A 53,668-nucleotide genomic window follows, 5' to 3' on the forward strand; every position below is an offset into this window, starting at 1 on the left:
TTTAGCCTTTTACATTTATTTCAATAAAATAATCAATCAATCAATCAATAAATCACTATACCAGCCTACATTTTGTCTTATTACTCTTCAATCGGTTGTATATTGCAACTCTTCTTAGTCCATTTCTACCTAACTGGACTTTCGGCCATTCTCTCTCTTCATCAATGCACACTTTTACTGTTACTCCAACAGACTGTGTGCATGTTTTAATATTACATTGTTGTGTGTGCCAGAGGGATTTTTGTTTTCACAGCCATAGAATTAGTAGAATACAGGTCAAGACATAGATAGCTTTTTAGCACACAACATGTCAGTGAGGCAGTTGCAATGGCTGTGTGGAAACAACTCCTATTAAAGTGAAGGGATAAACAATAAAGGATTGGAGTGTTTTAAGATTAGTCCTGTAATAATGTGCTGTGTCTGTATTTAAGTTTTGTTTGTATTGTTTGTATATGTTTGTATTTTATTTATTTTATTTGTTGCTTGCCACTATTATATACCTGGAGTTTATTATAATGATGGGCTACTTATGAAAATGCCATCATTTTTGTTTTTTAAAGTGTGGTCTCCAAACACAGGAGGGCAGCATTATGCCATTTGTTTTACAAGTATTACATTTCAATAAGGTTATTTTGTTTTGTTAGTTTTTGGATTGTTTTCAAGTCACACAGTTTATTTATTCTGCTGATGATGGTAATTAATGTCGGTTTCTTTTGTTCTCTCAGGAATGGAATAAACATAGGCAACATGAAGAGGACATGATGCAGGAAGTTATAATGTCACAATCTTGTAATAACATTGGAACACATGACTAATATAGCGAATATCACTTGGATGGAAGTGTTTCATCATAAAGTCGGGTGGTCTTAAATTGCTCCATATAGCTGAGGGTGTGTCTTCTTGTGCAGTACTACGGCATGCGCAATGGGACAGACGTCGTCAACGTCACACACCACTACTCCAGGCAAAACCAAATGGAAACCAGGCGCGACAGCCAAACGGCTTCGTATCCGAGGATTTAAGAACAAACAACGGGATGACCGGTTAAACAGGAATTCGATCAAATGTAAATTACCGCAGGTAGGAGTGCAACCTCAAGACAGCAGTCTGGCTGAAGTAGCTTCTGTATCTGCCGATTCGGAAACACGCCAAGATCACGGGCAGGGAACGTCGCCGGGCGATCGGGGGGGTTTGGAAGTCGAAGGGGACCGATTAACGTGTGCGGTTTTGGGAGACCCGAATGGTCTTAATTATGGGAACGTAGACGGCCACGCTGCGAAACTGTCCGATGCGTCGTGTTTGGATACACGGCCCTTTGAAGTCAGCAGGACGGGCTGCGTGGATCAGCTGTGTGTGGAGCCCAAATCTGCCGGAGAAGACCATGCCTCGGATCCCTCAGCGACGGCCATGGAAGAGCAGCCATTGGAAGCAAACATCCAGGGCAGTGTTGTCGCTGAAGTCAGCGCGTTACCTGAGATTTCTCTAGTTCCAGTCCGACGGAGCACTTCTGGCGAAGAGGTATCACTCAGATTTTGTGCGGGTGAACCGTTTTCCATGCAGACAAAGAACGATCATACGGAGGCAGACATGACTAAATCGGACTGTAATGCTCTTCCATGTGAACCCCAAACGGTCACTGACCAAAGCTGTGAAGGTTTTCCCGTGGCGTCTGTAAAGAGAAAGGACTCAGGTCAGACTCAGGTAACCAAGAGAGGCCATCGTTTCCCTGGCACTATCCCTAAGCTTATCATAACTAGAGACACTAGCCCCAGTAGATCACAGGGGACACCGGACCCCCAGACTACTGGATTGTGTATCGGCGGACCGTGCTTGGAACCCCACCTCGATGACGAGTCGCCCTGCTCGGACAGTGGTTGTGGAGGCTCCCCTGCGCTGATGCGTTCTCCCCGAAAACTCTCAAACTCTTCCTCTGTGGGCCTGTCCTCTCATTCATCGTTTGAGGAATCCGAGGATGACTTAACTTCTGTGAGTGACATCGAGTCCAGTATCTCCCCGGCCAGTTGCCAGGCCCTGGGCAGCCCGGACGATGTGACTGGGGTGAGTGTGTGTGTTTTTTTTAATCCAGACTTTTATTCTTTTCACAACTGTAACATTTTGCATTTTGCTGTGCAATTTAATTGATGTTAGACACTCAGTGTGATTTTTGATTACAACAAATTAAGAATCATAAGGCCCGAGTGTAAATATATAAGCCTACACACCCTAGAAAGCTTGTCTCCACATAAATAATTCGCATTCAAAGCCAGGGCCAAAGTGCATAGTCTAGATCTCTCTGATAATCTTTTGGGTCATTGTCGTTTTTCAAGGAGTGGTTCCATCAAGTAGCCTACTATCGTGTTTGTTGAAATGAAGCACGTGTATATATACTCCTTTATACGTGCTGTTCTTTTGTTGTACAACTTTTCTTCTTAATCTTTTAATAGCTATTTAAAAAACTACAGAGAAATGTCCATCCTACTACAACACAGCATTCATGATTTGGAATCAAACCAGGCTGCTGCAGTACTGTGTCTACTGTCTACTATGGGAGCAATGTTGTAACCTGATTCTAATTAAAACATCATCTATCATGAGGGCAATTTAGGGCCTATAATATAGGGCCCAGATTTCCCTTGTGAAAGAAAAGTTAAAGGATAATATAGAGGCCCTATATTATCCTTTAACTTTTCTTGACAGCTTTCTGGTCCTGAAACAAAATGTTAAGTTTCCAAGTGGAAGTTGTAAATGTCAGAGGCCTTTGATCTGCTCTAACTAACAGCTTTTAAAAACAGGATGTCCCCTGGAAATGGACTCAGGGCATCACAAGTTATTTTCCTGGGGAAATTGTGAATCCTAAAGTGCACAATGGAGAAACTGGAATGAAACATAAGCTACATTCTCACATTCTTCGCTACTTATAGGCCCCAAAATAACTTGATGACTATGACCCGACTGTAAATTTTATTGTCTTTATCTCTGCCGTGAGCTTTGGGAGTGCACTTCTTGGCCAGGCAGAATGTTGGTGATGTACTGTAGATTACTGTATGTTTTAAACCCTGTTTGTGTGTGTGCAGTGCAGACTAGAGCTGATCTCGCAAACTACTGATCAGTGCAAAATGTGTCATGCATGCTGCCAGTAAGCCAAGGTAGTCACTCCATCCCAAATGTTGCAATTCAACCTATACCAGGCCAACCCCCTATACATTACAACTCTTTGAACCCTAGGTTGTACAATCCAAATTCCCTTTTCCCTGCATTCCTTGGATCATGAAGCAACTCCCCATATACAGTAGGCCAGCCACTGCCACACACAGGCCACACATATCTCCACTTAACAAGGTTTTCCTCCATTCTTTATTTTCTTCAAAAGACACTTTATACCAAAACTCACACAAATTGCTACATATTATCTCTGGAGTCATACACTAAACATATATCTTACAGATTTTTAATATTCCATACTGTTTGGCTATAACTATAATATCACTTATGAGCATTGAATGTTTCTTGGTCACTTTATGTATATATTCTTCTTTTTATTGTGCCTTGCTTTTTAGACTGTACACAACAGTAGTCTTTTTTTTTTCTTCTTACTTTGTAACATGTAACCTATAACTGCTGATCTGCCTCTGGGCAACTGAATTTCCCCTGTGGGATAATAAAGGTATCTATCTATCTATAATTGGCTTGGGGCGGGCATTGATTGAAATAACCTTTTAAATATAGGCTTATTTATTTTAAATATGTATGCTTATTAATTAGATGAGACAAGACATACATTTTCTGTTCAACTAGACAAATACATAATTATCTTCCCATTTGGTAAGGAAACCGTATATCTTTTGTCTCTTGCTGTCACTTGGACAACAAACCCCATTCTCAAAACCTGCGTTGTCTCGTTATTAGCAGTGGTTAAAAAGTAACCCAGTACAGTGCGTAACGGGTACTGGTCACACACAGGACCATTGATATGCAGATATGCAGCCACAGCCATTCTTCTATTAATTTGCGCCTTTACACTCTGCATCTTTGTCAGACGGTCTGAATGGTTTTTGATCAACTCTCTGACTGAGGGATCTGTTCTAGATTTCCATCTTGAACATTATCAGGCTGCTCTCATACGGTAGCCAATCCGTTCGCCCTATTTTTTTCCTGCCGACCTCACACTCACCACGCTGACCGCTCGGTGGGGCGGTTTTTGTATACTTGCATTTGATTTACTGAGGACAAGATGAGAAATAAGTTGAGGGTTAGACACTTTAGAGTTGTCAGCCATGCGAGCCAGCCACTGCAGATTAGGACCTAAACTCTGTATAAAATAGCTAATATGACATGAAGAGTGGTGTAAAGTACAATTTTTATTTTTTTTATTTTTTACTTGAGTATTTCCAATACTTCTACTTCTACTCCACTAAATCTCAGATCCAAATATTGTACTTTTACAATTATTCGAAAACGTAGGTTTTAACCGTTTTACCTAGGTTACGTTTAGGAATACCAGGCAGTTCTACCAAATAGACGCCCGAGGCGAACAGCTGGGAGGGCTTACAGAATGGTATCCTTTCATACTACAGATTCTGCTTACAGTAGAATCTGTAGTATATGACATGGCCCACATTCAGCACAACTGACTTTTTACAGAAAATAAACTTGTGAAAATAGATGGTTATGGCTATGGAAAATAAAACATCTTCTTAAATCTACTTAAAATAGATTACTCAGACAGTTTAGCTACCAAATGGCTAATGATGCAGTTGTTAAGTAGAGCATTAGGCCTACAATTAAGTTTTGGTTATGCTAATTAGTTGGGCAGAGCCACTGGTTAAAAAAAAGAAAAGAGAGAGACAAAAAAAAAACTGCAAAAATCGGCGATTTCAATGGCCGCTTTCAAGATGTTTTGGCCATTATGATTGATGAATTATTATGATTATGATTTCTATGAATATCACATCATTTGAAAGCTTACATTCTGTACTTTCATAATCTGCAAAAAGCAGAAAAAAGACCAACGCCCCCTTGTGCCCTAAAGCACTGTACTTGGTCACAAATGTAAAATGGAAGAAGCTGTTTTGGGGTGGAATGTCTTCCTTCTTAGCCTACTGGCAGTATGCATGCCCCACATAGGCACAGACAGGGGCAAAAATATAGTCTTTGCCTTCTGTGAGTCCTGTCAGGCTGCTGAAGACAACTATCAAAGTAAACACACACAGATCATTTTATAACTTATGATGATGTAACTTTCATCAGCAGAAGTGGAAAGCCAAAGTGAAAAATGTAAATGCTCTAGTCAGGAAATGCAACGACTCTTAACTCATGGTAATGATAGTGAGATTAGTTATCCTATTATGCTTAAGTTTTTCCATCCATGGTTGGGAGAAGTGTGTAGCCATTCCGGGTCTACAGCAAAGGGGGTGTGTTAAATGGCTAATGATGCAGTTGTTAAGTAGAGCATTAGGCCTACAATTAAGTTTTGGTTATGCTAATTAGTTGGGCAGAGCCACTGGTTAAAAAAAAGAAAAGAGAGAGACAAAAAAAAAAACTGCAAAAATCGGCGATTTCAATGGCCGCTTTCAAGATGTTTTGGCCATTATGATTGATGAATTATTATGATTATGATTTCTATGAATATCACATCATTTGAAAGCTTACATTCTGTACTTTCATAATCTGCAAAAAGCAGAAAAAAGACCAACGCCCCCTTGTGCCCTAAAGCACTGTACTTGGTCACAAATGTAAAATGGAAGAAGCTGTTTTGGGGTGGAATGTCTTCCTTCTTAGCCTACTGGCAGTATGCATGCCCCACATAGACACAGACAGGGGCAAAAATATAGTCTTTGCCTTCTGTGAGTCCTGTCAGGCTGCTGAAGACAACTATCAAAGTAAACACACACAGATCATTTTATAACTTATGATGATGTAACTTTCATCAGCAGAAGTGGAAAGCCAAAGTGAAAAATGTAAATGCTCTAGTCAGGAAATGCAACGACTCTTAACTCATGGTAATGATAGTGAGATTAGTTATCCTATTATGCTTAAGTTTTTCCATCCATGGTTGGGAGAAGTGTGTAGCCATTCCGGGTCTACAGCAAAGGGGGTGTGTTGTTATTGAATTTGTGTAAGCTGTGTGAGCACATGTTTACATCACAGCCAAAACCAGTTACGCACAAGTATGCTCACTGACGTGAAGAGATACTTGCTCACACAATGCATATTCAGATACACATTACATACATGTGCACTCTGATGTCATCTCGTACTCAGAATTAGTTCAGCGTGCATGCGTGTGTGTGTATGTCATGGAAACATTAGATGAAAGTCAGAAACTGTTGCTAGGCAACATCTTTGCCATATATGGTGTTATTTTTTCTCTCTTACACATTCACCCGCTCTCTGACAATATCAGCTCTGTCTGTCCCTGACATTTGAATGTTATTAGATGTAAATGCCTGCAAATAACTGCTCGACCTTCATTAACACACATTTTATAAATAACCCCCCCCCCCCACACACACGCACACACACACACACACAGTCGAAAATGTATGAGAAAAAAGAAAATGTACGTGAAAAAGAAAATGTTATGTAATTGTGTCTGAATAATCCCGTAAGGGATGGGCTGCGAAAGGCAGCCAGACACGAAAATAAATCATTCATTCATTCATTCATTCATTCACAGTCTAGTGAAAACTTCGTATTTTCCCCTGAAATACCTTGAGACATAGACAGTGGAACAAAAAACAAAGGAAAATGTTGATAAGAAGAGAAAATATGAAGAACAAAAAGTGCCTTTTACAGAGGAACGTTTGATTTATGCTTGATCACTCACATGATCCACAATGCTAAATTGTTTCCCCCAACATTCATTATACGAATTCCCACACATTGATCCCACTCCCTGACATGGTGCGCACAAACAGAACTTCTTACAAGTAGTCACAGTATAGGCGGATACAACTTACAATTTAGGCATTTAGCAGACGCTCTTAATCCAGAGTGATTTACAATAGCAAGGTAATACATCAATATACATCAACATCAATATATCAAATGCATAGAAATAGTAATCTAAGAAAAACATAGGTAGACCACCTATTCAGTAAAAACTTTATAAATAACCCAAAAATGCTATCTATGCTATAAATTACACAATGGTCATTGGTCATTGAGGGTAGGCAAGTGCTACGATAAGTGCTATGGGCTACGGTGGAGTCTGAAGAGGTGAGTCTTCAGATGACGGCGGAAGCTAGGGAGTGAGTCTGCCGTTCTAAAGTGCAACAGGGAGTTGATTCCACAGTTTGGGGGCCAGGAGGGCAAAGAGTCTAGTAGGACGAGTGGATCGTTGTCCGGGGTTTTTAAGCGAGGGTTCTGTCAGCATCCCTGTGTTAGCTGATCTGAGTCAACGGGTTGGGGGTAGGGTTAGGGAGACATGTGAGAATTGAGTCTGGTTGAAGACCAATCGTGCCGCAGCATTTTGGATCAGTTGGAGAGGCTTAAGGGCACATAGCGGGGGGGACCAGTGAGGAGAGAGTTACAGTAGTTGAGTTTTGATATGACTGATGTTTGCATGAGGAGCTGGGCTGACTCCTGGGTGAAGAAGGGTCTGATCCTACGGATGTTAGAGTGTGAACCTACAGTCTACTCTAGGCCCTAGGCTACTGTAACAGTTAAGGCCGAGGCTATTTGCTTTGCTTGAGCATTGAAGAGCCAAGCCAATGCAAAGGGATGTGGTTTCATAAAAGCAAGATTTGAGAAACATCTCTACTGTGTGTAGATCTTAAAACACCTGAACAAATACAGCTTGTATTCATATTGTTTCCTCCTGTAAGTCATAATAGTTGCCTGACAGGTTTTCCTTACACACACATGCCCGAATACACACGCACACGTCACTCTCACACACACACACACACACACACACACACACACACACACACACACACACACACACACACACATACCTGCAGCCAGGTTGCATAATAATCAAGAGGAATTTGTCAAGTACACAAAAGAAAGAACATTGGGAGGGTAGAGGACGAGCAGGGGCGGATCTAGGTCTCTACTAGATTGGGGGCTTAGCCCATCCCCATGCCTCTTAGCTCGGCCAGCCGGAGCCCCTGAACTTTGACTTTGCAATTATTGCACATACTAGGTATAGCCTTAATGCAATAATATCATTTCAGAATTGAAATAAAATTGTCCCTTTGATTTTGGGGAGTAGTTCCATGAGGGACTATTGGGAAGTACTTTCAACAGAAAACAGACAGACACACACACAGACACACACACGCACGCACGCACGCACGCATGCACGCACGCATGCACGCACGCACACACACACACTGACTTAATTTACCTACTATTTGGGTGACATCGCTACATCGCGAATCTATTGGAATTTACATGGATTTTAGTTTGGTCAATTGAAGATGACAGGTACATACAAGGTTAGTAGGCTATACTGTAACTGTATATTTTAAATGATGTAGGTAGCCTATTGATGAACAGTCTGTCCAAGGCGAGAGACGCACACTTCCACAAACACGCATCAGGCACGCTCTCTTTCTCTTTGTGAGAGGGGTGGGGCCGAGCAGCTGTGCTCAGAAGTTCTGTCTGACTCGGTGCGCGTGTGTGTGTGTGTGTGTGTGTGTGTGTGTGTGTGTGTGTGTGTGTGTGTGTGTGTGTGTGTGTGTGTGTGTGTGTGTGTGTGTGTGTGTGTGTGTGTGTGTGTGTGTGTGTGTGTGTGTGTGTGTGTGTGTGTGTGTGTGTGTGTGTGTGTGTGTGTGTGTGTGTGTGTGTGTGACAGGCTGGCCCATGCTGTGCATGTTGCGTTGTTACATTATTATATAGGCTGCATTTATTTTTTTTGATTGGTGGCTTTGGATAAAACCAGAGCCCCTGGTTGTCCCAGGTTCGATCCCAGGTCAGGGTAGCAATATTGATCAGTGTCCCTGAGCAGGGGTGCTTTGGGATTTTCTTTTCAGGGCGGACGGTCATTTATTGACGCCACGTGCACCGTACACACGCGCACGCGCCTAGAGGCTATTTAGAAAGAACGGATCTCAGCACATCTAATGGTGGGAAAACTATGTTTTCTAGTCTTAATTACATGTGCATTGTTACTTAATATTTTATCTTCTAGTTTCATTTAATTCAATTAGAAAATACAGGCTACAGCGCTGTAGCTTTGAACGAATCTCAAACCGTAGCCTACATACCACATAATGGAGCCATGTACGTATGTATGAGGACACACACACATGCATGCAATCACCGCTGGATGGGTGTTAAAGTATCCATATGAATAGGGTACTTGGGCTTGGGAATCTATAGGGGGATGCGCTGCAGACCATGCACTGGTAAACCTGGTAAACTTGTTACGCAAATATAGCCATTTCATTAGATAGGCTATATGGCGCGTCGTCACTCGAATCTATGGGGACGCATTCTAGCATGCACAGCACTGTTCCGTGCCGTCCGTGTGCGTGCGTGCATGTGGGAAATATATTGGCCACACGGCGTCCGGTCACGTCCGACCTCGAAAGCACTACTGTCCCTGAGCAAGAATCTTAACATCTAATTGCTCGCGCGCTCCTTGTGGGCAGCGAATCAGCTGGGTTGGGCTGAAAAGACTGAACTTCCCTCATGGGAGTAAATAGGTATCTATTATTATTATTATTATTATTATTATTATTATTATTATTACCCCTATCGTTAAATCGGTCCACGAAGCCGAGGTCCTAGGGCTGGTGTACACGACAAATTTCCAAACCCCGCTGTGTGTTCCCTGGGGGCGTGAAAAATAAGGGGGTGGGCTCTACATGTCCTCTGGGACCCCATCTACGTATGGACACCACTTGTTCGCCCATCCGTCTTACGGATGCTTTTTTATTCCATTTTATTTGTTTTAGGGTCCTATCTTGCAGTTCAAGCCTATTTCCACAGGGTGGCAGGCTACTTTCCCAACCTACTGGAGGTGAACATGCAGGGGCGTCAATTGGGTATGGCAAGCTATGGCAGCTGCCATACCTTGGCTACAGGGGGGAAATAATTAAATGTACTTTTCATCGTGCCTGTTGCTAATTTCATTTATTTATTTCATAAATATTTTTCATCACAATTGGGTTTGTGGGGAGCCATCCCTGCTTCAAGCTGTCACAGCATGGCACCAACACTTCAAACTAGTTAAAAAACCCAATACAGCAGATCTACAAGCACCTCACAGATCTACAAGCACCTCGCACATGCCAGGGACAGAGTAGGTTGGCCTGCATAAGCCTTGCTGTCAACACACCAAGCCAGGTGTGGTCAATTAGTGCCTTCTTTTGATCAGTGGCTTCTGCTTGATGAGTGGCACCAGTCTGTCTTTGTTCCCTGGTCAGTCAAGTTCACTGGGAGAGAATGTTTCAGATCAGTGCAAGTGTATTTGTTTTCCATTTGGACTTACTGTGTTTTGTTGGTACAGTATGCGTGCGACTAACTAATATTTCTGATAATTCCAATTTGTTTGTTGTTTAATTAGCCGGATTGTGAATGCCCTGCATTTTTCTTTCATCTTTAGAACCACACGTGTGTAACAAAACAGAGTGGTGATCATTTGGTGTGGGTGAAGAGAAGAAAAACATTTCATTAAAGGAGTAGTTCACCCCCAAAGTGACTTTTTTTCTATTGAACTCAAGTCTCCATGGCGTGAGTAATACATTGAAAAAATAAGTCATTTTGGGGGTGAACTACTCCTTGAATGTCAGTTTTGTGGTGTTTTGACTGGACACCCTGAGGATATTGCCAGATAGATAGACAGACAGACAGACAGACAGACAGACAGACAGACAGACAGACAGACAGACAGACAGAGAATTGTAGGCCTTGCATTTATTTGACTTGGTTCCAACAGATGGCGAAAATAGCTAATCTTCAAGCTCACAATGCCTCACTGTTTGGACAAAGAGTTGAGGCGTTACATTTTGTAAAACACGGCCTTGTGAAAATAGCAGATCTACATGCTCACAACACCTCACAGCGCAGGGCGGCGTGAGCATGTAGATCTGATATTTTCACAATTTCTGCCCCTAATATTTAATTTATAATTTTAAAAGTATTAAAAAGTCCTTAAATTGTCTCTTTAGAAATGTGCAGATAGCCTCTGTATACTGTTGAGTGGAAAAACAATGTTTCACATTAAGCTAAACATTTGGGACCACCCAAGATCATTTGGAGACCCCTCTAGGGGTCCCATAGTTGAACCACTGACTTATAAGGGGAGTATGGAGACCCCTCTAGGGGTCCCATAGTTGAACCACTGACTTATAAGGGGAGTATATGAGGCTGGATCCGTCTGGAACACTGCACTAGGCTCTCGCCAGCTCTGTAGCTCTCCACACTTGAACAGTTGTGTCCTTAAATTCAATTATAATAATTAACCCCTGTATATACGGGCAATAGTTTTACATGACTTTGTGTACACAGCCAATAGTTTTACATGAACATGTCTAGGCTTTAGTACTGTACTGCCTCGTATAGCCCAACAGAGCCCAGCACAGAACAGCACAGCCCACCAGAGCCCAATAGAGCCCCCCAGAGCCCAACAGAGTCCAGCAAACCTAAGTCCAGCCCAGTCCTGCCGAGTAGGAGTATAGACCGGGGAAAGGGGGTAGTTAGATGACTCCACCAGGCCATTACTGTCCAGATCTGGCTTGAATAGGCCAGACCAGGGTAGACAGGACTGCACCAGACTCCACCAGGCTGCTCCAGCCAGCTCTGTAGATCCTTGCACATGCGATTAACCACTGTGTACACGGGCAATAGTTTTAAGTTTTACATGAACCCTCAGAGGGACACTGTGGGCTTATCAAGTGGTCCATGGCCGGTTCTCAAAGTGAGGTCGGGGGGCCCACAGTGTCCCTCTGAGGGGACACGGCACAGACCGTGTACACGAAGGGCAGGAGCAAGTGTTCAAGTCCCATAGAATCTATGGGAAATGTACACAGGCGTGTACAAAGTCACCAGTAGTTTTACATGAACCCTCAGAGGGACACTGTGGGCTTATCAAGTGGTCCATGGTCGGTTCTCAAAGTGAGGTCGGGGACCCTCAGAGGGACACTGTGGGCTTATCAAGTGGTCCATGGTCGGTCCTCAAAGTGAGGTCGGGGGACCCTCAGAGGGACACTGTGGGCTTAGCAAGTGGTCCATGGTCGGTTCTCAAAGTGAGGTCGGGGGCCCACAGTGTCCCTCTGAGGGGACACGGCACAGACCGTGTACACGAAGGGCAGGAGCAAGTGTTCAAGTCCCATAGAATCTATGGGAAATGTACACAGGCGTGTACAAAGTCACCAGTAGTTTTACATGAACCCTCAGAGGGACACTGTGGGCTTATCAAGTGGTCCATGGTCGGTTCTCAAAGTGAGGTCGGGGACCCTCAGAGGGACACTGTGGGCTTATCAAGTGGTCCATGGTCGGTCCTCAAAGTGAGGTCGGGGGACCCTCAGAGGGACACTGTGGGCTTAGCAAGTGGTCCATGGTCGGTTCTCAAAGTGAGGTCGGGGGCCCACAGTGTCCCTCTGAGGGGACACGGCACAGACCGTGTACACGAAGGGCAGGAGCAAGTGTTCAAGTCCCATAGAATCTATGGGAAATGTACACAGGCGTGTACAAAGTCACCAGTAGTTTTACATGAACCCTCAGAGGGACACTGTGGGCTTATCAAGTGGTCCATGGTCGGTTCTCAAAGTGAGGTCGGGGGACCCTCAGAGGGACACTGTGGGCTTATCAAGTGGTCCATGGCCGGTTCTCAAAGTGAGGTCGGGGGGCCCACAATGTCCCTCTGAGGGGACACGGCACAGATTGTGTACACGAAGGGCAGGAGCAAGTGTTCAAGTCCCATAGAATCTATGGGAAATGTACACAGGCGTGTACAAAGTCACCAGTAGTTTTACATGTCCCTCCTTCCCAAACAAAGACGAACCAACCAAGGGTGCACAAGGCAGCGGTGTGCGATGGACTAGAAATATCCATTTAAAACTATTGGTCATGTACACACAAACTAAGGCTCCTCCTGTACACAGTGTTTGGTCTCAATTGTGTGAGCAGCTAAAGGGCAGACAACGGCCTAGAACAACCTAATGGTGCCTATTAAGACTCTAGTACACCCTTTGGCCTCGACAAGCCTGATCATCCTACTATAGCTAGTACCCCCCTCACCAACTTTGTGCTCCCACTTGATAAGCCCAGTGTCCCTCTGAGGGTCCCTCGACCTCACTTTGAGAACCGACCATGGACCACTTGATAAGCCCACCACCCGCTTCGACTGGTATCTTCGCATTCAACCGGACTTTATCATCCTTTTTCAGACGTTTGAACGCAGATAGTATCCACAGTGTATCCACGGAGGAGTATCTACTTTGAAGTACGCATGCGCCGATATCTCTCGCCTTGAATATTAGTCCCCTCAGGGGAATCGAACCCAAACCGTGGGTTTGTTGCATCCGTGCTCTACTGACTGAGCTAATGAACGGATGAAGTGACTCCTTTTTTGTGCATTTATCTATGACGTGGATAGTGGGGTAGATGTTGATAGTGAGGGACTGAATATTTACTATTCTGTCCATAACGGCACATAACTCGGTAACGCGGCTGAGTGGGATTGGGCGCCGTTCGCACCGCTCGTCGCGGCAACTCGGCTCGCTAGCGCTCGCCTCGGTGGCGACTCACGGGGCTCATCGGCGCCCAATACCGCGCCGCTCCGTCAGGGTCAGTGGCGTGGAGCATTACACTGGGGAACAGAGCACACTTGGCATCTGGTTCGAGGCTGGGAGTCACCTCAGGTTTTATTTTTGCGCTCCTCTGAGGTTGACCACTAGATGTCGTCATTTTACTACTAATATCTCTGCCTTGGTGAGATACTTCTCTGCATTGGTGAGATACTAGTATGCTGTATCTATGGATACCTCTGCATTGAAGAGTCTGAAAGCACGTGAATATTTCGCATTAAGTGCGTTGATATCATTAGAAGCAGGTGAGCCCACAGTGTCCCTCTGAGGGTTCATGTAAAACTACTGGTGACTTTGTACACGCCTGTGTACATTTCCCATAGATTCTATGGGACTTGAACACTTGCTCCTGCCCTTCGTGTACACGGTCTGTGCCGTGTCCCCTCAGAGGGACACTGTGGGCCCCCCGACCTCACTTTGAGAACCGGCCATGGACCACTTGATAAGCCCACAGTGTCCCTCTGAGGGTTCATGTAAAACTTAAAACTATTGCCCGTGTACACAGTGGTTAATCGCATGTGCAAGGATCTACAGAGCTGGCTGGAGCAGCCTGGTGGAGTCTGGTGCAGTCCTGTCTACCCTGGTCTGGCCTATTCAAGCCAGATCTGGACAGTAATGGCCTGGTGGAGTCATCTAACTACCCCCTTTCCCCGGTCTATACTCCTACTCGGCAGGACTGGGCTGGACTTAGGTTTGCTGGACTCTGTTGGGCTCTGGGGGGCTGTATTGGGCTCTGGTGGGCTGTGCTGTTCTGTGCTGGGCTCTGTTGGGCTATACGAGGCAGTACAGTACTAAAGCCTAGACATGTTCATGTAAAACTATTGGCCGTGTACACAAAGTCATGTAAAACTATTGCCTGTGTACACAGTGGCTTTTTCCTTGACTTTTCGAGTTAGGAGTGTCGTAGAGACACGAGACCGGGTTTGTTGGATTCAGCGTCAAAAAGTAAGTCAGAATAAGTGTCTTTTATCCGAAAGAATGTGTAATCGTGTTGGTGGCGTGCAAATTTTGTGTCTTTTTCGCAATCATAAAGGGTTCAAAGTGTCGGAGAGACACGAAACCCATTCCATCGGATCAGGCATCCTTCAAATATGAAAAGTGTTTCCTGCGTAAAACAAACAGATTTTTTTAGATTTTTTTATTGATTTTAAGGACAAAAATCCGGGTTTCGGTGTCTTTTTCGCAATCGTAAAGGGTTCAAAGTGTCGGAGAGACACGAAACCCATTCCATCAGATCGGGCATGCTTCAAATATGAAACGTGTGTCCTGCCTGAAACAAAACATATTTTTTTGATTTTTTTATTCATTTTAAGGACAAAGGGCCTGTTTTGACGCCTAAAACTACCCTTTTCCTTGACCTTTCGAGTTAGGAGTGCCGTGTACACAGGATCTACAGAGCTGGCTGGAGCATGGAGCAGCCTGGTGGAGTCTGGTGCAGTCATCTAACTACCCCCCTTCCCTGGTCTATACTCCTATTGGGCAGGACTGGGCTGGACTTAGGTTTGCTGGAGTCTATTGGGCTCTGGTAGGCTGTATTGGGCTCTGGTGGGCCGTGTTGTGCTGTGATGGGCTCTGTTGGGCTACACGAGACAGTACAGTACTAAAGCCTGAACATGTTCATGTAAAACTATTGGCTGTGTACACAAAGTCATGTAAAACTATTGCCCGTATATACAGGGGTTAATTATTATAATTGAATTTAAGGACACAACTGTTCAAGTGTGGAGAGCTACAGAGCTGGCGAGAGCCTAGTGCAGTGTTCCAGACGGATCCAGCCTCATATACTCCCCTTATAAGTCAGTGGTTCAACTATGGGACCCCTAGAGGGGTCTCCATACTCCCCTTATAAGTCAGTGGTTCAACTATGGGACCCCTAGAGGGGTCTCCAAATGATCTTGGGTGGTCCCAAATGTTTAGCTTAATGTGAAACATTGTTTTTCCACTCAACAGTATACAGAGGCTATCTGCACATTTCTAAAGAGACAATTTAAGGACTTTTTAATACTTTTAAAATGATAAATTAAATATTAGGGGCAGAAATTGTGAAAATATCAGATCTACATGCTCACGCCGCCCTGCGTTGTGAGGTGTTGTGAGCATGTAGATCTGCTATTTTCACAAGGCCGTGTTTTACAAAATGTAACGCCTCAACTCTTTGTCCAAACAGTGAGGCATTGTGAGCTTGAAGATTAGCTATTTTCGCCATCTGTTGGAACCAAGTCAAATAAATGCAAGGCCTACAATTCTCTGTCTGTCTGTCTGTCTGTCTGTCTGTCTGTCTGTCTGTCTGTCTGTCTGTCTGTCTGTCTGTCTATCTATCTGGCAATATCCTCAGGGTGTCCAGTCAAAACACCACAAAACTGACATTCAAGGAGTAGTTCACCCCCAAAATGACTTATTTTTTCAATGTATTACTCACGCCATGGAGACTTGAGTTCAATAGAAAAAAAGTCACTTTGGGGGTGAACTACTCCTTTAATGAAATGTTTTTCTTCTCTTCACCCACACCAAATGATCACCACTCTGTTTTGTTACACACGTGTGGTTCTAAAGATGAAAGAAAAATGCAGGGCATTCACAATCCGGCTAATTAAACAACAAACAAATTGGAATTATCAGAAATATTAGTTAGTCGCACGCATACTGTACCAACAAAACACAGTAAGTCCAAATGGAAAACAAATACACTTGCACTGATCTGAAACATTCTCTCCCAGTGAACTTGACTGACCAGGGAACAAAGACAGACTGGTGCCACTCATCAAGCAGAAGCCACTGATCAAAAGAAGGCACTAATTGACCACACCTGGCTTGGTGTGTTGACAGCAAGGCTTATGCAGGCCAACCTACTCTGTCCCTGGCATGTGCGAGGTGCTTGTAGATCTGTGAGGTGCTTGTAGATCTGCTGTATTGGGTTTTTTAACTAGTTTGAAGTGTTGGTGCCGTGCTGTGACAGCTTGAAGCAGGGATGGCTCCCCACAAACCCAATTGTGATGAAAAATATTTATGAAATAAATAAATGAAATATATATATATATATATATATATATATATATATATATATATATATGTATATATATATGTGTGTGTGTGTGTGTGTGTGTGTGTGTGTGTGTGTGTGTGTGTGTGTGTGAAAGACAACTGACTTTTATGTAAACCATACTATATGGACAGTTTGTTCTGCATGTCACTATGCTGGAAAGTGTCCTAATCGGGAGATAAGCCCTGGGGGTCCCTGGAGGGGTGGAGGTTGTGGATTGGCAGGCAAGGAGTGTGTGTGCAAAGTTTGGCATTGAGTAATATGCTGGCTGTGTACACATGTTCACAGCGGCGTCAGTTCAGGAAAGGCTAAGGTATGGCAACATGACTGGTGTCTTGCAAGACACCAATCATGTTGCCATACCTTAGCAACAGGCACGATGAAAAGTACATTTAATTATTTCCCCCCTGTAGCCAAGGTATGGATAAGCCCACAGTGTCCCTCTGAGGGTCCCCCGACCTCACTTTGAGAACCACCACGGACCACTTGATAAGCCCACAGTGTCCCTCTGAGGGTTCATGTAAAACTACTGGTCGTGGACACCACCTAGGGCCTGTGTACATATGGCTCTCTGCTGCCCCCCATTAAGAAACTATAGACGGCACAGACCGTGTACACGAAGGGCAGGAGCAAGTGGTCAAGTCCCATAGAATCTATGGGAAATGTACGAAGTCGTGTACAAAGTCACCGGTTGGTCCACGAGCCATAGTTTTTTCCATTGTAGCTCCCTACAGTGTACACGACTATGATTATTACCCTTATAAAACATTGGTGGATATAGCCACCAGAGCCCCAGTGTAAAACTGCCCCTGAGGATGAGTCACGTCTAATTGGGATAGGTTAATAGCACAGTGTTTCTCCCCAACGTGTAATTTCTACTTTGTCCCTGTAAATAACAGTTTTTGAGTTATTTTTGGCAAGCAGTTGTATGGTAGTAGAATTAAGTCTTAGTTGTGGTTCATCGTACACAGAGCTGAGGCTAAAGATGGTTGTGTTGAGATTGCGTGTATCTAATACCCACCACAATACAGTTAAGATCCGCCCCGCAGAAGCTTCTGATAGGCTGAACCGGAGGTAGGGACTAGGGAGCGATCCGTTGTATCCACTTCACTTGGACCGCGCGGAGGTGCCGAAAGTCAGGGGGACAAAGATTTACTATTCTGTCCATATCGTGACATAACTCGGATGGCGCTGAGTCGGCTCATGTGACCTTCGCAATGCTCGACACGCACACTTTTTTATTACCAAATATACATGAACCACTTCAGTCCTATATACATTTTGGCCATTTGAAAATGGCCGATCAGGCTCACAATGCTTCACAATGCGATGCACTGTGATCTTGTAGATCTAGCAGAATTTGAGAACTCAATCACAGAGTAAAAGTGAAACACCAGTCAACGCCATCTTCATAATAGATACCGGTAAATACACAAACGGACAGAACAGAATTTGTATTATTATTATTACATTTTGATTTTATTTTAAAAAAGAAGGCCCGGCCTGAAAACGTCAGGTAGAGTTCAGGCAAAATGTGAGAACTCTAATTTATGGTCAAGCAAAAATAAAGCTAAATAACAATCATAATGTGAACAAGTAAAAAGACTGTACATGTAGCATAATTAGCATCTGTCAAAAAGGTGACACGTAATTCACCAGTGACACAAAGTATAAATTGGGTTCAAGTAGCAACGGAGCAGGGAGGTGAGGAGGATATTTGAGAATGGAAAACGCAACTTGTTCAGGCAAGCAGCCACAACATATTCTGAGAGGGAAAACACCTTGAGCTAGATGAATACCATGAACACCAAACACCATGAAGGTATCAGATACTGAGAAAGTGATAGAGGCAGAGGAAGAGGGGAGTGACAGGATGTCGAAACCGGAGAAATGGTGAATGCACGGCACAGCAAAATGGGTCACTTTTTACGCGAGTGAAATTCACACTCAGGATTTTTCTGTGGGAATGGGGAGGTCTGTCACTGTGAAAATGAGAGATTAGTGTTACCTCATAGTAGGAGAAGGATTATTTACAAGGCACTGTAAGCTGTGGACAGAATGACTGGAGCAAAGCTAAAGGAACCGAAATGAGAGGGAAGAATTACCCCAGAAATAATGCTAAGCTAAAGAAGAGAATGGAAGGGATAAATGTTGACATTTAGGCTGGTGGGAAGGCAAGGCATCAGTGGCTGCAGCTGGTGGGACTTGCCTGGGGGGACACTATGCTAAAGGTGCAGAGTATGTTTTGCTGGCTGCATTCTCACTTTGGTTCCGTTGCTGTGCCTGCCTTTGTCAGCGCCTGTCTCTTCCTCCACTACTGTTCTGTTTGCCAGGTAAGGTTTATTAGAATATGAGCGTTGTCTCATACTGTAGAAGAGAAATAAATAGACATAAAATGATAAATTAAACAATATGGGACTTCCATGTGTTCACTGTAATTTGACATGCTTGCCTTGCATAGTTTCAGAAAGAGAAGTCTAGATTGTCTCAAGTTCAAGCCAAGTTTGTTTATTCAAATATAATTAAATGTTCAATTAAATAGATGGCCTATGCTTGATTTTATTAGCTATGGTATTTGCATAGCCATCTGTTGCTATATGTAGTCAGACAGTCTATCTAGATTAAGAATAAGAAGCCAGTAAGCCTGCCACTAGGACTTATGACGTTGGCTTACTGTCCACTGTATTGACTAAAAGGCTATGACTTACGATTGTAGTCAAGCTTGTTGTGCTTCACTGCATGTGTGGATCCTGGTGATTGTATTCTGGCTTAAATTACCTAAATAATATTTCATAGTTTTGAATTGCAGAGTGGTTGGTTCCTTACAGTCTGTAATCCTGTTTGAACCTGCATCTTTGGCTTTGTCCATTACGTGGTGTGTGTGTGTGTCAATAACATGTACCAGCCACATTCCCAACATTCCAAGCCTAAGCTCTTCTAGAGAAGAGCACAGCTCTAAAGTAATTAGGGAAGATGAGAAGAGTGGCAGTGAAAATGATAGGATGAGGCGGCTACTGGTTTGACATTGCAGATTTACGCCACACAGAGCAGTGTCCATCTCACACACAAGCCATTTTAGATCATCCTGATGCATTGTCAGGGATCAGTATGACCAAAATAATGAGTAGAGAGAGGATGGAAGGCTTGGGGCATTTACTGGAAGGAAGAAAATGGTAAAATGGCAGGGAAGTATTTCTGGAATTAGGAGAATGAGGAGAGCCTAGCCAAAACTGAATATAAGAATCGGGGTCATGTCAGGGGCTATTGTTTGATAAACTCTCCAGTAAAAGTGGAGAGGAGGCAGAGAAATGGGAGATGGGTTAGGTTTGCCTGGACGGGAACAGAAGTCTAATATGTCTGAGTGGAGAGGTAATATGCAGCCACATCCGACCCCACAGAGAAACCCATTAAACTGTCAGCTCAAAGCAATTAGTGAGAAAACATGAAGGCATCTGGATAAGAGCTAACCTAGAAGAGGCAGGATAGGAGCATGTTTTCCATCTTGTCTTTCTCCTCTTTGAACCCACTAAACATCTGTCACTAAGGGCTTCTCTGAAATAAGGAAAGAAAAGAAACATAGTAACTGGCATTGAATGGAAAGAGGCAGGGGCCGGGGGTATTATCCTAAGTATCACTCTTCTAAGACCTTTTCTTTTGACATAAGACAAATTCATGCTTCTGCGAAAAAGGCGTCATTTGACATTTTGCTGGGCAAGAAAAGAGTAGATTTTTATTGAGTGACGTAAAATGTTCAGCAAAGCATGATCTTGGCATTACAGCTTCATAATAATGGACTACATTACCTACTTCAGACTGAGGCAACTCATATTACAGACAAAACCTGTGCATCTCCCTTGCCCTATGGGAAATGAAACATTCCCAAAGTCTTGGATGTCGTGTTTTTTGTTTGATTGTTTTTTTTTGTTTTTTTTGTTTTTTTTTTCAGGATATTGATGTTAACCAGTCAAAGAAATATTCATAGCCATAGTAGCCAATCGACATAAGATCCTGGGCCTTTCAAGTGACTTTAGAATTATTGCACTTGTCAAGTATTGGTCATAAAACATTGTGCTGTACGTTATCGCCATAAGCATGGGGAATGTAGTGGGCAAAAAAGGTGTACAAAGTTTAAACGATTGACATGATATACTTGTGTACATAATACTTGTGTACATACTACAGGCATGGGCATGTGTTTTTCTGATTGTGTTGGTCTGATGTGGTCTTGTGCCCTGAAGTGGTTCTAGAGGTTATGTTTGTGTTAATCTGATAAAGAGATTCAAGTCTTTTGTGACTAGTGTTCAGTCTTGCCCTCTTTCTCTGCTGTCTGTGTTTCTATTATACACAAACATTGTCTTCTAGGCTACTGCTGTATTTGCCTTATAGCCTACTTTGTCACTTGACACTTGACAGAAATGCTATATTTGTAACAAAGACGTATGCATAATTCAACTCTTGCAGTGAAGTATAAATTAGCTTCAACTCCACCCATCGCAGGTTGTTGGGAGCCTTTCTAATCACAGCTTTATTATGTGTAAAAGTTTGTCTGTCAATCAAATTCACTGCCCATTGTGCCCAATGACTAAAAATGGATAGAAATCAAATAACTCTATAAATTAAACACGCTTAATGTTATTGTTGATTCACTGACATCTTTTGAAAAAAATGCCTGCCTTCATAGTTGGCAAACTCACAATTACCACTTCCTTTGTGTATACATTCCAATGTGTAATGTTTTTTATTGTGACAGAATTTCAGTGTTGCAGCTGTGGAAAGAATGTACAGCATTTGTAGAGAAGGATTGCAGAAATGTAAACATGATTAAGACAGGCACTGGACAGGGAGAGCAAGGTAGCTCACAGGTCCCACCGTTTAGTGTTACATTTGATTACATTATGATACCATTAACATATAGTGCAAGATTATAAACCGAATTGATCTCTCTTCTTCCTTTTCTTTGCTCTCTTTGTTGTCTACTGAAGTCTTTGATGGCATTTGTACATTGTACCCACATACAGTATCTTCCTACTTATCTGATTTAACACTGACAACCCTTGCCCTGGACTCACTATCTCCTTGTTTTAATTTCCCAAAGACAGACAGTGACAGACAGACACACACACTCACTCACTCACTCACTCACTCACTCGCTCGCTCACTCACTCACTCACTCACTCACTCACTCACTCACTCACTCACTCACTCACTCACTCACTCACTCACTCCCTCACTCCCTCACTCCCTCTAATCAATGTCATGTGTTCTCTTTCATTGCTTGCGTCAAAGCCCCTGTTGCATGCTGACCTTGCCCTGGTGTTTCCCAACAGAGATAGCTGTGATGCTTGTACACACATACAGACAGTGGGGATTCTGTATTATGACGCCCACAGTGGCAGCTTTGGTAAATGTTTCATGAATGAGCCACTGGTCATGTACGCTGTGTACCTGGCCTTGGTGGCAGCGGTTGGATGGTTTGTCCAGTGTGCGTGTGCATGTTACAAGTGAGGAAGAAATTATATGGCTGCTTATATCTATCTTTTGACAAATATTTTAAAATACTTCAAATATAATTCATTACTTCAAAATGGTAAAATAAAGGCAGTTTATGTATAAGGGGTAAGGTGAGGGCGAAATAGAGCCCTAAATGTCTCCACTATGTCTGATGGCTATTGTTTTTGTACAACCTATCTTGTTATGGTTCAGCTCATCCTTGAAGCAGCTACAGTATAAGTGATCTCTGCCTTGTGCCTCCTGGCAGAACTATTGTACCACTGACATAAGTGTTATTGTACTTCTCCTCATGATATCATGTACATAAAGCAAAAAGAAAACATCACCTAGTAGAATATTGTCTCGATTTTTTTATTATACTGTATGTACTTTTGATTGCGATAACTCACTACACTATATCAAATCACAAGCCATAAAACCTCATATTGTAGATATCTAACTCGGTGTCTGACGGTGCAATTCGGTGGTCAAAAGTCAAGGTCGGTGATGACGACGTGCCACATGGCTCAGCAATGCATACCACTAGGTAGCCCATTTTAGTGTTGCTATTTCCTACATGGTAACGTTTGTTTCATAATTTTTCATTTTGTTCTTTTACAGAACAAGTCGTGGCAGAGGCTGAAGAGCATGGTTCACTGGTCACCATTCATCGTCTTCTCCAAGAAGCAATATCCATGGGTGCAGCTAGCTGGCCATGCAGGTATAGACATGCACCTGTAGAGGAACACTTAATCTTGCTCTCCATTTAGTCCTCACTCATCGCTAAAAACCTCGGGACAAAAATCCACTTGTCCTAGACAATTTGCCCTCCTGGCCCCCAAACTGTGGAATAAACTCCCTGTCACACTTAGAACTACAGAATCACTCCCTATCTTCCGCCATGGACTGAAGACTCACCTCTTCAGACTCCATCTAAACCCATAGCACTACTCTAACACTCCCCCTCCCTCGATGACCACACATGAAGCAAGATAGCATTTTTTTAGGTTTTAGAAAAAGCTTTTTTTTACTGATTAGGTGCGTGGTCTACCTATGTTATTGTTTTTCTAGATTGATATTCCTATGCTTTTGTTGTATTGTTGTTGATGTACTGACATATTCTCTTGCTTATTATATTGATATTGAAGTCACTTTGGATTAAAAGCATCTGCTAAATGCCTAAATTGTAAATTGATGATTCCATTCGCCTCTCTTAGGTAACTTCCAGGCTGGGGAGGATGGTCGTTTGCTGAAGCGCTACTGTGAGTGTGAGCAGCAGTGTCTACAGAAGCTGATGGAAGACACGCTGCGTCCCTATGTGCCTGGGTATTATGGTGTAATACAAAGGGGACAGCAGGACTATAACCTGATGGATGACCTGCTGGCTGACTTTGAATCTCCTTCCATCATGGACTGTAAGATGGGCAGCAGGTGAGCCTTGGCCTCGGAAATCCAGATAGTACATTTAAGTTTGTAATAATCACAAGAGGGGGCGGCATAGCTCGAGGTTAGAGAAACTGTCATTAGAGCACGAAGGGTTCCCAGTTCGAATCCGGGTTCCCCCTGAGTTAATGTCAAAGAGTCCTTGAGCAAAAAAAAAAAGAAAGAAAAAAAAAAGAGTCCTTGAGCAAGACTCTGAACCCCTAATTGCTCTCGATGAGCAGGTTGGTGCCTTGCATGGTTTCCTCCGCCATCGGTGTATGAATGTGTGTGTGAATGGGTGAATGTAATGCACAATCTCTGTAAAGCGCCTTGGATAAAAGCACTATATAAATGCACCATTATTAAATGCACCATTACAAGAGAAGCCACAATCAGGCATTTGACTTACAAAATGCACACCCACAAACGCAAGCTTTCACCCGATTTAGCGTCTCGCCAGTGTTATTAAGCTCCTCCCTTCTGTCTCCTACCAGGACATACTTGGAGGAAGAGCTCAGCAAGGCCAGGGAGCGTCCACGCCTGCGGAAAGATATGTATGAGAAGATGGTAGCAGTGGACGCTGGGGCCCCCACAGAGGAGGAGAGGGCACAGCAGGGGGTCCTCAAACCCAGATACATGCAGTGGAGAGAGACACTCAGCTCCACAGCCACCTTTGGCTTCCGTATTGAAGGCATCAAGGTTAGAAATTAGAATCCACTCTTGGATCATCTAGCCTAGGGCTAGCACTCCGAACATTCCTGGCTGTAGTGTTGAATAAACAGCAGTATTGGGTTGCCACTAGAAGTAAACCAAATATGGGAAATAAATATTTATCAGATTTGTATGGTGGTGCTTCAGTCACTGGATTGGAATTGACAAACAACTGACCCTATTATAAACTTGTCTAAATCAGCTGTCAGGGATTATTTGTACTTTCAAAACATTTCCAGGCCTGGAAATGTTACGTATGCTGTGTTAGTTTAACTATAGATTTGCGTACCTTGGGTCAAATATCGGTGACCCATTTTCAGCATTTGAATAATTATTTTGTTTGGCATTTAGTTTTTCCAGACAGACACATTTCAGCTGGCATGCTTTTGTATCACATAACAGATACTGTAGATATTATGGAAATGATTGCTATGTTAATATTTGTCTGTCACAGTATCCTTCGATGTGTTGTTTATTTATTAGTATTGTTATGAATATGATGTTATGTAGTACTTTCACAGAGGAACATTATTGCACAATTTGGACACATACTGTATACTTAACTCTTTGAGTGCCACCCCGTTCACCACTAGAGGGCGCCCAGTGGCCATAGAAAATCCCATAGAGATATGCTGGTATATGCAGAAGCCCTGCAGCCATGACTTGCCTGAACACTTTCCTTTGTGCATGTACAGGAAGAGGATGAAGTTAGCTTGAAGTTAGCTATTGGTTACCAAGCATTTTAGAAGCCTTATTTTCGTCAACTTAGCCATGATTAAACCTTGCACACCTCATGCATGGGAAAAAAAACAGAGAAGAATGAGCTCTAAAAAATCCAATGCAATCCTGGATTGCATTGAAGTGGATTTGTGCAGTTTGTTCACAGCTTTCAAACAAAAAAATCCGATTGGAAATCCGTTCAGGCATTCTTGAGATAATCGCCATTATGTTTTACATGTTATGTAAACAAACATGGCTGCCCTGTATGTTAGATGGGGTTGTATGGGGGTGGAACATGCAAAATCGCGATTGAAATCATGTTCACTAGATTTGATGGGGTCCAAAAAAAAAAAAAAAAAAATTTTAATATCCCGAACATGTTCGGGATAGGCACTCTGGTATGCGATAATATATCCCGAACATATTCGGGATAGGCACTCAATGAGTTAAAGGATATTTCACTTAAAAAAAAAAACTTTGGTCATTTTATTGTCTAATCAGACTTTTTTGAACACCCTGAACAGATTTTAATTTGCTTGATTCAATATTTAGATATTTGATGTAAATGTTATCAGTCCCTCCTCCTACAGGGCCGCTCCCCATACACACCCATTGTGTGTGGTTTGATCAGTGGCTCCATGATAGATTCATTAAAAACACCCATTATTTTTTCTGGCGACTCATAATACTCTCCTGATACATGTTTTTTTGTATAACTTTTTTCATTTATTTTTAATAATTCCTTGGGAAAATGGAAAATATGAAATACAAAAAATAATTATTACAAATAAATGAAAAACATTATCGAAAAAAACATGGCCTGCTCACATATTATGATGATTATAAAAATAATGGGTGTTTTTAATGAATCTATCAAGGTTAAAATGGAGTTTACAATGGGTGTGTATGGGGAGTGGCCCTGGATGAGGAGGGCCTGATAACATTTATATCAAATATCTAAATATTTTAATGAAGTAACTTAAAAACTGTCCAGGGTGTTCATAAAAGCCTGATTAGATGATAAAATGACCATTAGATGATAAAATGACCAAAAGTTTTTTTGAAAGTGAAATATCCCTTTAATAATTCCAGTATATAAAGTATGGACAGAACTTTAAAGCTGTACTATGTAACTTATTGAAGTTATAAACATGTTATTTTGTCCAGTCTGTATTTGAGTAATGTTATAACTTACACAATTGGGGTGGTTGTGCTTGGTCTCCCTGCTCTTCTATTGGGACATTTGGGTCCTGTGTCTGGTTTAACACAACTGGTTAACAAGTGGTCCTGCCTGAAGGTGAAAATATAATGAGCAAGCTGGCAGCTCAGTGGAAAAAAAGTCAGCACTGATTATAGAACAGGAAAGTTACAAAGGGTAGATTAAAGGACCATTCACACTGAGCACTATACAATATTATAGAGTTATATTGCTCAGTGTGAATGGCCCTTTAAGCTGGAAGTGTGTACAACCTTAAGCGCATTTTCCACAGGCCCAACAACACACCACTCCACACCACACCGCCCACTTGTGTCAGGTTTTCCACTACAAGGAACTGGGTAGAGTGGTGTGAAAGTGGTACTAAACGGGGTACTATTTAGTATCCACTCAAGAGTGGGTCCGGGCTGGGCGAAGCGGTGCCTTAAAAGTGACATACGCGCTGCTGATACTGATTGGTCGGAGAATCTGGCTCACTGGCTGAGCTGTGTCTTCAAACAACTTGAGACAGATTTGAGTTTGAAGTCACGGCTGCAAATCAAATATAAAAGCAACGCCTGTTTGTTTTATAGGCTATATCTGTTTATAAAGAGGTCGATTATAGGCAGAATTGTGTTCCCCAGCCCTGCAGTTGAGATTCCACGAAGCACCAAGAACATAACCAACACAAACAGCGGACATACGTACATCTATCGTCGCTATCGCACTGTAGTGGAAAACCTACATATAAAAATGCGGTGCGGTGTTGTGTAGTGTCGGGCTGAAAACTGGCTTTAGTTAGATACCTGACTCGTGAGCTAATGCTTGTGTGATGGTTCTATTGATTTGCATAACAATTTACATTCTGATGGAAAAAGACACGAGAGCAGCAGGTTGCATCATGGTGTATGCATTTTACTATCAAAACAATTTGGAGCAGACGAGTGGTTTTCAATCTTTTGGGGCCCAAAGCACACCAATGGACAAGTAAAAATCGCAATGTTCTCCTGCACTTGTCTCACAACACACCGTTTGGGAACCTCTTTATAGTAGAAGAGAAATCTGAAATGTTTTCCTGTTTTGCAGAAAGCAGATGGAACTTGTAACACCAATTTCAAGAAGACGAAGCACAGAGAGCAGGTCATGCAGGCCTTCGAGGACTTCGTGGGTGGAAATGTTCAGATCCTGGTATGTGATCTCAGTTCAGTGGCTGATAATCGTCAATGTCAGGCAGAAACCTTATATCTCAACATTTTTTTTTCTCCCATAATGCGTTTTTTTATACATTTATACTTTGTCATATGAGAGTGTAGTGCAAAACAGAAAAAATAGCCAGTCTACAAACTCAAAGTGTTTCGATGTGACGCCTGTAGACCTTACCTTAACTTGGGGGAAACTATTTATTTATAATGACATGCCCAAAACAGGGATGCAAGGTTGAAAGTGGTTAAGCACCAACTATGGCTTGTGACTAAATCTACGTCCTCCCGGTGGGGACTCCTCACTGGTAGGTGAGTCGGTAGGATACATCAGTATACTTTATTTAAAGCACCCAATGACCACTATCACTATTATGCATTACAACTGTGATTATAGTCACTGTTGTATGAGTACTTATTATTGCTTATAACTGTAATTATACTGTGTTATAAGCCTATTACAATGCTTTTATATTTGACCTTATGTCATTATAAAATGCTTTATAATGTGTTATGATTATTGTTAAACGTTATATACATGTGATGCACAACCTTTTTGTTTAGTTTCCTGACTGTTCTGTTACTCTTCCAACAGTAACAAAGTAACAGTATCAAATTCGATACTAAGACATATTCACATAAATGTGAATTTGCTAATTTCATGTTTGGAAAAAAACAAAAAGAAGAATAATACTTCTGTTTTAACTTTTCAAATGAATTTGCAGTGATGAAGTCAATGAGATTACTTTCAAGAAAATGTTTGTTCAAGTCAGAGTTAACTCAAGCTACCTTAAAATAATATGTAAAACATATATGAAGGACAATATGAAACAAGCGTGTCCTTTTTCCAGCTATACAGTACGTCTATATTTCCTTTTGACCCAATTCTGTCATTCTCCTCTTTAACCCTTAGAAACTCTACCTGCAACGTTTGGAGAAACTTCGCTCTGTGCTGGAAACGTCACCCTTCTTCAGAACACACGAGGTGAAGCATAACACACACATACAGTACATAACTGTACAAGTGTACATGCATGCATACACACATGACTATGTTGCTGTCAATTCTTGGCCTTGACAAACCGGTTGGTCAAGTTGAAATTGTGTTACATAATTAAACAGTGAACACACCTAAACTCACTCATCTCAACCTGTTCTTGTCCTAGGTCGTGGGTAGCTCTCTGCTCTTTGTACATGACGCCTCTGGACAGGCCCGGGTGTGGATGATTGACTTTGGGAAGACGGTTCCCCTGCCTGCCCCTCTCACACTGAACCACAGAACTCCCTGGGTGGAGGGCAACAGGGAGGACGGCTACCTCTGGGGGCTGGACAACCTCATAGACATATTCAATAACATGCTGCCCCAGACGCCCTGACAGGGAGGATGAAAAGTCATGAACCTACTGTACAAGATGAATAATGGACACGGGCATAAGACATGGGAGGCCACAGATGAACCAATGTCCTGATGGTGGAAAGCATGAAGGATGGAGAGGAACCTCTCAGAATTCATGGGAACACACAGAGAGCAGAAGTTGAGAATGATGGATGGCATTAGCCAAAAGGGAGGGGTGGGAAAGCAGACCGAATACGGTAAACAGGACTTCCCAAAAAAAGAAAAAGACAAAAACCTAGAGAGTAAAAAGGATGTTGGCCTCCAGTTTCAACTTGAGGACCTCTGACTAAGATCCAGCCTTGTTTTGACAGACATGCACATGATCACGGCACCTCTGTCTCGTCGCCATCTCCCTCTGTTGGTCAGAGATGCACAGTGAACTTGATTCTTAAAGAGAAAAAACAATCACTTTTTTTAAGTGGCCTTTGCAGAATAATTCAGAATGGGAGTTTTTTGTTTTGTTTTGTTTTTGACCCATTGTGGGGTGTTTTCTATTTCATGTACAAATACACGGCAACACTAAACCACTGTTTAAGTGGTCTGTAAAACTAACCCAGTGTGTGTGGTCTCTGTAAATAGTTTTATTTAACATTTTGCCTTCTCGTCTTTGTACCTGTTTTCTGTAATGGGAGATTCTTTTGGGAAAGATTTATTATTTACCATTCCAATGCAGTGTACGCCCCCCCCCTCCCTCTACGAGTTCACTGCAAGAATGAATTGATCAATATTTAACAGTCTCCCCAAAGATGAATTCAAGTGGACTTGACTGGGTCAGGATCTCATTATGCAGAGAGAGTATTTGAAATACAAGAATAACCTTTCATGTTGTTGTGTACAGAATGCAGCTTGGGAGCCATGCCTAATGTATCTGGAATGTTTTGCACTAAGGAGCCTCTCTAAGCCACTGAACAAAACAAGCTCTGCCTGTATGTCTTAAAATGGGTTGCAGTATGATTAATCAATACTTTTATATTTTCTAATGCCTGATAAACATGACAGTAAATCAAACCACGTAAACCCTATACTTAGTTCACTGGATTCCCTAGGGGTTATACTTGGCCGCCTCCTGTTTTTGGTCTACACTAAATATATTTGTCTAAAATACAATCTACAAGCTCACAAATGTTGTTTACCCCCCAGAATGGGGATGCTAGAGGTTAAGGTGAAAGTTAAATTCAACTGGAACTACCAGATTAAATTGTTATCTGGCTGTTTAGCTTTTGGTCCATTGGCCATCCTAAACCACAAACTGGAAATGAGTTTCATATCCTAATACTGTTTCCTCATTTTAATAGTGTTTCCTTTCCTTAATAGTTGATGCACCCTTCCCTTGAAGGCAAACCTTTCTTTTTTTGTTGTTGTAAAAGGACATACTCGCATATAAATTGTATTTGGGCTCTTTTACTCTCATTTATAGAAAAGACTGGTTGTTTACAAATAACGAGAAATTGAGAATATGACCACAAACACTTGATCATTTCAGTATCAAATTAAATTCCATTCAAGTATGAAGTGAAAGCACATGACTGTCAGTCTATCCATGTCAGTGAACATTCCAGTTTCAATCTTCCAGAAAAACATGTCCTTTCAATCAAGAACTGTACTCTGTGTGCAAGTAGAAAAATCTGCAGAAAATATAAGGGCTCTAAAAGAATGGTGCAAATGTCACTGACACCATGCAATATGTATTATTTATCTGGAATTATTTGGTTTCCTGGGAATTCCACACATTCTGGAAGAAAAGAACAGTGTAGTGTTTACAAAGTATTATATTTCTTAGCCATGTATGCTTTTTGTTTTTAATATAACACACAAAATGCCAGTTTTCAAGCTGGTCTTTTTGGTTGGGAACTGGATTGTGGTAGGGGAAGGTAATTATATGTAACCACAATGTGCTCTGTTTTTAAAAAGCAGTGCATTTTAAAGTGACGAACTTGTGAAAACTGTGTCAGACATGCCTTTTCTAGAACCGATTGCAATAAACTGGAATTAGAAGCTTTTTGATGTTTACTATTCTGTTGTGCAATTTAATTTCTCACACAAAACACTATGCAGTATACACTTAGGGTAATCTTTAAGCGTGTTTTTGATGATTCCTGAAATATTTGGAATTTGATCAATCTACTTCAAAATGCTCTTGGTTTACATTTTATTTATTCAGAGCAAAGTGGCAGTGAAGGTGTCAATAAGTAAGCAATTTACCCCGAGTGAGAGGACATTATGCTCTGATAATGTCCTGTGTGAGGGGGTGATCGGACGAGGCGAAGCCGAGTCCGATAACACCCTCACACAGGACATTATCAGAGCATAATGTCCGACCCCGAGTGGTAAATAGCTTTTCTACCACTTTTTTCCGTATACATGAAAGAAAACACATAGTTGTAACTTGCAAGGATATTAAGTTACAATCATTATTGCCTATAAAACTTCCGCAACGACAGCAAATAGTTCCACAAACAACATCTTCTACTCACCACCAGATGACGCCAACTCCATGCAGAGAAAGATGTCTAGCATACAGCTAAGCTAACGTCAGTTAGAAGGACCGTTCTGGCCGTAAATAGAGGCTGTTCGCTTCCAGAAAGGCATAGGTTCAGAGAAAAGGGGCTTTAAAGTTGGCGGATTGCATTGGATCCAAATAAATCGGCGACGTCGTACGCACGTTAGTAAACATAGGACCGCTACGACCGTCATATGTTGGTTGGGGGAAAGGTGTTCCGACTACCTCCTGAAGTCCCCGGATGTACACTGAGGCGCATTGATCTCGTCCTCACACAACTGCGGCGGTTGTTCTGCCATAACCTCCGGAATTTAGCCAATCAGAATCCAGTATTTGAACATGTGACTAGAAAAAGTGGTAGAAGCACAATTTAGAGACACCATCAATTAAAACCAAATGTATAAAACCCCAAATATCCCTCTACTCAAGAGATTAAATACAGGAGGATTCACGTTAATTAAATGTATCACCTGAAGTAAAACACAATATTCAGGTCAGCAAGGTAAGCTGATCCTGTGTCCTGTAGTCCATAGTCTGCATTGCTTTCCAACTTCATCTGCCGCCGAGTCAGGCTGATATCGGTGCAGTGGAGAGGTGGCTTCACTGAACAGCTATCGTCGTCACTGTGTCTTGGTATGGAGTAGCACCACTTGGCCAGCTAATCCAGCTTCCAACCCTCCTTGAGGAACCACATACTGTGTGCCATCGCTAGCCCTTTGTGGGTCCATCCCTCTCAGCTGTTCATTGCTCTGAGCTACCCTGTCCAGATTCCATAGCTGGTAGCGCAGGCTCTTGCCCTGTTTAGCTAGGACAAAAGCTTCTCTGACCCCCGTGACTGGATACGAGCACGGAGAATTGGCATCCTTGGGCAGGCATAGCCAGGGCAGAGTAAGATTAGGCTGGGTGTGGTCTTTGCTCACACTCTCCTGATCAAGGCCTAAGAGAATACCTGGAGGGACAGAGATGGTACATGTACAGTATGCCTGATTGATTGTTTCATCCATTGACTCTTGGTAGTGTATGAATGTGTGTTTTACTCTGTCTTACCTGAAGCTACTGCCCAGTGTGCTCTGTGGCCCCCACGTTGGCATGGCTCATGGTTGAAGTCTTCATCATATCTTAATATTTATAGTCATGGAACTTTGCTTTCAGGTTGACTCCTGAGTTTCTTATAAAAGATCAAAATCAACTATCGGCTGCCTCAACTTTCAAGGTGTTTGTCACAATGTACAATACAGGTGGTAGCACCATAGTCATTGCAGTTTTTGTACCTGAAGCCTCCTCAACAGTGTGGATAATAGTAAAATAAGAATAAGATAGCATAGAAAGGTAAAATAGTAATAAAAAATGAATAACAAAAAATGACAACAGGCAAATAACAATCTTGTACAATATTGTATACAGTATGTCTATAATAGCGCTTTACCTCATAACTAAAAATAATTGTCACACATTGCATGTTTAAGTGTAAAGGATACGGAATAAGAATGGGTTTTCCATCACACATATGTGCAACAATGGTTGAAACATTACCACTCATACCCCCAACCAGGAGTTCTGCCTTGCAGGCACACACTTCCTCTGCCAGCAGAGCCATGTTGTGGGCTGAAATATATAATATATTTGTTTTCATAAATACATTCACCAAGTCTTTCACCAATTTAATTACAACTTTAAAGATGTAAATCATAGCAGCCTGACAACTTTAATGATGTAAATCATAGCAGCCTGTGAAGTTAAAAAATCTTAACTGATCTTTTTTTATTATTATTAAATTTAAGTAGGCTACATAATTAATTTAAGACCATAGAATAATGGTAAAACAAGATACATTATGTACTGTAGCATCTCACTTCAACACCTTACCCAGCAGTTAAAATGTAAATGTTTATGCAATATGCAATGAAAACATTAAAACATTTCACATTTTGGGAGAAGATGCAATTTAAACTCTAAATTTGCAACATCACTATTATTAGACTACTAAAATGTTAACTCCACCAGGCTGAAGGCCAGAGCAAATTGGGTGTCTGTCTGTCTGTCTGTCTGTCTGTCTGTCTGTCTGCCTGTTTTGCCGATTCATGTTTTGGTAACTCTTTAACCGTAGTAAACCAGGTGGAGAGCGCACCTTTCTAGTTAAGATTTATTTTCTGTTGATTGACTATTCAATTAAAAACAGGTTACCTGAAAACATTTCACCTTGGGCAGTGTAACCTCTCTTCAAAGCAGTCTGGACAATAACCTGCATGTCAATACTCTGCGGTGGCTGTCGTAAATGAGCAGCCATCCACAAAGCCACCAGGCCACACCTATGCACAGGCACATTAAACTTAATGTTACACTTTGGTGACTACATTATGTTGCACATTATGTCACAATTGATAAGAGTATCAGAATATTGTTCATGATTATTAACTTACTGTGGACCATCTTGGATGAGGGAAGGCACATACTTGTTGAACAAAATCCATTGCAGATCCTTTCTAAAACTAGTACATAAAAATAAAATCAATTAAATTCAAACTTTGCAACAAATCTGTGTAATAGCATCCAACTTTGATTTCCCTCTGAGAAGTTTCGGATCAAGAACCAAGAATGCAGTTAAATGTTGTTGTGACTTGTTCCGCAAAATTGTGCTAACTTTCTAACGTAATTATAATTATGGCAAAGAATGTAATAATATGATAAAAATGTACAATAACTAGTCCAAACCCAGGGATGTGTGCACTCAAAGTATGCGCTGTACAGCACAGGAGTCCCTAACCTTTATGTATGGCCCCAAGGTCCCCTTTCAATATTTTCAATACCATACCAACCACCATTATGAGCTCCTCTGCTCATAATGCATTCTGTGGACAAAGCTCCCATCAAAGTCCTGTAAAACCTTAGCACTGGGCCAGCTGTCTGTGTCTGCACAAACTCCTTAATATAAACAGGATGATAAAATACTCTCTGAATGTAAAGAAGAGTTGGTTTAGGGCTGTCATGCACAAGCAACGTGTGTAAACAAACAGCTGATGTGCACTCTTCAACATTTATTGACACATTTATTTGGAACTTATACAGGAGTAGCCTATTAACATTGAATCCATCTCTAGCCCAGCCTACTCACCTACCCTCCCTCTGGGTAAGCAACAAGAAGGCTTCTGCATGGTCCCCCTCCACAGGGGCCCTGCCTTCAGCTATGGCCTGGTAAAGCTTCTTCTTCCTGGACTCTGATGGTGGTCCTGGGGGAGGTGGTGGTGGTGGTGTTGGTCCTGGAGGTGGAGGAGGTGGTGGTGGAGGTGGAGTGGGTGGCACTTGATGGTCCGTTGACATTGTTCTTCTACAATAAAGAAACAAATGTGTAAACCTAGACTTTGTGTAACTTAAGCACAGTAAGTACAAAATGTGAAGACGAATAAAATAAATATACAAACTGAATTTGTTTTTATTTTGCTGTTGGAAAAAAAGTTTAAACAAAGACAACTTAACACAGTGGTTCCCAAACTTTTTTTTTTTTTAACTCAAACCCAAAATAATAATTAGTCGTTTGCCCAGGACCCAAACTAGTGAAACATTTGTTTTCTAATTTACCGGTATAGATTTTTCTCCTGAAATTCTTTTCTTTTTTTGTGTGAATGTTTTATTTTTATTTATTTTTTATTCATGGTTTGAAATAATAATTAAAAACCAAAACATAGGAAAGCCAGTGTTTGGGAACCAGTGAAACACGCACGCACGCACGCACGCACGCGCACTCTCTCTCTCTCTCTCTCTCTCTCTCTCTCTCTCTCTCTCTAAAGTCTCTCTCTCTCACTCACCTTTAGCTTTAGGCCTTTCCCCCAAAGATTGAAATCACTAACTGTCTTTAATGTACACAGAACAGTGTAACTAGTAGTAACATTTTCGGTTAAATAGTGTTGCAGTCAGAGCAGAGGCTAACGACGTGTGGTATCCATATTTGGCAGCTTACATGTTGACCAATGGCATCGTTCGTTGTTCTAGAACGGAACCGGAAGTTTTCTTTTTTTTTTTCCTTTTTTTTTCTTGAAGAACAGGATCTCGTCGCGTCGCGAGATTTCCACCCATCGCAGTGTTGGTAGTTGGGAGCGTGGTCTTGTTTCATTCATCACTTTTAACGTGTATATAAGTAAGTATTATTATCCTCCGTTGTCTTTTTCAGTGTTGCATTGTGTTATTTGATGACTTAATTATCTGTCGACATGCAATTGATTAAAATGCGACTAACAAGGGAAGTAAAATGACATGGAACTATCTGAATAACACGCTAAGCTATGCTAGCACGAGTAGCTTGCGATGCGAGTGTTTGCTACTACTACGACTATTGTGAGTATGTGATTTCATTATTAGTTATTACACTGACTGTTAAACTGTTTTCCTACAGAATCTAATATGAGTGCTCCTCCGGATTCGGCGCGGCTCAATCACACCATCTACATCAACAACTTGAATGAAAAGATCAAGAAAGATGGTGAGTTGTTGTGTTGGGGTCTCTTTTGTACTCGATTCAATTCAAATGAGCTTTATTGGCATGAGAAAACATACGTTTACATTGCCAAAGTAAGTTTCAAAACATAATAAAAACAGTTGAAAATGGGGAACATATATACAGTTGGGTACAGCATTGTGTAAACAGAGCTATGTCACATTTGTCGTTATGTACAGTATATACAGGGTATGAAGCTTTTTGGAACAAATATTCAGCGTTTCTTTTTTCTCAATACGATTTCAATAGTATACGTTGAAGGAAGAGAAACATTAAAACGTGTTTAAAGATAGCGGCTCTTTTTACACTGTATGTGTAGTAGGTCTGGATGCCGTTCAATGGTTTGTACTGTAGACCATTCATCTAATAATTCATTGTCCCTTTTGTAGAAGGAGAAAAGAGGGGGCGGGGAGAGAAAGGCGAAAAAATATCAAACATGAAATAAGCATTATTTATGACACTTCGCCTCTTGTGTTTACAGAGTTGAAGAAGTCGCTATATGCCATCTTCTCACAGTTTGGACAGATCTTGGACATTTTGGTGGCACGCACCGTCAAGATGAGGGGTCAGGCCTTTGTCATTTTCAAAGAAGTCAACAGCGCCTCAAACGCCCTGCGATCTATGCAGGGATTCCCCTTCTACGACAAACCCATGGTGAGTTCATGGTCATCTTGCATTAGGACACAGATTATTGAAACATTTTCATTGTATATAGACAAGAAACTGTTCAAATGTAGCATACTTGTTGTGAGCTCAATATCATAGCATTTCTCAATTGGCCCTAATGAAAACAAATTATGACATTTAAAACAGCTGTAGACGCAAAGAAGTGTCAGTAACATCCAAATGATTTTACTGCAGAGAAAGAAGCCAGTAATCTTTGGTGTAAACATCTTTTCAGCAATAACTGGCCATGTCTTTTCTCTTTGCCCTCATCATCTCTTTCTGCAATCTGCAGCACATCCAGTATGCCAAGATGGACTCAGACATCATAGCTAAGATGAAGGGGACCTTTGTGGAGCGTGACCGTAAGAAAAAAGAGAAAAAGGTTAAGGGGGCTGAGATAGCTGGAGCCAAGAAGGGTGTGCCAGGGGCCCCTGCCCCCATGGTTCCAGGTGTTCCTGCTGCCATGCCTGTAAGTACACCAGGTCCAGGGATGCTGTAAGATATCGAGTAATATTGCAATGGTCAATGACCACACAAATGAACCCTTGCGCCCCTATTCTGAGCATTCTGAGCATAACAAGTTGCAGTTGCAACGTGTTGTAAGCTTGTAGATAGGGGTGGACCGATATGGGACTTTCTTGTTCAATTTCGATATCGATAAGTCGTGATCAAAGTGGGCCGATAACCGATATTATGAACTGATATGCATTTTAAGTAATAAATGAAAAAATGCATCCCCCAATTTGAAATGGTGGTTACCGGTAATTAAGTTATATATTTTTCCCATCCTAAATGTCTAGAGGCTCACATCTAGTCGCCACATAATAGAATGGCGTTAAAAACGTATTCCGCAGCAGGAAATCAGTGAAAATCAGTAACCAAGATGCAAAAAATAAAAAAATACATCTAATTTTTTTTCAACTTTTCTTTCTCGATATCGATATTTTGCGATATTAATAAATGTTATGAATATCGACGATTATCGATTATCGCCCGTTTCGATCGCCCGTTTCGATAATCGGTCGATCCCTACTTGTAGATCTCCCACTATTTGTTGTACAATGAGTTATTCAGACTGAGTATTATGTGGTTAAGCTAGTAGAGCTAGTGAAATCCAAACAAAGTGACTTAGTTTTCCTGAAAGAACACAGATCTATTCATTGATTTAACAATGAATGCAACAGTCTATTTATGGCTGTTTTATTAACGACATTGTCATTCTTCCAGGGCATACCGCCCATGAGCCAAGCTCCTCGTATGATGCCCATGCCAGGGCAGCCACCTTACATGCCCCCACCAGGCATGATGCCACCTCCAGGGATGGGACCTGGTCAGATGCCCCCTGGTGCCATGCCTCCTGGCCAGATGATGCCTGGGCAGATGCCAGGACAGATGCCAATGCAGGTAGAGTGTGTGTGTGTGTGTGTACGCACCACTCTTTGAGCAATGTGTTGACATGTGTAATCCTAATCTTTAGGCTGTCACTAATTTCTCTTTGCTTTTCTTCCAGGTGGCAGAGAACCCACCAAACCACATCCTCTTCCTCACCAACCTGCCAGAGGAGACCAACGAACTTATGCTGTCCATGCTCTTCAACCAGTTAGTACTGCCTTCTTTAAAAATAATAAAAGAAATGGTCACACATGTCACTTCCTAGATGGATAGACAGAGCGGGTCTATCCAAGTATCTCCCACAACCTTTCTTCTCCATGCCACTTTAATTATTAGACGCCCAGACCATAGACCTCGGGTGCAGATCTCACTGCTGACTATTGTTTTTCCATGATCCAACGCTACTTTCTGCAGACAATTGATTTTCTCAAATAAAACGCTACTTTTACTGAGGATAAGGTTGGGTATAATTTGACTGAGGTTAGGAATAAGGTTAACTTTAGGTATAATTTTACAGAGTTTAAGGTTAGGGTTTAGGCATACTTTTACTGAGTTAGGAATAAGGTTAGGTTTTGACCCCTAAGCCCCCTGCTCTAGACGTCTCTTCTACAGAGCCACATTGTAAAAAAAAAAGGACTTATAAACGTATTAAACTGTACAATGGTTAAAAGTTATGTAGGTTAAAGGGGAAGACCACCCATTTTCAATATTGAAATGTGTCATTAATATACTTTAGAGGAGTTGTGTGGAAATAGAAAAAAAGTTCCCCCCCTTCTGTGTTGCCTAGAACTGGAGGATTGATTTTGGGGTTTGTATTGTAAAGTACAACTTGATGACATCACACATTGTACTTTACAATACAAACCCCAAAATCAATCCTCCAGTTCTAGGCAACACAGAAGGGGGGAACTTTTTTTCTATTTCCACACAACTCCTCTAAGGTATATTAATGACATATTTCAATATTGAAAATGGGTGGTCTTTCCCTTTAAGGGGAACCTATTCTACAACAGGTCATGAGCCTGGTTGATCTCATCTTCGGTGTCTCTTTTATTTCTTATGTACTGTACATAAAACATGGCCTGTGATGTCTTTTCAGTTTTTCTAGCTGAACTATTGCACATGTTGAATGTTGACTGTGTTGGTCCTATTCCAATCTCTCCTAGGTTCCCTGGTTTCAAGGAGGTACGTTTGGTCCCTGGTCGACACGACATTGCTTTTGTGGAGTTTGATAATGAGGTGCAAGCAGGTGCTGCCAGAGAGGCATTGCAGGGCTTCAAGATCACACAAACTAATGCTATGAAGATCTCATTTGCTAAGAAATAATCGCCATCAGCCAATTGCATAAGCACACAGAAGGAGGAGCATAACTATTCATTATTTTCAGTAAGTATGATTTTGTGGCATCAGGTGGCTATGTGTGATATTTACAGTGAAAACCTTGGGACAACTTTGATTTAACAAGGTTTTAAAAACTATCATTAGTTTTCTTTTATACAGAACCACTAGCACCTTGATGTCTCCCTTTTTACGTTCCATTTTCACTTCTTTGTTGTAAAGCATTGCACCCAGATTCTGGCTTGCCAGAAATTTTACCTGGAGCTTTTCTTTTTGTTATAAAGCATTGCACCCAGATTCTGGCTTGCCAGAAATTGTACCTGGAGCTTTTCTTTTTGTTATAAAGCATTGCACCCAGATTCTGGCTTGCCAGAAATTGTACCTGGAGCTTTTCTTTTTGTTATAAAGCATTGCACCCAGACTCTGGCTTGCCAGAAATTGTACCTGGAGCTTTTGTTTTTTAAAATTAAAATCACACTTGTTTTACAGTACCTCTTGGTTTGTTTTCATATCAGGGTGGTGTGAGGTTCTCATGATTAAAACTATAACATTTCAGTAATTATAGCTGTTTGTATCTAATAGGAGCAGATTCTCTGTGGTGTTTTTGGTAGAATATTGCTTTACCTTAATTATAGTTGTAAGTGTGCCTATATCCAGCAGATGGCGCTATATGTGCTTGTCTATTTAATTCAAACTTCACCTTGTTCAATTTAAGCAGAGACTATCCAGACCAGCTTAGTGTGAATTCTGTGAAATATGAGTTAATAACATGAACCATAGTGAACAAATAACAGTAAAAATCTAGTGCAATTTGCTTCAAAGAAACTAGGATGCCTTGTTAACATAACACAAAATCTAAATAACAATCTTAACCTTACAGAACTTTTTGATAAAAGAAAACGCCAATGCTCAATTGTTTCCCAAGGAATTTTGTTTACTCGTAACTAAGTGATGATTCCTCCACATCCAGTATTCTCCATAATGTTGGGTCCACTGTCAGCCACGAAATTATAATAGTATCATACAGTAGTTTGTGTGGTCTCTCTCCCTGGTCTCTCTGTGCATCCTGAAACTGTCTCAGTGTAATTTGCCCAACAGCTGACCAGTACAGTAAGTAGTCATAGTCAGGCTATACAGACAATTAATTTGATTGGCTTATAATAACCAGTAAGACTCCCTAATCGGGAGATAAGTGACCGTAGGTCGGTTATCTCCACAAATAGGGCAAAAATTTGTTTTTCCAGAATCTCCCTGATCCATGTTGATGACATGAGTGTAGACATACAGTGTAGTGATTTTCGTGATTTTAGGGCAAAATCTCTAGGAGCAGTGTCCAAAAATTTGTTTTTAAAAATCGGCCTGAAGGTGGCGCTATATGGGACAGATTCATGTTGATGGGATGAGTGTAGACATACTGTGTAGCGATTTGCGTGGTTACGCAAAAACTGTAGGAGCAGTGGCCAAAAATGTGTTTTAAAAATGGGCCTGAAGGTGGCGCTAGAAGAGGGCCATGTGAGAAATGAGGGGTGGGGTCTCCGCGTTGCCTTGGCGGACGAATAGGTACCGGCCCCGGCTCTCCCGGACGCTCCCAGCCCGAGTTACGGCATTTTATGTGAGCTGCAGTGGAGGGGGTCCTCCACTGGGGGCGTCACCACTTTTGCATCCATTCTGGAGCACCAGGAGTGGGTGGTCCCCAGGAATTCCCCGTGAGCAGTCCCGTTGGGGTGGTCATTTGGTCATTTTTGCACATTTGGTCATTTTTTACACCTGGGGGTCCCCCAGGGACCTGGGGGTCCCTGGATCTCCGGGGGTCCTTGGAGGTTGTAGTTTGGCAGGTAAGGAGTGTGTGTGCAAAATTTGGCATGGATGGGGGCAACGGTTGTGGAGATATGAGCAGGGCAAAAGTGTGACGTGTGACCGCTACGGACAGCCCGTGGAGGTTTTGATAGTAAATGCTCCCTACGGTCGCAATTATTGTGCATCCCCACAATGACATCATATAAATATTAACTTGTTTTTTAAGATGATTCTTAAAGTGACACTACAGTAACCCTTTAGGTGACAGGCCCCCTTTAAGCATTTATCTTGGGCTTTCTGATTGGCCTTGATTGAAGTATTAGAAGTTTTGCATAGGAAAAGGTACAGTTTCATGACAGTACAGTTCACTGAATGACAGACAGAACACAGTACTATGCAGTAGATATTGGCCAACTTCTATCTCATCAGCACCAACGACCTCTGCAATATCCCTACCCAGCCTCATTAAAATGAATGTATTCTGACTCCTCATGGGATAGGTGTGCTGCAGTTATTAATTAAAAATATATTGTTTTAATGGGCCTAGAGTAGACAGAATAACATGTCACTAATCTCTTGCAAGTGCACTTGTTTAATTTAATACACACCTAGTAGTGGGGTTCTTCTCAGTAGATAGTTTAGTGTCTTACTGTTAAGTGTGTTGTAGATGTACATTAAGTCAATTTGTCCTGTTAGGGATGACTTTGGCAACTTGACTTGTGAATTGGGTCTTGGACATGTAGGCTTCTATAAGCTGTCTCCTGTGCATATAAGGGTCTCCGTAGATTATGCACTGGCCCTAGTAATTGTCTTTAGGTCAGCCAGACAGTATCCACAAAATGCACATTCTTTTGCACTTTCCCAAGCCTTTCCACACTCCCTTATTTTGCCTTGAGAAAGCGCTGACCTTAGCCACCAGGGCGGTGTGTATGTGTGTGTGTCCCATGCTCTTGGCAACATGCCTAGTGATTCCCCATTCACCAACAGAGATCTTTCAGCTTGAGTACTAAAAGGCAACTTATCCACTTGCCGTAAGGGTAGGACATCTACTTTAGGCTATCTGTGTCATTATAGAATTAAAACAAGTAGCATTCTGTCTTCACAGAAGCTACTGACACTTCCTAACTTTGATAGGTGGGAAATAACTAGGTTATATTTCTTGAGTCAGAGGGTGAATAGCTAAAACTTTGTCTAGCAGATTGGTTGACAATCAGTAACTTAACAATCAGTGTTAAATGTATAGCCTCAGTGTCATGTGAAAATGAACATTAATATTAGAGCAGAATATTAAAGAACAACAGCCACACTTCACGCATCTATTCTAACTAAATCACTGGATCTTTATTTTATTTCAAGGACCTCCATAACTCAGTGTGTACACCCCCCCCCCCCCTGTATTAGGGTCCATTTCGTTCCATGTTTACACTCAGAATTACAGACCAGTAAGGGTCCATTTGTAACCCCCTCAAGGAGCCACGAGGTTCCCTGGACCCCACTTTGAGAACCACTTATCTAAATCAAAGAAGCTTAGATAGGAGACAGATCTCCCACAGAAAACGTGGTTCCTACTTCCTAATGCCTCATGGACAGAAGTTGCAGGCAACAGGATGCATGGTGTCACCATTAGATGGTGCCAAAGACCCAACTCAAAAGCTTGTCTATTAAGCTCACTAGTTGCTGTAGATTCATTACTTTGGGACCTCCACAGACCACAGGTAACCATTGCTGTCACTATAATCTACTGAAGAATGGAGGCAGAAATATCTTGATTCTGTGGGGATTGGTATTCAGCTCAGACTTCAGGGTCATAGTGCCCTATGCAAATAGGCACTGCCCCTCAAGAGCTCTCTGTTCTCTGTCAGTGTCACTGTAGAGTGCTAGGCCACAGAAACACCACTGGTTGCCAGGGAAGTCCCTCTGCACAACAGTGCTATGATGGATCTTAAGATAGAGAGGAGTAGGGGGGAATCTCATTATATTTGCATTGATAAAAACAGTACACTGTGTGTCTGTCCTGGATCTAGTGGAAGAACTTAAAATGGAGTCATATGTGGAAAATATGTCATATAACAGATGCCAATATGCAAAACCCAAGTCTATAAAATGCCTCTGCTTGCCGGTTTCTTTATGGTTGTCGGCATAATCAAGTAGTGCTGTAGTTGTCAAGGCAGGTTTGCCTTTAAATGTGCTTTTGCCGAAATTGGCCTGCCACTGGTCCAATGAGTGAGATGTCTTTGCATGCCATCTGCACCCCTTGCATGTGTACACATGACTGCTCAACCTCTAGTCTGTTAAAAACAGAGAAAATAATATTGCATAAACACCTCCCTTATCCATGAATAATTAACCTCTTCATAGGTCATGAGCATCTGGGTCACTGGCACTGCTGAGTTCAGTCTTAAGGCCAACTCCCTTACTTTGTTTTCTATGAAGACTAAGAGCTTTGTTTTGCCCATTGGGTTTATTGGGGCCTGTTTGGGAATGAATTCCATGTCCATATCCATGGTCTTCTAATTACATTACACTGCGGGGCCATAGAAACTTTGGTATTCAGAGAGGGGACCCAAGCTAGGTTCCAGTGCCAGTGCAAAGCTGTGGCGAACACTTAATTGGTGCAGCCAGGCTTTGATCTCAGCTGTCTGACCAGAGGCCTGAAACTGGAAGTGAAGCCATTATTCTATTCAAAGATGACACAAAATGGTAAGGGAATCTGAGACAGATCAAACCTTCCCATAATCCAGTGAAACCTTTGACAAAAGATGTTGTTATATAGGATACGCATCTCTCTCTCTCTCTCTCTCTCTCTCTCTCTCTCTCTGTGTGTGTGTGTGTGTGTGTGTGTGTGTGTGTGTGTGTGTGTGTGTGTGTGCGTGTGTGTGTGTGTGTGTGTGTGTGTGTGTGTGTGTGTGAGACAGTCAGAGGCTTCTTTGTAAACAGACCTACACACAAACAGCAGATACCTTTAAATACATTTGAAAACATTGCAACTTTTCAAAGTTTTATATTAAGATATCTTTACTTGGATATATGTAGCCTATACATTTCTTTTACTTTTTAGCAGCAAAAACTAAATTTTTTCACATTTCTTTCATTTACTTTTTTCATTTATTTTTTAATTTTATTTTGGAAAATGATACAATAATACAATAAAATAATTACAAAAAAAGAGTTTGAAGTTACGATGGGTTTGTATAGGAAGGGCACGTGTCTGATGAAATCAATACCAAATATCTGTCCGGGGTATTCCAAAAAGCCTGATTAGAGATAAAATGACCATTTTTTATATCCCTTAGCACCTGTGAGCGTTGCAAACACGACACACATGCATATCTCCTTGTATGGCCCGTTCTGTCCGTCACATCAGTTCCTTTATGTGTATGAGCACGGAGATCCGTACTAATACATTTTGGCTAACACATTTTGACTATCCATATATGGACAACCGTACTAATACACACAATGTGAAATGTTGGAGCGAGCGGTTTGAACTGCTCAAAAACTATGTCAGACCCTATCATTGTATTTGCCAGCCGAATTAAGGCCTGGCCAAGAGGTGAGTGACTATGTTTTGCAGCCGCCCATGGCCCATCCGTCTGCCCGTCTGTGAACCGCGAATCTCCGGCACCATTAGCTTAACGTGCACCCTTTTCACATTGGCCTATTATAGTGCCTCCAGGAGGCCACAATAACCTACCGGACCTGGCAGAGACCTGTGCTTGGAAGAGCACTACTTCTAGTTCACACCTATTTTATAGTGCCACCAGGAGGCCGACTGATGTAAAACATTTTCTTTTATATTACTCCTTCAGATTGTATCCAAATCTCACGCAAATCGTGAAAAATCGGAGTGTCCCGTTTTGAACAAAATCATGAACGCAGCGTCTGATTGAGGTGAAACTTTGCATGCACATTCGCAGTACGTTGAGGAACAAATTCCACCCTTTTAACATTGCCCTATTATTAAAACATTTTTGTTATGTTACTCCTACAGATTTTGTCCAAACATCACGCAAATCAGAACATATTATCTCTATAGTCAAGTGATCGAGAGATTCAAGACGGATCCGTCCGCTTTTTCATATTCTATCCTGATTGGCGAATTCCGAACATTGCTGGCCCGAAATAACCTACCGGACCTGGTGGAGACCTGAGACCAGAGCACTTTTTCTAGTTGTCTCTGGTCCCCTGTCAAATGAATGATGACATGTTGTCCTACAGCCTTTGTCATAATTCAACCTTGTCAAGGTGGTTTCCACATAGCTGGCCTTTTTACATGGCATAGACATGTAATGTGGGCTTTGGAAATGTGGAGAGGAAACCTTAAGCTAGCTCTGAGGTTAGAACTTGGAATGGTCTGAGGCTCATTTCTCCGCATATGGATGAGTTTATTGCAACCGAAGGTCGCAGTTTACCATGAGAAACGTCACAGCTTGTCCGCGTGTAGACGTACAGACGGTCTATGGGCAAACCCATAGACCGTAAAAATGTGTCATCATGATGTCATCATGCTCTGATGTCACTGTGATGTCAGGGGAACCACTCTACCAGAATGGGTTTACCGCTCTGACATCACACTCTGGCTTCACTGTGATGTCACACTAACAAAATCCCTTTTATGCCCATATATGGAGTTCCCTGATGTCATCAATATTAATGATGACCTGTTAGAGAGATCCCTGTGATGCCAGGGGGAACAAATCCATTTTATGCCCATATATGGAGATCCCTGATGTCCACATCACAAAGGGCGAGGTCACTTGTCGCCCTTAGGCGTCTTACTAGTAGTAACCGTGCTTATTCATGACAATTTACTTTTGGTACCAGGAGGCAGACTTGCTCTACGAGCTTTGCACAGTGCTTCCACCTGCACAACAGCCATGTTGAGCCACCCAAAAACAACACACTCGAAGGTGATGGGGACAGCTGGGAGCCTGGGAGGAGAGCCATAAGTATCAGGATACAGGTCCGGCCGAGGGTGGGGCCCTTTAAGGCAGTGGTTCTTAAACTTTCGAGGACCCCAAATTTACACTCAAGTCATTAGCCACGGACCCCCATAAGAGAAGATTTTTATGGCTTTAGCAATGATTCCCAACCATTTTAATTTCAAGGACCCCCAGTTTGACATGCATTAGGCTACGGACACCCATTTAATGGTATTTCTATCTCTGAAACCACAATTTATATTGTAAAATAAAATCTATGTTAATTTAACTCTGAGGGCTCTATTATGATCCAGGTCTTATGCCTTATGCCTTAACTTCTTTGCCTTTTTTTTTTACTATATAGACATATTTCTTTAATATTTCAAATAGCTGATCTGCAAGCTCACAACGTGCAGATGTAGATCAGCAATCAGCATTTGAAGTATTTAAAAATGTTTTTCAAAATAGTAAAAAAAAAGGCAAAAAAGTTAAGGCATAAGGCATAAGACCTGGATCATAATAGAGCCCTGAGAGTCTAATGTATTGTACACTCTCTGAGATATAGACCCATAACCATAAGGGCCCATTTGGTTCCTATATATCACTTAGCTATGGGCACCCCCTGGAACACCCTCAAGGACCCCTGGGGGTCCTGGGACGGCCGCATCCCACTTTCGGAAGGGGCCAAACGCCCGAAGTGCGCTTTTTCAGACCAACCAGCATCCAATCGGACAGAGAGCGTGTGCACAATCGCGCGCACATGAGAGTGAATGAAGGATATTCCCTGCCTCAGGAGGACACACCCTCCATGCTCTCTCTCTCTCTCTCTCTCTCTCTCTCTCTCTCTCTCTCTCTCTCTCTCTCTCTCTCTCTCTCTCTCTCTCTCTCTCTAGTTCTCACTCTCTCCAGCAGAGAGATGTTTCCCATTCAGAAGCCATTGCAGCCAGCCGGCGCCGAGATTGGATAGACCGTCGGCAAGGATGTTTAACGAGGAGTCGGAGAAAGTGAGATGCAACCATTCAAGTGTAGAGTGATTACTTTTCTGATGCGTTGTGTACAATCCCTAACAGAAAAATAGGTTTGAATTGTTTATCAGCGGGATGTAGTTGCCGTTTTATTGGATGCACGGTAGATTCATCTTGGAAGGGGCAGAAAGAGAGATGGGACTGTGTTGCGCAGAGAGAGAGTGTGTGTTTGTAAGCTAATTGGGATGAGAGTTCAAGTCAAGTGAGCCAGCAGATTGGACTTTCTAAGCTTCTTAACGCTGGTGGGAGCAATATCTCGAGTGTTTGTTGTTTGTTTGGACACCGCAGCAAGAGGACAGACAGGTCGGTGAGATAGAGGGGTCGAGGGGCTGGTGGTCAGGTGGGACTGGGAGTGGGACTACCCACGGGGATCGATCCAAGTGGAGACAAGGTAGTTATGCGTTTTTGCTCAATCGGAAACGATGAACCGGCGCTCCAAGATCTGTGGGGTTTAGAGCGGAGACGGGGCGACGGATCACTGTCTCCAATCCCGTGACGCTCAGATGGAGAGAGGCGCAGCGCACGGACCAGCCTGGGTCAACCCGAGACACCGAGGCGTGAAGAACAGCACCGGGACAGACATGAGGACCGGCCTGGACCGTGATGGGCAGCTGCCGTGGACTGTGCTTTTTCTAGTCGCCCTGGCAATGCAAATGCAGGTAAGCCTCCAGTCACACCGAAGTGCTATTTTCGACGACTCATTAACCCAATGTGACTTTTTAATGAGTCCAGGTAGCCTACACCAAAAAGGTCAAATAAAAGCAGTCCACTCACACGCGACGCATCGCCAGCGCACCCTGTAGGTAGGCTGTTACTGCGCCGTGCCCGCCGTGTCCACCTGTTGTTTGACACCCCCCCCCCCCTGCCTTGCCTGCCATGCACTTGTTGAGCCACAGTTGTCGCTGCAAAAAATAAAAAAGGGGGAAAAAAATCACATTTCCCACAGATTGACAAATAAATAAAATACAGCGAGTGAGGCTTAGAACAGAGATTCACTCTTGTGAAAAGGGTATAGGCCTACTACCCTAGATCTGGCAAACTCACACTGACAAAAAAGATGACGTTGCAAAATGATGTCTTTTTGAGGACACAGAGGACAAGACCTGCACACATGCTGCTAGATTCCCGTCCACTACTTGTTCGCAGACACGTGTTTGCGCGTGTAGTGTAGGCCTACCAGAGCTAGTGTAGGTCTACCTAAAACTTCTAATAAATACTTCAATCAATCAATAGCTAATTAGCTATTCCTGCATTCAGTAGGCCTAATGTGCATTCTAGGCCTAGACTGTGTGAGAGTGAGACTGACATTTTGAGAATCTGAGCCTAGGCTTTGCTAGTTCCCTTCTGGCCAGACACTCTCCAGGAGGAGAGAAATCAGCAGACATTGACAGCACATGGCCCTGGGACATTTTGGATCAGTTTCCCAGCATTCAAATGCGAAGCTAACACCAATCAATGCAAAGTGGATCCTATAAGGTCTGATAGACAACATGGAAAAGTGTCTCTGTTTCAAAGATTAGTTGCTTAATGATCTCAACATTAACACCTGGGCTGGGCCAAAAACATAGCAGCTCCAAACTGAGTTAACAGGGTGATTAACATGAGTGCAAATCAGTAAAGCATTGCCCAAATTGCCTAATTAAAATCTCATTAGCTGTAAATATAGTTATACACTCTCTACTATTATAACTGTAGTTGTAATTATATCCAGCCTCACTGCATTCTCTTAGTTATGTGTGGATGCATGTATGTATGCATGTATTATTAGGCCTATTGTATAATATTATAAAGAGATCAAAATTCAATGTATATTGTGGGTTAATAATTTATATGAATATTTAAGAGGTTATTTAATTTGCCTACGGCATGTGAGGGAATCACAGTCAAGGCTCTGCAAAAACTAGACTACACCACTGGGTGCATTGTCCATCTCATTAGCCGACTGTTACTGACAATAAGACAACTTAAATAATATTCCATTTATACATTTACATGGAGCATTCTGGATAGGTGCATGGCTGAGCTTCAAAGATAGCCTACTGGCTAATGATGCTGAACTCTTTAATATGTCTACCTTTCATTTAGATAGACATGGACTTAACGTAAAAACAATGTAGCTGCACAAATGAACCATGGGCCATGCACATAATCATATTTTACATATGTTACAAATTGAGAAATGAACAACTTTATTTGTTGTGTATGAGTAACCTTCAGATAATGTGGAACACTTCATGATTAAGTAAGGCTACTGGTCAGCATATCTCTTGATGTATAAATTAAATGGTAATTATCCTACGTTGTAAAATTATAAAGTAAACGATTAGTTATCATTATCAGATTTTGAAGAAAAGCGAGACACTGAAAATGTTTAACTTGTAAAAATCTAATTGCCTCAACAGCTTCGCTGCTGTCTAAACAGGTGTAATAGGTTACAACTTGCTACCAGTGCAACCTAACTTGCATGGTTAAACAGAGACCAAGCACTGAAGCACGAAAGTAAATCTTTTGATCACAGGATTGGCTGTGACCTGACCTGTGGTCTGTGTTTGGGTGTAATGGGTGTGTTTGGGTGTAATGACACGTTAATGACCACGTCTCTCCCGAAGAGGCACTCTCAAGCCTGGGTTCAGATCGCTTTCTCCGAGCAGCCGTTTAGATGGCGTGCTGAAATGCAGGTATGCCTGGAATGGCTAAAGGAGGAGGAGAGGAGAAGAGGAAGAAAGGAGGATGCAGAGTGATGAGTGGCACTGTATCTCCACAGGCCTTTTGATGTAGGAGACTTTAATACTACCCCACCCCCCACAGCTCAGGGACAGGGGCAGCAGAGGGACACACAACAGCGATAACAATGGGCCAACTGAGGTCCTACACAGTAAATTCTGGGCTGTTAATTCATTTACTTTGAGAGCGTGAAAAATTGATTCGGATGAGGATGGTATTAAGGATGATAAATTCAGGCACAAGTGGCAAGAACTTGTTATTTCATGGGATTCCACTCCTTTGGATTTTTGGTTTAATTTCCTGCGAGTCAGTGTGAAAACTGGAAGAGATAAATGGAATTGATTTCCATTCCTGCACTCACAGACGTGTTGTTAATTTGGAGCTTTATAGCGGCTATTTAGCAGTTTCTTTATCTATCCAAGGAGAATTTGCCTTGTGTTAAAATGCAAACAGCATTGGCTTGATTTGTTGTCGGAATAAGCTAGTACTGCTGTTTCATTGTCACTGTGACACACGCACGGACACAAACAGGCACACAGGCACCTGACCCCTAGCAGTCTAGAGACTCTCAGGGGGTCTTGTTAGCTCTAGCGCTTGCTCGCTCTGTATTTGTGTGTATCTGTGTGTGTGCGTGCGTGCGTGCGTGCGTGTGTGTGTGTCCTTTCCACCCACTCTGGGAGGGAGGACAGAGGGAAAATAAAAGGGCAATACTAACAATACAGAAAGAGAAATGGCAGGAGTCACATCTTGTTTCCAGATACATAGAAATTAAGGAGACGAAAGAGAGAGAGAGAGAGAGAGAGAGAGAGAGAGAGAGAGGACTGTGTGGTGAGGTTCACTCTGTGTGTGTGTGTGTGTGTGTGTGTGTGTGTGTGTGTGTCCGTCCTGGGGGAAAAGGAGAGAGTGATACTACCGACATGGGAAAAAAAGAAAGAAAAGAGAGATGGCAAGGTGTAAGATGTACATGAAGGAAATGGTGAGGTAGACAAAGAAGATGAGAGAGAGAGAGAAGAGAGCAAGGGGAAGTTTGCTACAGATAAAGAGAGATAACACTGCAGATAGAGGATTGTATGGCTGGAGTGGGGGCCTGGGGGGGAGGTATCCATTTGGAGAGGGTTTGATTTTTCCCCTGTTGGTGCAGGAGAGAGAGAGAAAGACTCATCTGAATCAATGTTATCTCCTATTTCTTTCTTCTCCCACCATCGGTCACAGCGTTGTTTGTCTTGTAACCCTGATAAAACATAATAGACGATACTGACGGAACAGGCAGCCCTGGAATCATAGCATCAAAATGTGATCCTACATGTGTCGATACGGGGGTTTGTTCGTTCCGTTCATTATCGTCTCATGAATGAGGATTTCTTCTCCCAAAGCTCTCCATGCTTCAATGAAACCATGCTTGGTTTTTATATTAAATTGACACAGAAACAGGGGGTGTGGAAGCCCACATTATGGGAGGGGAAAACAGAAATTTGTCTCGCTGAGTCTTGGTATGTTAACATGATGGGAAGCTTAGAATAATTATTGTGCTACATGATGTACTGCCCATATCCTTTCAGTGTGCGAACAATGTAAATATTTAAAATAAATAACCAGGAAGACTTTGCTACCATATTGTGATTCTTGGTCTTCACAGTCGATTGCTGTGTCTTTTCCTTTTAGAAATTGCCTTTCTTCCGGTCAGGGACATGCTGGCCGAACGGCCGGTTCATTCCCGGCCGGTCCAGGCCGGCCATTAGGAAAAAAATAAAAATAAAATGTCGGCCTTCGTTCCATTTTGGGGGCTGGGCGGCCAACAAAGTAAATCGTCACTGTCGGGCAGAAACCTTGTATCTCCAAGTTTCAAATTTGTACTTTTCTTTTCGCGAAGCAAAGCCATCATCATACAAGGCTGTCGCACAAAAGTAGTGAAAACAGCCGATCTACAAGCACACAACGCCTCGCACCGCGAGGCGTTGTGTGCGTAGTTTAAATCATTTTTAAAATGGTTTTGGACATACAAGGTTTCCACCCGACAATGACGAAATATAATCATGTAATTGGCCCACTGGCTTGTCACTTGTCAAGATCTGAAATGGCAAATCTTTGAGTAGCAGCAGCGCTAGAGAGAGATCTCTTTCTATGGCGCGCAATGAGGGCCTCTACAACTCTTTTTCCCGGGCTGAATCAGGGGCCCAGCATGTCCCTGCTCCCGGTGCATTCTGCTTGTTTGGTTAATGGATGAATGGCCCATTTACTGTACTCTTTGTTTTCCCTCCTCTTCCTCCAACCATCTCCCCCGGTCAAACGCACGCCTCCCTTGGGGAACCCTGCAGGTCACGCGTGCCGTGGGGATGTTTGAGCTGCAGATCAGGCACTTCCAGAACCCCCATGGGCAGCTACAAACCGGGGCATGCTGTGACCTCCAGGCCAACGGGGGGCAGCGCTGCTCTCTCAGGGACCAGTGTGACACCTTCTTCCGCGCCTGTCTCAAGGAGTACCAGACCCGGGTCGTGCCTACTGGATCCTGTACCTTCGGCTCAGGCAGCACAAGTGTCCTGGGTGGAAATGCGCAAACCTTCCGCCATCGAGGTTACGATGGAGGGATTGGGGGCGGAGGAGGGGACGGGAGCAATGGACACATCGTCATTCCCTTCAAATACGCATGGCCGGTGAGTACGGCTGCAAGCCAGCAATGCTAGCCATTGATGTGGTTACCAGGGGAAGTGCAACTAAATACATGCTCTCAAACTCTGAGGAGCGATAGTGGCTCAGGGTTAGAGTTGCCGTTTTAGAACACAGAGGGTTCCCGAAGAGTTCCCAGTTCGATCCCGGGCTCCCCAAGAGTTAGTGTTAAAGAGTCCTTGAGCTAGACTCCGAACCCTAGTTGCTCCCGGTGAGCAGGTTGGTGCCTTGCATGGTTTCCTCCGCCATCGGTGTATGAATGTGTGTGTGTGAATGGGTGAATGTAAATGCACAATCTATGAAAAGTGCCTTGGATAAAGGCGCTAAATATGCACCATTTACCAAACTGAAGTGGAGAACAGCAATGATGGCATTCTCTGCTCCACAAGACAGACCTCACAAACTTACGCACATTGTCGTCACACACACACCACTCTCCCTCTTAAGTAAACTTTCCACCCTTGTCTGAGCACTGCAGTGAGTGATTTCATCTCTTCCCTCAGAGCTTATCGAACCATCTCCGTCTGTATCTGACATCGAGCCGCTGGCCTCTCCAACTCGTGTCTTCATTAAAGAGCAGATCTATTAATCGCACATTAGGCAGATGGGAGGGAAGTAGACCCAAGATAGAGCTATCGAATAATTTAATTACACCCCTCTCTCCTCTTTCTCCTAGAGCCCCCCACTGTCTGTCTCCTCCCTTCTACTTCTGCACACCCACAACCACACAGCAGAAAGTATAGGACAACAAACAAAATCAACCCCATTCACACTAGCTTGAAATTCCTGAAATGTATGTGTATATTTACTTTGAATTATGGTATATACTGTATCATTCAATTACTGGGGCAGCAGTGGCTCAGGAGGTAGAGTGACTGCTTGGGAAACAGAAGGATTCCAGTTCGATCCCCGGCTTCCCTTGTGTTAGTGTTGAAGTGTCCTTGAGCAACCCTAACTGCTCCTAGCAGGTTGGTGCTTTGCATGATTTCCTCTGCTTTCTCACGTAATGAGTGAATGTAATGCACATTGTTGCAACCATAGGTCGCATTTAGTATGAAAACATGTAGATCACGTCCTTCCGTCCGTGCGTACGCCTAATGTCACGTTCCATATATGGCCCTGATATCCCTGATGTCATCAATATTAAGCCCATATCTGGGAATGCCCATATACGGTGGACATATTGTGTCAGTCTCTGTTTTTTCAGCGCAACGT

At 42.5% G+C, this 53,668-nt stretch overlaps 3 protein-coding genes across 3 annotated transcripts; 2 read left to right on the forward strand and 1 right to left on the reverse strand.

Annotated features, from left to right (window-relative positions):
- The first annotated feature begins 1,013 nt into the window (after window positions 1–1,013).
- On the forward strand, window positions 1,014–30,903 carry LOC308289890 (inositol-trisphosphate 3-kinase C-like). The gene is made up of 7 exons (XM_080731658.1): window positions 1,014–2,058; window positions 22,915–23,014; window positions 23,511–23,724; window positions 24,210–24,414; window positions 27,428–27,529; window positions 28,454–28,525; window positions 28,707–30,903. The coding sequence occupies exons 1-7, from the start codon at window positions 1,408–1,410 to the stop codon at window positions 28,914–28,916; spliced, it is 1,554 nt and encodes a 517-aa protein (XP_080587784.1). The 5' UTR covers window positions 1,014–1,407; the 3' UTR covers window positions 28,917–30,903.
- A 1,153-nt stretch (window positions 30,904–32,056) lies between these two features.
- On the reverse strand, window positions 32,057–35,316 carry actmap (actin maturation protease; the record flags this gene model as incomplete). The annotated part of the gene is made up of 7 exons (XM_080730907.1): window positions 35,240–35,316; window positions 34,549–34,788; window positions 33,857–33,925; window positions 33,621–33,745; window positions 32,915–33,041; window positions 32,484–32,554; window positions 32,057–32,385 (listed from the first exon to the last, which is right to left on the reverse strand). The coding sequence occupies exons 2-7, from the start codon at window positions 34,752–34,754 to the stop codon at window positions 32,057–32,059; spliced, it is 927 nt and encodes a 308-aa protein (XP_080587033.1). The 5' UTR covers window positions 34,755–34,788; window positions 35,240–35,316.
- A 189-nt stretch (window positions 35,317–35,505) lies between these two features.
- On the forward strand, window positions 35,506–39,812 carry snrpa (small nuclear ribonucleoprotein polypeptide A). Its single transcript, XM_080730906.1, has 7 exons — window positions 35,506–35,568; window positions 35,824–35,910; window positions 36,407–36,579; window positions 36,884–37,060; window positions 37,819–37,995; window positions 38,102–38,190; window positions 39,150–39,812. Exons 2-7 carry the CDS (start codon window positions 35,832–35,834, stop codon window positions 39,307–39,309), a joined length of 855 nt encoding a protein of 284 aa, XP_080587032.1. The 5' UTR covers window positions 35,506–35,568; window positions 35,824–35,831; the 3' UTR covers window positions 39,310–39,812.
- The last annotated feature ends 13,856 nt before the right edge of the window (window positions 39,813–53,668 follow it).

This window comes from Nannobrachium achirus (genome assembly GCF_963921795.1).
Source record: "Nannobrachium achirus genome assembly, chromosome: 8".
Taxonomy (NCBI): Eukaryota; Metazoa; Chordata; class Actinopteri; order Myctophiformes; family Myctophidae; genus Nannobrachium; species Nannobrachium achirus.

Coding starts and splice junctions, on each gene's coding strand:
- snrpa (XM_080730906.1), top strand. CDS start 35,832: ATGAGTGCTCCTCCGGATTCGGCGCGGCTCAATCACACCATCTACATC. Junction 36,580..36,883: donor CCTTCTACGACAAACCCATG/GTGAGTTCATGG, acceptor TGCAATCTGCAG/CACATCCAGTATGCCAAGAT. Junction 38,191..39,149: donor CTGTCCATGCTCTTCAACCA/GTTAGTACTGCC, acceptor AATCTCTCCTAG/GTTCCCTGGTTTCAAGGAGG.
- LOC308289890 (XM_080731658.1), top strand. CDS start 1,408: ATGGAAGAGCAGCCATTGGAAGCAAACATCCAGGGCAGTGTTGTCGCT. Junction 2,059..22,914: donor GCCCGGACGATGTGACTGGG/GTGAGTGTGTGT, acceptor GTTCTTTTACAG/AACAAGTCGTGGCAGAGGCT. Junction 24,415..27,427: donor TCCGTATTGAAGGCATCAAG/GTTAGAAATTAG, acceptor CCTGTTTTGCAG/AAAGCAGATGGAACTTGTAA.